This window comes from Seriola dumerili, unplaced genomic scaffold (genome assembly GCF_002260705.1).
Source record: "Seriola dumerili isolate Sdu_G_001 unplaced genomic scaffold, Sdu_1.0 BDQW01000417.1, whole genome shotgun sequence".
NCBI classification, from domain to species: domain Eukaryota; kingdom Metazoa; phylum Chordata; class Actinopteri; order Carangiformes; family Carangidae; genus Seriola; species Seriola dumerili.
In genome coordinates this window covers 654,249-713,595 of record NW_019174672.1, presented here as the reverse complement: position 1 = coordinate 713,595, position 59,347 = coordinate 654,249, and the positions used below count along the sequence as shown (strand labels likewise).

Here is a 59,347-nt window from a genome sequence, read left to right as displayed (position 1 = left end):
ACTTGGAGACTGAGGTGGAGACTGTCAGGGTCCGTGTTGGTCTGTCTGATGTCTGTGGTGACGTGCAGTCCAGATTCCACTGCAGCCGGTGTTAGAGACTGAGGTGGAGACGTCAGGGTCCGTGTGGTCTGATGTCTGGTGACGTGGTCAGATCCACTGCAGCGGTTTGTTAGAGACTGAGGTGGAGACGTCAGGGTCCGTTTGGTCTGGATGTCTGGTGGATGTGTCCAGATCCACTGCACGGTGTTGGAGTGGGTAGGGGCGGAGGCTGTAAGGTGGTCACCTGCCGGCTGGACTCTGTGAGGTGACTCGTCATCAGTCACTTGCAAAGCGACTCCTGATGGTGTGGACGGTGCTGCTGAGCCCCAAGGATTATGGGTGGATGAATAAAAAGATGGTGGACAGGGGGCGGAGTCTGGAATAGAACCAGGGACAGGTGATACATGTGTGTCAGAGTCCAGATCCTCTGGTCAGATATTCCCTTCCATACAAGTTGGGACAGCTGTTTCAGTCAAGATTAAATAAACAAACAGATTAAACAAAACTGACTGACTGACTACTGATGACTGGGACTGATGACTGACTGACCTGACTGATCTGATGACTTGACTGACTGACTGACTGACTGACTATACTGACTGATGACTGATGACCTGACTGACGATGACTGACCTGACTGACTGACTGATGACTGACTGACTGACTGGCTGACTGACTGACTGATGATGACTGAACTGACATGACTAACTGACTGTGACTGATGACTGACTAAACTGACTGATGACTGGACTGACTGACTGACTGACTGACGACTGACTAACTGACTGATGACTGACTTGACTGGACTGACTGACTAACTGACTTGCATGAGCTGACTGACTGACTGGAACTGGGCTGACTGACTAAACTTGCATGATGACTGACTGGACTGAACGACTGACGACTGACTGACTGACGACTGACTTGTGACTGACTGATGACTGACTACTGACTGACTGACTGGACTGATGACTGACTGACTGGCCTGACTGACTGACTGACTGATGACTGACTGACTAACTGACTGACTGACTGACTGACTGATGACTGACTGTATGACTGACTGACTAACTGACTGAACTGACTGACTGACTGACGGACTGACTTGACTGTGACTGACTACTGACTGACTGATGACTGACTGGATGACTGACTGACTGACTTGACTGACTGATGACGTGACTGACTGACTGACTGACTGGACTAGATGACTGACTGACTGACTGAATGATGGGACTGACCTGACTGACTGAACTGACTGATCTGACTTGAATGACTACTGACTGACTGACTGATACTGACTGACTTACTGACTGACTGACTTGACTAACTTGATGACTGACTGACTGACTAAAACTGACTGATGACTGACTGGACTGACTGACTGACTGATGGACTGACTGAGGACTGACTGATGCTAACTGGACTGACTGGTACTGACTGATGACCTGACTGATGAACTGACTGACTGACTAACTGGACTGACTAACTGACTGACTGACTGACTGACTGACTGACTGATGACTGACTGCACTGACTGACTGATGGACTGATCTGACTGATTGACTGACTGATGACTGACTGACTGAACTGACTGACTGATGACTGACTGATGACTGACTTGATGAACTGACTGACTGACTAAAATGACTGACTGACTGACTGACTTGACTGACTGATGGACTGACTGACTGACTGGACTGATGACTACTGACATGATTGACGTTGAAACTGATGATCTGACTGACTGACTAACTGACTGACTAAACTGACTGACTGACTGACTGACCTGATGATCTGACTGAACTGATGAGTGACTGACTGACTGATGACTGACTGACTGACTAACTGACTGATGACTGACTGATTGACTGACTGACTAACTGACTGATGGACTAACTGACTACTGAACTGAGCTTGACTGACTGACTTGACTGACTAACTACTGATGACTGACTGACTGACTGACTGACTGACTGACTGTATGACTGACTGATTGACTGACTGTATGACTGCTGGATGACTAACTGACTGGATGACTGACGACTGATGACTGACTGATGACTGACTGACTGACTGACTGATGACTGACTGACTGACGTGAATACTGACTTGACTGACTGACTGATGACTGTAGAACCTGGAGAATAAACAGACTAGACATGGACATAAAACACAACTAAAGGAACCTTGTTGTTTGTCCTTCAGGCAGCGATGACGTCTGCTCGTGTTGAACTCATCAAACATTCAAACTAAATGAATCTTTCCTTAAAGCTTCAAACACAGACTTCAGATCAGACCTGGTCTCTGTGAAGAATCTTTATCTGATGTTTCCATCATTAGGACACTGACAGGTTCAGCCATGACTGACAGTGGAGAGGATGGTCTATCACATTTTCAAAATAAAAGAACATTCATTCACCGACTAAAAGCTAGGCTTCAAAGTAAGAGTTAGTGTAGTGGAGTAGTGGAGTTAGAAGAACAACATTCGTCCTTAAGTGTACAGGAGGAACTATCACAACAAAACTCAGGTAAAGAACAAAATACATGTACAGTACTGAAGTAAATGTACTTTGTTACTGTCCTTCCCTGTATAAATGTGTTATATGTGTGATATGTGTGATATATGATATATGTTATACACATGATATACTGTGTGTGTTATATATATATATCATATATGGTAGTGTTGAGTGCTGGCTCAGACGTTGACCTGCTGCCTCTGACTGTAACTCAGACAGGAAGAACACCGCTGACGTTCTTCCTGTCTGACTGAGTGAACAGACAGGAAGTCCGTGTCAGGAGAATCACTGCTGAGCTGTTCTCTTCAGTTTAGCATGTTAGGATTGTTAGCATGAGGTAATTAGCAGCAGACACAATGTCCAGCTGAGGCTGATGGGAAGGTTTATTTTATAAACAACAAAGAGGTTAGATTTCATGACTAATTTGCAAATCTGTTACATCTTCATGTAAATATCCAACCAACCAACCAACCAACCAACCAACCAACCAACCAACCAACCAACCAACCAGCCAACCAACCAACCAACCAACCAACCAACCAACCAACCAGCCAGCCAACCAAATAACCAACAAACACAGGACCTCCTGAACTCACCTGTCTTGGAGCATAAAGACGTCATCAGCTGATTCCCTCCTGAGTCCACCTTGTACTTCCTCCACTCTGAAGTCTTCAGGTTTCCTCCAACCACCACCCGTGACCCCAGTTTCTTCAGGTACATGTGTGTCTCAGCCAATCCGAGTGCTCCCTCGGCATCGTAGCAGCTCCACGCCGGCGCTGTGCTGCAGTTGCTGAGTTTGGCGAGGCGGTTGTGGAGCGGCAGGTGAGGGCTGGGATTGGCCCAAAGACACTTGGAGGACTGAGTGTGGATCAGCCTGGCCCCACCTGTCCATGCCCACTGATGGGTGGGGTTAGTGACATCACACTGTCCCAGGATGACGACTTGACTTCGTGTTGTCAGACACAACTTCCGGGGGGTCAGCATGATGAGGAAACCAGCTGAGGAGAGTCCAGACATGAGAGCTGAGAGACTCAACTACAGCTGACACAATGAGCTGCAGAGTCGAGCTCATTACAGGGCCAGTTCAACCAAATCTAACCCTGCAGGGACCTGGTCCTCCCCAGACCCTGGTCCTCCCCCGACCCTGGTCCTCCCCTCGACCCTGGTCCTCCCCTAGACCTAGACCCTGGTCCTCCCCCGACCCTGGTCCTCCCCTCGACCCCAGACCCTGGTCCTCCCTCGACCCTGGTCCTCCCCTCGACCCTGGTCCTCCCCTAGACCTATACCCTGGTCCTCCCCCGACCCTGGTCCTCCCCCGACCCTGGTCCTCCCCTCGACCCTGGTCCTCCACTAGACCCTGGTCCTCCCCTCGACCCTGGTCCTCCACTAGACCCTGGTCCTCCCCTCGAACCTGGTCCTCCACTAGACCTTGGTCCTCCCCTAGACCTAGACCCTGGTCCTCCCTGAGCTTCATCAACAGACTCTCACTCAGCAGCAGCTCGTCTGAGAGTCAACTGAGGAACCAGCTGACATCAGTCTCAGGCTGCTGTTTAAAATCCTATTTAGATGCCTTGAGAGGAAGAAGGGAGATCTATGGCGGCCCTGAAGGGTCAAAACGCTGCAGCTTAAGAACAGACAACCGAACACACAAAACACAAATTCAGAAAACGTCTTCAATCTGACAACATGAGCTGCAAATACTCACAACAAAACAACACACACAAACGCATTGCATGGATGAATTATAAAACATATTATACATGTATTATAACACATGTATAATACCACATCAATGTGCACTTAGTGTTCAATTCTTTTAATTTCAAAAGTCACAAACCATTCAACAACGGGTGTGTCCCACCTTTTTAGTGTCCTCTGGAAACACTTGTTTCCGTGGTGTTTGTGTGTTTGTTGTGTTGCAGTCTGTGCTGTTAAATTGAAGATGTTTTCTGAATCTTCTTGTGTTTTGTGTGTTTGCATGTGTTTTCTTACATTGCAGTGTGTTGATCTCAGTGTGTTGATCTGTAGTGAAGTAAAGATTTGAGGTACTTGTACTTTTTTAATAACTAGTTTGATAATACATGAAGTAATTTCTACGGATCTGTTGCTTTTCCTTTTTATGACTTTAATTAATTATATTGTTTTGTTGTTGCCTGTTGTGTCCACTAAGAACTCTGGGTAACTGATGTTTTTCTCACTGTTTCCTGAATTTGTGCAATCAGTCGATAAAATAATGAGCAGATGAATCTGTACCAATTTACAATAAATCTGCCCTTATAAAGGATTTATGAATGGTTTATTACTAGTTTATTAATCAGCTTGTTCACACTTTATAAATCACTTATAACACATTATATAAAAAGGCCAACAGTGAGCTGTTTCCTGCCAAATAGTGATCCCTCATGTCTCTGTACTGTTCGGCCTCGTCTCTTTTTCTCCATCATCAGCGTCTGTAGCTGCTGCTTCATCACGTTTGCTCAGTTACTAATTCATTATTAATTAACCCCGTCAGCACCTTGATGGTCAAAGCGTTTCATCTGGCAGATCACATGATCATGTCACATGACCAGATTCATCTTCTGAGGCCTGGGCAGTATTGATTACCTTGAGCTGCTCTCATTGTAACACAGCTGTTGATCAGATATGAACATGGAGGTGATTTCTGCTGGTTTCTCTTCTTCGGTTTTAACACTCAGGTGTGACTCAGGTGTGACCTTCCTTTACCTGGTGAACTGCTCAGTCTCTGTCCACATCTCTGTGATTCTCCCTTCATCATCTTCCTCTCAGTTTACAACCATTGATTGATCAGTTATTAACATTTATAAACACATCATCATTAATTAATGAGGTACTAAGAGACTCCAGTTACCAGCTATAAATGATAATAGCTCATTAGATTAATGAGCAGGAGGCGTTAGCTTAGAAGACTGTGTTGTAACTTGTTTATAATTGTTTATGATTTAAAAAGTGTCAACAACAATATTAATAACCTGATTATAAACCATTTATAAATCCTTTATAAGGGTAGTCTTATAGTAAAGTGGTACCAATGAATCTATAATGGAAATAATCAATAGTTTAAGTTTCTCTGAGTCCTGACTGAACAGAGTCTTCACACTGGAACCAGGACTCTCAGGATCTGAATAAGAGTCTGAGGACGTTCGGTCTAACTGTTACATGACTGAAACCTTCATCCTGATCACAAACATCGTCCCTGCAGTGTTAGTGCTGTACTTACACACACAGCTGAGCCTCAGGAGTAGAAATAAAACCATAAACAGAGCGTCCATGTTCCTCTGCTGCAGCTCTCATGTGTCCTCCAGCTTCAGATGAGCAGAGTAGAAGTGGGGAGGGGAAGTGCGTCTTTGTGGGGAGGAAAAGTCAGCAAGCAGCACTTCCTTCTATTCTATTGTTCTGGGGGTTTCATAGTGAAGGAGCTCTCAGTGCTGGTGACTGTCGGAAATACCAGAGTCCATCCCAGATGGTCAGTTGTTCTAATAAACCTGAAGGAGAAAACATCCAAGGAGGAGGAGGAGGAAGAGGAGGTGTACTGAAAACACCTACTAAGATCAGTGATATAAACTTCATCCAAACTTTATCCAAAACTAACAGAGATCAAAGTTTAAATAAAGGCTGTACAGAACCGATTCTCTGGTTGGTAACAAACAGAGGAAATATATACAATACATTTCACTGAGCTCATTCCTCCAGAACATGATCATCCCCTGCAGGCAGCTGGCCATATTTGGCTGACTATAGGTTGGTTGATGTCAGGTGACCAAAATTCTGTTTGATGTCAACAACAAGTTGATGTTATATAAGTTCTGTTGTTGAATAAAATCCATGTCTTTCAAAAGTCTCATGCAACGTCATCTTGACTGATAAAAGACCAAGATTCTGGTTGTGAGAAAAATCCAACATCCGCTGAACGTCTGCTCAATGTCTGCTAAACATCTGCTGAACATCTGCTGAACATCTGCTTAATGTCTGCTGAATGTCTGCTGAATGTATTCTAAACATCTCCTAAGTCTGCTGAACATCTGCTAAACATCTGCTGAATATCTGCTAAACATCTGCTGAACATCTGCTGAACATCCACTAAACATCTGCTGAACATCCGCTAAACATCTGCTTAATGTCTGCTGAACGTATTCTAAACATCTCCTAAAAGTCTGCTGAACATCTGCTAAACATCTGCTGAACATCTGCTGAACATCCGCTAAACATCTGCTGAACATCCACTGAACATCTGCTGAACGTTTGCTGAACATCTGCTGAACATCCGCTAAACATCTGCTGAACATCCACTGAACATCTGCTGAACGTTTGCTGAACATCTGCTGAACATCTGCTGAACGTCCGCTAAACATCTGCTGAACATCTGCTGAACATCTGCTAAACATCTGCTGAACATCTGCTGAACATCCGCTAAACATCTGCTGAACGGAACGTTTGCTGAACATCTGCTGAACATCCGCTAAATATCTGCTGACCATCCGCTAAACATCTGCTAAATGTCTGCTGAACGTCTGCTAAACATCTGCTAATTGTCTGCTAAACATCTGCGACCATCCGCTACTATCTGCTGAATATCTGCTGAACATCCGCTAAACATCTGTGAAATGTCTTCAGCATCTATCTGACGTTGTTAGAGTCCAGTGTTCCTGATGTTACAGAAGCGTCTGCTGGGTCTAGATGTTAGAGTTATGTGAAATTTGCTGCACACTGATGTTTCCCAGGCAGCTCTCTGGGTTTGAACTGTTTGTGCTTGTAGTTCATAACAACTGAACTATCTCCTTAGAGTTCACTTGGATGTAAAGGAAAATCAAACAGAATCGTTAGTGTTTAAATTCACGTCCTCTTTAGCTGTGCTGCTCCTTTAGTAGGAAGGGCTGCAACACCTCCTCCTCCTCCTCCCTCTGACATCCTGTCCTGTCAGGAGGAAGAGGAGGAAGAGGAGGAAGAGGAGGAAGAAGAGGAAGGGAGAGTGGAACATCTCCACCCTCTACATCCTGACTGTAACCTTCACACAGGACTGAAACACGCCAACCTAGACCTTCACCGGGACTCACTGTCACATTTGTGAGAGAGAGTGTGTGTGTGTGTGTGTGTGTGTGTGTGTGTGTGTGTGTGTGTGTGTGTGTGTGTGTGTGTGTGTGTGTGTGTTTTGACCCTTTAAAACACAAGTACATAAAAACCCAATTTCCCTCACATGAAACATGATATTTCTCATGTGAATTCACCACAGATGAAGTGCCGTGCCATAGATCATCATACATGGTGTTCATGTTCTGTTGTTTTATACTTTGACTCCACTACCTTTAATCTCAGTACGAGGTTTACACAGATAATATGTTTAGTTTATATGAAGCATTAACAAACAGTAAACAGCTTCACCAGGACAAGAACATAATCAGTAATAATCAGTTATGTAATATACAAAACAAGATTATATTATTAATAAACACATGATGTTAATGAGCATCTGATAAGTTTTATAAAGGTCTTATTACCTGTTAACCGACGCTTATTACAAGAACCTTAATATAAAGTTAGTCTGTGTTTCTGTGTTGTGTGGTGTGTGTCTATATTAGTGTAGTGTGCTTGTGTGTAGTGTGTATATCAGTGTGGTGTGTATCATGTCAGGTCTGCACTTGTGTGTTTAACCTCTGTTGAAAAGTGTTGTGTTACTCGTAGTTGAGGAGGAAGCTCCACCCTCAGCAGGAAGTGGTGCTATTTAACCCCGACAGCTCAGGACAGACCCAGACACCGAGACGAGCCCCGTCTCCTAGACCTGATCATTCTGTACTAACAAATTGCTGCAGCAAATAAAACATAACGAGGAAAAGTTAATTAACGTCTGAGTGTAGTGTAACGCAACATAACAAATCCCTCCATGGTCTCGCACCCAGTACGTCTGACCTCCTCCACCCCTATACCCCGTCCCAGAATCTACGGTCCTCGGACACTGGCCTGCTCTCCACCCCCTACACCATCCTGCCATCTCTCCGGGACAGAGCTTTCAGTGTGGCGGCCCCCACCCTCTGGAACTCTCTCCTGGAAGAGGTCCGTACAGCCTCATCTCTGGACACGTCCAAGAAACTGGTGAAAACCCACCTGTTCTTCAAGGCCTGCGGCCGCTAGCTGCCTCATCTCCTACAACCTCCTTCAGTCATGGCCGTCCTCATTCTGTCTCATCTTGTTTTCATTTATGTTTTATTTATTTGTCTTCCTACTCTGTCAACCGGCCTTCGGTACCTGTGAAGGTGCTATAAAAATCTAAGTTATTATTATTATTATTATTATTATTATTATTATAACGTAGTGCAAAATAACGTAAGGTTGTGCAACATGTGATGCAACATAATATAACGGAACACAACACAACGTAACCCAATGTCTTCTGTTTTATGGACTTTTATTGTTTGGCTTTTTGGATGCTCTCATACGATTCAATTGTTTTTCACCTTGAATATTTTTCATATAATAAAACAATTTTTTCATGTTTGTAGCTCATTCCAGTCCACCTCGTCTGTTAGAGATCTAACCAACCAAAATTTAACACAACATAAATAAAAATACATCTAATAAACCACAATTATGCACAACTGCATGGACACATTGTCGGTCCACATGACTCGGGTCTGGGCTGAACTGAGTCGTGATTCATCAGTAAAATGTGGTGAATCATAATAAAGTGAAGATCCGGCTCGTACTCTGGAGCTCAGGCTGTTTCCTGGTTTCACTCTGCAGAGCCGACCGCAGCAGAGACCTCAGTTCAGTCCGGGGACGGACCGCCGGCCTCCCCGCACCTGCAGCACAACAGCATCTGATCACATGACCCCACCATATGGTGACAGAATTAACTTCATTAATAACCTGGACTCAGATGAGCAGCAGAAAATGGATCGATGGATTATTCAAATAAAACCATTCATTTAAATTCACAGTCCGCTGTCAGGACCTCCTCTCCTGGAGGAGCTGCAGCGATCTACAAAAACACTTTGTTTTTTCTGAAGCAGGAAAAATAAAAGGTTTAACACTTTTATCTTTAAGGACCCGAATTCAGTGATTTTTAAAGACTTTTCAAAACCTGCAGAGACTTTAAAGTTCATCTACAGGCATTTTTAAGCTCCTCTGCTGTGAGTCAGACTGGGGGGGCCACGGAGTGGGGTCTCACCTCTGATCCTCTCAGCTCCTCTGGTGGTCTCGTCTCTAGCGTCCATCTTCCTTTCCTCTCCGTCTTCGACCGCGCAGACAGCAAGAGGCGTCCGGCTCGTCTGGTGTTTCCTTCACCGTGACCCAGGTGTAGCGACGGGACCCGGTCTGGATCTGACTCTGGCGTCTCATACACCGGTTCACCTGTGAACACAAAGGCCGTTGATCTGAGACACCGACTTCAGCCAAACAGAGGAATCATATTCATAATAAGGTGAAGTGGGATTAATCGATTGATTCATTATTGATTAATCACAATCACAATCTCCAAAGTGACACCTCTGTCTGGACTGGAGTGGACTGGACTGGATTGAGGACTGGACTTGACTGAACTGGTCTGGACTAGACTGGACTGGACTGGACTGAACTGGACTGAACTGGACTGGACTGAACTGGTCTGGACTGAACTGGTCTGGACTGGACTGGACTGAACTGGACTGGACTAAACTGGACTGGACTGGACTGAGGACTGGACTGAGGACTGGACTGGACTGAACTGGTCTGGACTGGACTGAACTGGACTGGACTGAACTGAGGACTGGACTGGACTGGACTGAGGACTGGACTGGACTGAACTGGACTGGACTGAACTGAGGACTGGACTGGACTGGACTGGACTACACTGGACTGGACTGAACTGGACTGGACTGGACTGGACTGGACTGAACTGGACTGGACTGAACTGGACTGGACTACACTGGACTGGACTGGACTGGACTGAACTGGACTGGACTGAACTGGACTGAACTGGACTGGACTGAACTGGACTGGACTGGACTGAACTGAGGACTGGACTGGACTGGACTGAGGACTGGACTGAACTGGTCTGGACTGGACTGGACTGGACTGGATTGAAGACTGGACTTGACTGAACTGGTCTGGACTTGACTGGACTGGACTGGACTGAACTGGACTGAACTGGACTGGACTGAACTGGACTGGACTGGACTGGATTGAGGACTGGACTTGACTGAACTGGTCTGGACTTGACTGGACTGGACTGGACTGAACTGGACTGAACTGGACTGGACTGAACTGGACTGGACTGAACTGGTCTGGACTACACTGGACTGGACTGGACTGGACTGAACTGGACTGGACTGGACTGGACTGGACTGAGGACTGGACTGGACTGAACTGGACTGGACTGGACTGAGGACTGGACTGGACTGAACTGGACTGGACTGAACTGAGGACTGGACTGGACTGGACTGAGGACTGGACTGGACTGAACTGGTCTGGACTGGACTGAACTGGACTGGACTGAACTCTGTTTCTAAGATCATTTTTAAACAACATCTGAAAACCTGTTTATTTAACTTGGCTTTTAATGAATTCTCTCATATTTTTCTATTCTTACTGTTTCTTATTTTATCATGAACTGTATTTCTATTGTCTAGTTCGTTTTCCTTCAATCCCTTATCTCGTTGTAAAGCACTTTGAGCTCCATCTGCTGTAAGAAAAGTGCTCTATAAATAAAGTTTATTTTTATCATTAGGAACACAATACTGATACTGCACTGGTACTTCACTGGAGTATTTTGGTCTTCACTGTAGCTTTACTGCTTTTATCTGCAGACTCTGATTAACAACTGAAATATAATCAAATATTAAATAAAGATGTATTAATACACACACTCAGCAGTACAGGAAGTCTCTTCACACAGTACTTTTACTCTCAGTACTTTAAGTATAGTTTGATGCTGATACTTTTGTACTTTGTCTGGGGTAAATTTTTGAGTACTTCACCAGTAACTGCCACAGTCTCACAGGTGTACCTGGGGAGCCAGACCCAGGTACTGCAGGTACAAGTGGCGGGTTGAGGGCTCACACTGACCGGAGTGGAAGTGTATGGGTCACACTCTCATGGAGGTGGGGATGTGGTTGAAGGTGATGCTGCTCCGGCTGACGGCTGACGCCCAGCCCGCCCTCGTGCCTCCTCCAGGCGGGGAAGCAGGGGAAGGTGAGTCCGTTTGGGATCCTCTCCCGCGGTGGTCCTGAGACCTGCGGCGGCAGTTTCTAACGCAGCAGTTTTTCCCGCCCATCGAAGAGGGACGAAGAGAAACCGGAGAGGAGACGGTTAAACCGACCGGACAACGATCACCAACTACCATCAACAGTTATGGCTGCCCTCAAGAAGTGACGTGTGCGTGACGTAGGCCTGACGTCACTTCTCCAAACACTACAGCTCCTCTGTGTCTCAAAAACACTACAGACAATTTCACCACAGCCCTTGAATAGATTGTTTATTTAACACTGGTTTACCTGCTCGTTAAACTACGCAGGGTTTCTCTTCATTACGAAGACAATGTGGAACAACTGTTATAAGTTTCATATTCATAAATGTAACTTTGTTTTACATAATCACACTCTAATAAAAACTGTTAATAAGTGTTGTGTTTTTAATGTCTTTATTATTCTGTTGTTTTATTTATTTCAGCTCAGAACTGTATTTAATATGCAAGAAAATGATATCAGTCAATAAAGTAGAAAAACAACATCTATGGTGTTTACAGTGAACGGCTACGTAAAAAAAGCTAACGACATTAATAACAAAACACATTTTAATAAGATTTTCAACACAATCAGCCTGTTGTGTTTGATTTGAGATGTCTTATAATCTTAGAGCTACAGCTGTCTGACCCTGGTGATGGGTGGAGGTAGCCTCTTATTCTTTATCTAGTGATTTAGTCTCTGAAATATTAGATATTAAAACCATTTTCTACGACGAAGAAGCTGATGAGACACAGAATTTATCACGTTTATAATGTTTTTTGCTTAGTACGTTTTAAAGCACTAAAAAATTCACCTTTTACTGTCTTTTCAAATTAAACGAATGAAATGTTTATGAGAAATTAAAAGGAAACAAAACAGGATATGCCCTAGCAGAGGATGGTTTCGATCCATCGACCTCTGGGTTATGGGCCCAGCACGCTTCCGCTGCGCCACTCTGCTGCACAACACCATCAGCTCGGATGAAGTATTTAATACTGTTATACTTGGGAAACATTGGATCAGGTTGTATTTTATCTTTTCACTGAGTGTTCATATTTTATGATTTTATAGTCCACATTATGATTTGACTTATATTTGATAAAGCCGTGAAGACAGAAAGCTTCACAGCGGGGTTAAACTACAGTTTATGGCTTAATCACAAACTGGCGGGGATGTTAACGCCATGGCTGGTTCATATAGACTGTATACAAATGATAAATATCATACTATATTATATATAATTATCGGTCGTATACAGTCTATGGGCTGCTCCCACGTCTTTTGATTGAAAACAACTTTATTTCATGTGAGGACAACTCAGGAAAGAGAAAATGGCCGTGCTTCTAAACGTTTCTGTCTCAGTCGCTAGTTTCAAGTCTCCGTCAACAACACGATGTTCATTTTTAAAATTACTCTCCCGTTTAGAGGAAAAGAGACGATAAAACAGGGCGAGCTTTGGGGCGTGGCTAATGGGTGATTGACAGACTGTGCCACACGAACGGATCGATGCATCTGGGCATCGACCTTACTCTGTGTTTTCAGTTAATGAAAGTTAGTGGTAACATCTTGTCTATAAATGTCTACTCACTATCCAGGGAGTTTCATGTAGAGACTCTATAGTGAGCTTACTGCGAAATGAAGAAACACTTTCCGACACTGTTTCTGTCTCTGAGCGTGAGCACATGCACTACTTCTCACGATGCATTGTGGGATACTACGAGTCAACTATATGGGGTATAATAATTCTCACTATACATTCGGACAGCACTACAAAATGGAAAAGTCAGTATATAGTGGACTATAGAGGGAGTACTGAGTGATCTCAGACACAGCCTTAGTGTCTGCTAGGCTAACGATGACTGGCCCCGCTAACAGGCCAAAAATAAAAACCAACTGTTTACAGCATGTTTTTCAGGAGGCGTCTTACCTGTGCTCTGATCATAACACCTGTGTTTTAACAACCTGAAGACTTCAGTTGACCTGCAGCCAGATGTCCTGTATGAAGCATCAGGCTCACATTTTCATTAACTAACCTGAATAAGAATAAAGTTTATTTCTATAGGACTGATGGAAACCAGAGCTTTACAACAAACAATAAAACACAGTCATTCATGAATAAACAAAAGTAAAGTAAAATGAAAAAACAACCAGTGGATTGAAATATACAGAAAAGATCATAAGAAAACCTTTTGAAGTAGGTAAGTCTTGATGGGGATTTAAAAGAAGACGCTGATGTGGCGAGCTGGAGTTCTTCAGAGAGGTCGTTCCACAGCCGAGGAGCTCGGTTCCCTTCAGTCTTTGACCGTCAGGTGGGAACAATCAGCAGGTTCCTGTCTGAGGATCTCAGGCTGTGACTGGTTGGTAAGAGGAACCCAGTTCAGATATTTATTCTGAAGGATTTTATAGGGTCAAGTAAAATCATCTGGAAATCAGTCCAAAAACAAAAGGGCACAGAGTAACATGTTCTCTGTCCCACTGCCAAACTGAACAACTCGGAGCTTATTGATTGATTTCTGATTTAAGATGAAAGATCAATAATCCAAATCACCAGGAAATGAAGGCATGAATGATACTTTACATTGTTCCTCAGATGATAGAGGCATGAATGGATGACTTTGTTGGTGTGAAAGATCACATCCAGGTTCTGACAGCTGCTGTGACATTAGTGGATAAAGGACCAGGACCGGACTGGAGACCAGAATGAGAAGGATCTCAGTCTGAGTTTGATTACCTGATTTCTGATTATTGGTAAGATCGGAGAGTTTGAGAGGAGCTCGAGTCAAACTCCTCTTCAGAGCTAAAGTCATTTCAGATTGAAATGGGGATGATGGTGGACTGTTCTCAGATCAGTTCAGACTGCAGCACAGTCATCTGCACTTCTTCTCATTCCCTCTGGAGTCACAGACAGACACACACACACACACACACACTGTCCTCTTCACCTTTATGTAGGTCATCACTTCCACCTGTGAGGAGAAGAAGAAGAAGACAGTTGGAGGCTGTCACTGAGGACATCACATGAAAGGGAGGACACTGTCTCTGTTCCTCTGAGGCTGTCAGCTGTAATCAGCTTCACTTCCTGTAGACATCAACTCAACAACAACAGTCGTCTTCACGTCCACTCAGACGCACGACCACGACCAGCTTCTGGCTGCTCTGATTGGCCGACTGTTCTCTCTCGCTGTCTTTCTGTCCAATCCTGACGCCTGTCACCGTTCTCCTCTCACAGCTCTGAGCAGGTTGGAGGTTTATGACACTGATACTAACTGTGTTTAGTACAACACTGCTGAGAGCAGCAAGGACTGACTCCGCCCCCTACTGACCTCAGAGTCACTCTCCAAAGACGGACAGATGGATCCTGGAGACTCTGCTCCGTCCTCTTCCTCCTCACAAACACTCATCTTCAGGACTGTGGGATGAGACACAAGAATCAGGACAAACAAGCTGTTGAAGACGCACACACCCAGAAAGACCAGGAAATGACACACACACATTTGTACTTCTATCATTGTGAGGACACTCATTGACATAATGCATTCCCTAACCCCTGACCATAAAACTGAACCTGAACCTTTGAAGGTGTCTAACCCTAACCCGTTCAAAATGTCCTCACTTTGTTGGGAAAATACTTTTTGTGGTCCTCACTATGTAGCATTTACAAGTTCACACCGTCACACACACATCACAGACGTTTACAGTAAAATAATAATAATGTCATGTGAACACTCACCTGCCTCAGACTTCAGTTACCCTCTGTCCCCATCCAGGTAAAATGGCATCAACTAACACAGAACACTTTCACTTTCAGCTGCTCCTCCCCTCTGCATTTAAAGGAAATCACATGACTGTCTACGTGTGTGTTTGTCTACGTGTGTGTGTGTTTGTCTACGTGTGTGTTTGTCTACGTGTGTGTGTTTGTCTACGTGTGTGTGTGTTTGTCTACGTGTGTGTGTTGTTTACCATTTAGAAGTTTTTTTACCTTAGTTGTAATTTCATCTGTGTTTGTTAAATACCAATGTTCTTTGAACTAAATTAAATTTAATTTACATTCTTTTACAGACTTGCTGTAAAATAAACTATATAAGTGCATTTGCTATTTAAACATTGTGGGTGCGGGATGGGAAAAGACACTTTGCACCGGGTGTAAGACAGAACCCGTCGTCTCTTTGTGGTGGATTTATATTTCTTTGTAATTATTTGATCGATTTTCCAACAAAAAAATGTTAACAGTCACTTAAAACAGAGGCTCGGGACCAGGGCCCCCCTCAGCCCTTTGGTCCCCACGACCTGTGCCCAGGAGACCTGATCAGTAATCCTTAACTAATGAAGTGAAGTAATATCTCTGAAACAGTTTCATAAGTAACAAAACCAGCAGATCACACGCTGCTTTTCACAATTTATTAACAAAATGATAAAATAAATAAATACAAATTGATCAAATGCTCCTAATATCAACTCCTCCCCATGTTCCCTACAGTATTTCCTAAACACTGCATACAAAGAATTCATCACAGAAGAGGCTCAATACAGAGGTAAGAATCCCACCAGACCAGTCACAATGTCAGGCCAACAGAAGACACATCTGGAACAGAAGTCAAAAAAATAAACACATTCCTTTCCAAAATCATTATGAAAAAATACAAACAATTATACAAATATTCAGATTGTGTAATTACCAATTTACACATTATTCAGCACACCAGGTGAACTTTTTCTTTATTCATATCGCTACAATGCATCTCACCAAATGGAAGATAAAAAAAGACTTTTCATTTTTTATTTTTTTTTGCACTCAACACACCCCCAATGGAATTAGCTGTGGATGAGGTAAGAAGCTTCAGGTGTACAGTTGGGTCCAGACAGGATGGATGATGAGCAGTAACAATGGACTGATGTCATGTATCGACAAAATACTAGAAGGCCACAATCATGACTTGATCGTTTAAAAACTAAAAACTGAAAAGACCCGAGTCGAAGTGAACTACTTTACAGGATGCTTCCAGAACAACCCGCCGCAGAGGAACTGGAGACGAAACTTTGTAATGCATAAAAGACGTCCTCAAATACAAACTGGACAGCTCTGAGCTGCAGACACACGTTCCAGCTTGGTGAATGCACACGATGCTGATGCAGAAATGAATTTCCAGATGATATGCATTGACGACATAAAAGGCTTCCAAACTGCAGTGTTCTTTGGATAAATTCACTTTTTAGAGCTTGACTAAATAGAAACCGAGGGCTTTACTCTAGAAGAGGACAGTGATACAATTTAGACATTAGGACTTGATCGAGCCCCCCCACCCTCACCCCCACCCCTCCAACAGCTCTGCTGGGATCCCAACATTCAGCATGGTGCATTAGCCAAGTTCAAATTAAAATCGAAACGAAGGAGCTAAAACCATCTCAGCTCCGTCCATAAAAACACAATGTCAGGAAGAAATGTTTCCGCTCTAACGTGGATGGCTACCGCGCTGTTCAACACCTAAACTGCAGACTTTTGGCATCAAGATGCCAGAATGTCCAAAGAAAAAGGTGACTTGAGTTTAACATAAAACTTAAAAAACAAAAGCAAATGCATATTAAAAAGGTTTGACAAATCTTGTATAAAAATTTGCATAAGAAGGCATGCGTTCCACTGGACTGAGTGGACAGATGTTGCTAATTGGGTCCAAGTCCGCCCATCATCAGGGTGCAGGTTAGTTTGTTCGTTCCAAATGCACACAGGCTTCGGCTCACATGACCTGATTTAGCAAACTCATTCCTCCGACAACAGAAGAAGCACAGCACACAGGGAACGATGAACGACTCAGAACAAAACACAATGAGCTCCAGAGTCAAAGTAATGGCATCCAGACGAGACTGCGATACCTCTAAAATTCAGATCCAGAGCAAGAGTCATGACTGCAATGTGTGTTGCTGACAGATCCTATTTTTACACTCTGATAATAATACTGGTCAAACCAAAAGTGCATCACAAAACAAGTGGCTGTCACACCGAGCGAGATCTCATCATCAACAATCCCTCTTTGGAGCATTTCATCGAGTGACGACGACCAAACGACCTCCGACCTTCGCCAGCGTCTGCAGTGATTTTTTTCAAATGTAAAAGTTGAATCACATAAAAGGAAAATAAAAGACATTTAAGGCAACTCCTATATTAAACAACAACAAAACACTATCTGGTCAATCTAAACGGCATAATATGAAATGTATTTTCAACTTGCATTGACTACTGGCAGCCTGAGGTGAAGGGACCGGGTTTGTGCTCCGGAGTTTGGGGGAGCTTGGTGGGACGGGACAGACCAGAGGAGGGTCGGGTGGGAGGGTCATCTGGAGGGTTAGTAAGGTTCTACAAGTCACAGTGCAAGTCAAGAGACAAATATTATCTGCTGTTTGAAGAAAGGCACTCTAGGTACCTACTGTACAGAGCGAAAGGTCCAGTTTGTCTGGAACACATGTTCGGGCTCTTTCAAAGAAAAATTCGTCAAGTGAAGAGACTAGATGACTACTCTGCTCTATCCATGAGTGAACACAGGTGAACATGTTGGAAAAGAAGAAGTCAACATCCACCCGACAAAGAACAAAACACAAAACAAATGGTTTTCATAGGGAGATGGGGACAGTGTTAGTTGGCATTTTCTGTTAGACTTGCATCTCTGTCCACTCTTTTCCTTCCATGTTCGAACGGCTGAACTCTTCTTTAGAGACAAGAAACATTTATCAGACAACACTGTGGCCAAACATGTGGAAACGTTACAGAGATTTTCCTCTGATTCATTTTTCTGGGATCTTCTGAATGAAGGCAGTTTGTACAGCTGATGTCAGATATGCTGATTCAGTTAGAAGAATCCATATGATATGAAGAAACACACCTGTAACAGCATTTTTCATAGTCGCCCAATAACGTATTCAACCCTTCAATTATGTGCACATTCACTTTGCTATTATAGGATGTCACTACAATAAGAAAATCCTTGTATTATTTTCATATTTAAGAATCAAATCCTGCCCATCAAGTATCAAAGTCTGTAGCCATGCTAGCAGCTTTTAGGCTGCATTAAGTGATAACATCAGCATGCTAACATGCTCACTATGACAATGCTAACACGCAGGTATAATGTTTACCATGTTTATCATCTTAGTTTAGCCTGTTAGCATGCTTACATCAACTAATTAGCAATAAAAGTATCCAGCTGAGGTTGATGGGAATGTCAGTTCTGCGGGTATGTTCATAAAGTTTTGAATAAATTAAACCTGATGATGGCATGGGACGAAAAGTCAGAGGATGAACAAAGTCAGTAGGATTCATCCTCTGAGGAACATGAACATCTGCACAACGGATGTTAAGATATTTGACAGAATAAATGAAAACTGACCACCTGGTGACAATATCTGAAATATCAGAGAATCACCAAAAATCCCTGGGATACATCCTCTGGGCACCACAAACATCTGTAATAAACTTTATGCCAATTCATCCAAAATCTCAACCTCATGGTGGTGCTACGTAAAAGTTAAGGGGGATAAACAAAGCCAGTAGTATTCATCCTCTGGGGACCATAATTTTAAACCAATAGATGTTGAGACATTTCAATCTGGACCAATTGAAGAGTACCACTGGCATCAACAGTGATAATGCTGCTAGCATGGCTAAAAATGTCAATCAATAAAACAGTAAAATAATATTAAAAGCATTTTAGCAGGTTTCAATAGCTGAACCATGAACACCTTCAACTTCAGGGCAACTCAGGGGTGAACGCGTTATTGGACGACTAAACTTTAAGAAAAGCTTCATCATCGCAAAAACAAATAAACAAAATGTTCCAACACAACCAGAGGCACCGTTAATGAACAGACCAGAGTTTGTTAATGCCCCGTACCCAACAAGAAGCCAGAAGTCATGATCATTTCACCAGACAAAGACAGACCCGAACTGACAGCCACCAAGCCAAGGAATAACAGCATCACATTTCAGCCCAGACATGCTCCAGAAAGAAAAGAGATGCACTAGTCTAACTGTGAGGGGATGAAGGGGTTTCTGAGACAGCAAAGGCCTGGGCACTCCTCCCGAAAATATGAACTAGACTTGAGCCTTAATGTCAGACAGAGGTTTGTATTTCCTCCTAGAAAAATATTGGCAATGTGGGGATAAGTCACATCACAACAAAGAGATGCATACTCTGTTTAATTCCATATTAACATACAAAAAGCTCTTCAGCACTTCTTTGTAATGCAGCAAGCTTGTGCTTTAATCTCAGGATTTGTGGTATCGTCCTTTGAGATCCATCTGAAGGAGCAGGTTCATACAACAAATCCCTTCTTTTCAAGGAAAAATACTTCCTTTATGTTATTGTTTACTAAGCTCTCCTGTCTCAATCGGGGGACTTCCAATTTCTGAAATGGTAGCATCCATATCTTACAACGCCAATGATTTGATCTTTCAATACAGTAAGTGGACTTGTCCCTGCTGAATTTGGATACAACATCATTTTGGCAGTTCAGGATTCAACAGAAATGTACATAATGCAAAGATCACCACTTCAAAAAGAGGATTCCTTTTTGTGTTGTTAATGCCAGTCCAGCAGGTTCAGAAAACAGAAAGCACTTATTCTGAAGACTAGGAAGACCTGAATATCTTTTCCTATAAAAAAAGAAACACAGCCCAGATATAGTTTGTGTGTGTTGACATTGCAATATTGCAATTTCACATTTAGTGCTCACAGTTGACACACTTGACTCACGAATGAAAACTCAATCACTACACTTGACCGACACCACTGAAAACATCTGTTAGGCTACTGCGCCTGTTCGACCTCGTCCTCCATACCTGCTGAACACGACGCTCAGCGTCTTTTCTGCCTGAGCTCAGGGATACAGGTGGGGAAGAGATGGGTGTGGGGAGGGTAACTGGGGTTGTTGGTTGGTAGGGGTTGTTTGATCATTGTTTCAACTGGAAGAGGGCTGAGTCTTCTGTTTATCAGGTGAGGGTTGTCAGGGGTCCAGAAGGTCATTGTTGACAAACTGGAGAAGGTAAGTTGATTGGGCTGGTTTTAAAGTCAGGTTAGTTTAAAGAGGTTCAGATGCACATATTAATAATGTTCTGTTTGTTTGAACCTCTATAGGTTTGGGTTGACTGGAGACACTGAGGGAAGTGAGTTTAGACGGGGTTAGATTGGATTGTTGCTGGACTAGGGAAATGAATCTCCAGTTTTAGTCACTATGGCCAGATCACCGCTATTGGTTGATAAGAAGGATTATGTTTTTCTGTTGATTGAAAACTTTAAGTCATTGGTTGATGGGAAAGTTAGGGTTCATTAGGGTAAAGTGGGATTGATAAGAGAATGTTTTAGTCATTGGTTGTGAATTCATAGGGATAGGGTTAAGTTAGGTTGTTGTGGTTCAACATGGAGGTCAGGTAAGATTGTTAAAATGTAAAAATTGTTATGACAACTTTTTCAAAAACAATATTTCCCACTTCATTCAGCAATTGGCAAAGTGTGTGAAGGTGTTTAAGCAGTTAGGAACTGCGTACATGTGTTCAGACAGGACTTTGTATGAACTAGTCCATATGCAGGGGAGGTGGGTGGGGGAGGGCTGCTGGGAAAGGGTTTGAGCTGTTGTACTTAATCTGTGCTTAAAACTCAGTGGGTTAGAGTGGTGCAGGTGGGTTGTTGGGGTTCAATATGGAGGTCACAGTGGATCATTGGTGTTGAGGGAAACGTACGTTCAGGTTTTAGCCACTGGGATTAATATTGGTCTATTGCAGAGGTTCCGGTCATTGGTTGATGATTGATTGAAGTGATTGGTTGAAAGCTAGGGACAATGGTTTAAAGATGCATGAATCTTTCAAATGAAGTGCTTGTTTGATTAATCTAGACAACCCAGACTTTTCTGACATTGTAACTGTGGGGACGACTGCACCTGTCAAGTTTTAATAACTTTCCGAAATCCAACAATCCAACAAGGTACTAGGATTGAAAGTGAGCACATCACCATCTCATCTCACTCCCCTTAACCACAACAGGCTTTTCACTCTGCCTGTGAGGGTGGGCATTCAAGACAATATTTTGTACAAATTAGTTGGTTTGACGCACAATGAATCCCAGTGGATTAAGGTCTCGTTGGATTGATGGAGGACTGGGAAGAAAGTTACTGCTATTGTCAATAATGTTTTTTAGTTGACTGAAGACGGTTTACGTAGTAGGTTGATGGGAAGTTGGTGTAAGATCTGGAGAAACAGGGTTTGTTATTGACAGGGGGGGTTGGGATCATGGATTAGGGCTTAGGTTAATGAAGGTTTGGGACTGGAGGTTTAGGAGATCAGGGTTGTGGGATTGCAGACGATAAAGGTTGTTCACATTAAGTTCAATGGGACAAGGGGATGAACAGGTTCTTCTCAGCACTCTGTCACAACACTGCTTTTTATACCAGTAACCCCTGACAGATGTTTGGTTCCATGTTCTCGGTTGTCTTCATACCCATGTGAACCCATCTCCCCACCCCACAAGAGAACACAGGGGCCACTATAACAGGCACACACTGGTGTGATGATGAATTAAATCTCCCTTTGAGCTTTCCCACCACTGACGTCTATCACTAATTGGCATGATGACACTGGTACGTAGGCCGTCCTGTCCCCAGCTCTGTGGGCCATCAGCCTACTTCTTCCCAGAGTCATGTGACGTGGGCTGTATATCTACCATTGACACAGTCTGACAATACAATGCAAACAAACAACATTTATACAGATTGGCAACTTCAGGGCACCGTACGGTGCAAGCAAATGTCTTTTTTTTTTTAATATATATGTTTGAATTCCCGCAACTGAAGAGACATAGCATTACTTTTTATTGTCCAAACTGCTGACAAGAGCTGGCAAAGAATGCTGGGAGGGTTCTGAGGTTTTGCTGTTGTTGGTGTTGCTGCCGTCACTGTCAGTGACCTCCTCCTGTTTCTTCTCCACCGCTGTCTCTGGAGAATTGACGGCAGCCATCTTGTTCTCAGAGTTGGTGGTGGTGTTAGTGGTGCAGTCTCCTCCGGGGCTGCGGTCAGGGCAGGCCGGCTCTGCCGTACCATTGGTGGTGGCAACAGTCGCGGCCGCTGTGGCAGCTGGAATGTCAACCATTGGAGCTGTCTCAGGCTTGGCCATAACCTCAGCCTGTAGAACAGTCTCTGTGTTACCCCCTCCCCCTCCTCCTGCCCCTACACTAGGCTTGGCCTTACCCCCTGCCCCTACATCGGGGCTGGTATCTGCTGCCTGGACCGGACCGTCTTCCAGGACAGGCTGGCCGTCAGTGTCTCCTCCTGCTGCTGCTGCTGTCTGGTTGCTGCCGGCGGCTGCATGCTGCTCTTGTTTGTCATTTCCATCAATGCTGCTGTTTTCTGATGAGCTTGCAGCTTTCACTTTCTCTACAGAGTTGGCTTCTGGTGCAGCTTCAGAGCTGAGCGCACCTTCAGCACTGTCCTGGACTCTGGCACTGACTTCTTTACCCTCCGTCTCTGCCAGAGCTTGGTTGAAGTTGAAGGCTTGGATGAGGCGAATCAGGTGTTTGACTTTGTCCAGGGAAAGCTGCATTTCTTTCTGACGAGCCAGGATGGTGTTTTTGGTCTCCATGCATTTCTGACAGAAGAAGCACAACAGGGTTAGATTTGACATAAAACACCAGACGTTATTTAGGGAACAACAAAGTCTTTTGAGATTGTCTGATAACTAGCAGCAGTGTGTCCTTTCTCATAATTAACTGCAGTGAACTGAAACCTGAGAGTGTGGCAACAGTTGACCTCAAGAGAATTTTACTGAATCCAGTATTAAATCATATCCCAATAATTTTAATCTCTTATCAAATCTATTTACGTTCAGCTTTAAACCTTATTAAGTAACCGATTGGATAAATCTGACCCAAAGGTTAGACTGAGAGGAAGAAGAACAGATGAGACTGTTAATTACTCCGTAACATCCACCACCTGTAGCTATGACTTCAACATGAGTTGAGCAGTAAAAGTCTGACAGCAGTGTATGTCTGACCTTAACGCCACGAACCTTCAACCGTTGCCATGGGTATCAATGCCCCCAATCAGTATTTGAATCCTGCCTTTTTATTCTTATTTTATTATACCATTTTGTTTTCAGGTTGTGCGTCTCATTCTCGTGGAAACGATATCTCAGTAACACCTTGACAGAACTTCTTCAAATTTCAAAAGTCAAAGGTCAAGGTCAGTGTGACTTCTCAAAACAGTTTTTAGCCATAACTCATGACTTCACAGCAAGTAAGATAAAATTTCACACAAATGGTTAATATTTTATATGACTCTGGATAAACAGGGATGTCACCTGGAACTAGTCTGAGTGGAGGAGGCAGACAACCTAGACGAGGTTCTAGTTAAATATGCATTATCTTGTATGCTAATTAATAATTGTTATTATCTATGTTTTATATAATCTGCTGTCGGAACATGTAACAGTCAGAAGCATGAACTCTGCATGTGAATAAGGTGGAGCAGTGACAGATCTGATTCGAGATCTAGATCTGAGCTCAGCAGACCTGGGTTTGTTTCAGCCTGGGTCTAAAGCAGCAGCAGCAGCTCTGTCTTCATGTTGTTCAGCTGTTTGACGGTGTTTCTTACTGTTATCGAGTTGCTCAGCTGTTTGACTCTCTGTTCCAGCTGCTCTCGCTCCAGTTTCAGTTCAGAACTCCACTTCATCAATTTCTGTTTCTCCTCCTCTTTAGCTGCAACAATAAAACAAAAGTTACTCTCCCTGTCTGCTTTGGTCCCAGCAGGCAGTCGAGAGAAGAGAATCTGTTGTCACCTTCTTTGTAGGCGATGTAGGAATGAACGATAGCCAGGGTCCCGGGCCAGGGAATGGCTTCTTCTTTTTTCAGGATCTGGAGGGAAAAGCTCTGAGTTGTCAAAGAGGCTGAGACTCAGAAAAGATTTAGGAAGACAAGTTTAGCCGCCACCCTGTGGTGAGGCTGAAGAGGAACAAGCAATGGGGTGGATGAACGTGAGATGCCAATCTTTACTAACACAATGAATGAGACAGAAGCACAAAAAAACAATACTGCATCATGTTTATGCTTACAAAGGATTGAACAGTCCCAAAGGTCAGGACAGTGCGGCAGAAGGCCGGTCAACAGATTCAAGTTACAGTCAAGTACAGCTAGGCCCTGACTGGCCCCTCTCTGGACTGCGGTACCCCCTTCCCCCTGACTCAGGATCAGTCTCGGCTGCAGCGGTTACCTGATCTTGACATTTTGGACAGATCCACATGCCTTTAGGAATGGTTTTCAGGGGTGGATCCAGGCAGTCCAGGTGATAAACACGAGAACACGTGTCGCACATGAGCAACTGGCCACTGCGTCTGCACACAGTGCAGAAATCCTCATGGATGTCTCCCTGTGAGGAAGAATTGGACCAATCAGTTTCCCCGCTCAACTGAGCCCCACCAACCATCTGTGGAGAGGCAAGGCAGGGGAGGCACCGTGATCTGGTTTGGTTTAGTTTACAATTGGCCTCGTTTGGATGTCTAATGGACATGGTGTGTTAATTTACTGAGCCCACAGAAAAGTTACTTGACAGTTGGGGGTTAGGATGTGTTCTGAGTAGTAGTTATTAATGATGCTCTGGGCTACAGGACACTGTTCACTTTGTAAGGCTGAATCAAAGTAAAAATCAACTGATGATTGATGATTATCACATGGACACAACAAACTAATGGACGTGTTGGTGGAGGTCTTGGGTGCAAATGACTGAGAGAGCTACTGGGCCAACAGGAGTGTGTGTGACGGGGTGTCCAACCCTTGAACTGTCCGTCTCCCCCATCGTTACTTACATCCCCAGAGCTGGGGCTGGGCAGGGGGAGGGGATGGACGGGGCTGGAGGGGGAGGTCGGGGTGAGGCTGCCCAGCTCCGGGACGCTGCTGTATTTGGGTGGGCGACCTGGGTGAAATGAGACAGACAACAAAGACGGAAAACAAAGAAAAAAAGAAAGATGGAGAGGGGGGAAAACAAAAACAAACAGTCTGTATGACATACCTTGGAAAGGGAGTCTTCGTTGGCTAGCATGAGACAGGGGAGCGGTAAGGGAGGAAGAGGAGGAAGAGGAGGAGTCAGAAGCACAGACAGCAGTGTTAGTGCAGGAGACTGGCTCCATGCAAGCTGAGGCCGAGCACGAGTACAAACCTACTGCAGTCGTCTATGAAGCGCACAACAAATGGACTCGTGTCAGATGTCAACACAACTCAGGTTTAATGTAGGACAGGCCATACAACTTAATTACCATACTGACCAGAGTGTGAGATCGTTTCCTGTTCCTGCAACAAGACTTTGTGAAAATACGGAACTCTTTCATAGTGAATTGTTTTAGTTGGTGAAGTCCTGACCAGGGTTTCTGCAGGTTCACCAAATTAAAGTAAGTGATTGTAAGTCTGTAAGTCTATTATATGATATCCAATCTGCCTCAAACTTGGTCAGAAAATCCATCTCCCCCTGCTGATGCCATATTGTGAAAATTGTTTTCATTTAAGGGCGTGGCTATGGCGGTGCAATGGATTTTTAAACAGGAAGTGGTTGTACGTCTATTATTGTTGTCCAATCTTCCCTAAACTTGTCAGCATTTGCTTTCCACCTAGATGATGCTTCACTGTGAAAATTGTGAGTTTCCGTTGAACAGTGTGGCTCTGGCGGAGGAGCAATGTCCACATTTCACCATGAAGCAGGAAATTGATTTAACCTAAATATATATTGTCTAATCTGCTTCAAATTTTACATACATCTGATTTACATGACATTTCCACTGTGAGGTCTACAGACACACATAGTGTGTGCTTGTTTGCGTGGTCTCTGGCTCCACATTGTGGACAAAAATAAGAATGCAAAGAAACATGCAATACATGTTGTCCACATGGTTCAAGCCGGAAATCCTGAACCTGTGAGCGCGGTGTCCGGCGGTCGCTACAATGAATTGCTGCTTCAACCGGAAATGTACTTGCTGCTACACAATGTGGGTTTATTATTTATTAATTAGGGTTAGGGTTTTTCACCATTTCCCAACACATAATACTCTAACTAACTAACTAACTAACTAACTAATAACTCCTAATGATATAATTCATTGATTTGATGCGACCTGGACTCAGGAAACCAGCAGAAGAACAAATGGATCAACCAATTAAAAACAATTGATTTGTATTTTCATTAGTTACACTAACTGAGGTTCTGAGGTTGACTCTGTGTGAAAATCTGTGAACCACCTCCCCCTGGTAAAATATGACGTGTTCAACAGTAGCTCCGCCCCTTTGATGACAACCATCGACCCTCCATTAAACCACTGATGTGTTAACATCTGACACCGTGAGTTACACGATCTCACATCTTTGCCTTTTCTCTTGAAAGAACTGAAATGAAGGTTGTGCAGGAATTATTCAGTGTTACATGTTAAACCTCTTAGATTAGTGTGTTCTGAGCTGTGATCTCATAAAAGACATTTCATGTTAGTCCTGTTACCGTCCACACTAATCACTGTGGCTTTACTATATTGAAAACCTCATCATATTGTTAACCTGTTCAGTCCTGAGGACTCGTCTGCTTCAGCTGATCTCCCCTCAGAGGAGACACCAGGTGTGAGAGATCAGCCAGATTTATACCTGTTCAGCAGGGCGGTCCACGCTGTGAGACTGCGGATCAGCAACGGCTGCAACTAATGATCGTTTTCAACCTTTAGATTGAATGATTCATATATATATACATATATATATATATGTATACACACACACATCAGTGATGTGCACATGACCAATGTCTTACTATGTCCAACCAACAACAGAAAAGGTTTGTTGTAGCGCCACAAATCATTTTAACCTTTCTAGACATTTTCTGGTTCAAATCTGTTTGTCAGAGACAAGATGTGTCGATGACCTCAGCTCTGACATGATTGGCTAAAACAGATTCCTCACAGAGCTTCATACTAAACACATGAGACGTGATTATCAGTGACTTCATGTGTGTCTTATCAATATTTTGAGCTGCTCCAGCAGAACTCTGTTTTCAAAGAGTTTGGTTTGAGAGACCACGAGACCTGTGAAGCTAGTGGATGGAGATGTTGTTCATTGTGAGGACACTAACTTCACTTCATCTCTTTTTGTAAAGGTCGGAGAAACAAGCAGCCAGAGCTGATCCATCAGATCCAGATATTTGATGTTTACATGTGTTCATGGAGATCTGTGGGAGCCTCAGAGTCTCTGACAAACAGGTAGAAATCCGGCTGTAGACCTGAACCCTGACTGAAGGGACAGGAAGCAGCAGGAGGAATTATCTCTACTGTATCTACTGCTGTCTCCAAAACCTTCACCTGAACCAGACCTCAGCTCAACGACTGTTCTATTGAATCTGAAGCTGCTTCTACTGTCTCTGAACTGGTCTCTACTGTTTCTACTGGTTCAGGATCAGCTTGGACCTGAAGACCAGTATTTCATACGGACCTCTCTTCCTGGTCCCCTGGTGCAGAGGGCTGTTCAGGTAACTCACTGCGCTCTTTTTCCTCTGGAAGACAAATAGAAAAACATGTTAATGACATTGATGTGATGTAATGATATTAATGTGATGTAATATTAATGTGATTTAATAACATTAATGTGATGTAACGGTATTATTGTGATGTAATATTAATGTGATGTAACAATATTAAATATTAGTGTGTGTACCTAACAGGTGTTGTGTGTGTGTGTGTGTGTACCTCACAGGTGTTGTGTGTGTGTACCTCAGGTTCGAACACAGCTCCGCTGTAAACCGGGTTGGCCGTTGTTCTCCTCTTTCGCTCCTGTCTTTTGCTCTGGATTTCTGCAGATGAAAACGTCAGAGTTTTAATTCAAAAACGGCAGCAGCACCAGAAACATGAAGAGACAGAGGAAGGATCACTCACCTTCCAAGTGGTCGTGTGTTACGAGCCCCAAAGACACCATGAAGGCCAGTTTCTAAAAGAGACAAATACAAATCACCTTCAGAACCAGAGACCAGAGACCAGATCCTGGACCAGCATGTGTCAGTCTGGGCCCTACCTCTGGGTTCTCCTCTTTCTTGGGTCTGGGAGCTGGAGACAACGGAGGGGTGGAGGAAGAGGGGAGGCTGACAACGGCCTTCGGCTCAGCTCCGCCTCCTGATTTAACAGTCTGCTGAGGAGGAGGAGAAGGAGAAGAAAGAAGAGGAGGAGGAGAAAGAGGAGGAGACAACAGCAGCTTTAAGTACAGAGACTGTACACTGTTCATTCAGGTAGGACTCAGGTAGGACTCACCTTGGGCTCAGGTGTCAGGCTGCTGATCTGGATCGGCTGGGCGGGAGTCGGGTTGGGGATGGTAGAGGGGTTGGGTGCCTGGGCAGGGCTGCCGAGGCGGGTGGGTGCGGCAGAGACGGGCGTGGTGATGACGATCCCCGTCAGGGGGGTGGAGCCGGTCTTACTGCAGGGCTGTCCGTTCACGATGCGCACCTGATGGATGGGGGCCGCCGAGGGCAGGGATGACGACAGCTTGGTGGCCAACATGACGGGCCTCTGGAGCAGCTGGGGGGCCGCCATCATGGGCGGGGGAGGGGCCGGGGCAATGGGGATGTTGGTGGGTGTGGCCGGTTTGGGCCTGACCTGGTGACAACAGACAGCCAATCAGAAAACAGCACCAAGATGACCTGAGACTGCTGAGTAACACCACTGTGGAGCTAATACTACTACCAGTAATACTACTACTACTAGTACTACTACCACTTCAACTACTAACAACACCAGCACTACTACTACTGTCCCTCAGTTTCCCCAAGGATGAAGGTGAAGCAGAGGAAGGACGAAAGAAGGATGAAGGTGAAGCAGAGGAAGGATGAAAGAAGGATGAAGGTGAAGCAGAGGAAGGACGATAGAAGGATGAAGGTGAAGCAGAGGAAGGATGAAAGAAGGATGAAGGTGAAGCAGAGGAAGGACGATAGAAGGATGAAGGTGAAGCAGAGGAAGGACGATAGAAGGATGAAGGTGAAGCAGAGGAAGGACGATAGAAGGATGAAGGTGAAGCAGAGGAAGGATGAAAGAAGGATGAAGGTGAAGCAGAGGAACATCTATTCTTAACTTTCCTTTTTCCAGAAGGAACTTGCATCACCTGTTGACTGTTGTATGATCAAACACTAAAGTGTTAAATGTACATTTCAAGAGTAGAATAGAATAGAATAACCCACATGTATGATGTTTCTATCATGTGACCCGTGGTCTCTGAGACTGACAGCTGTCATATGTCTGGTAAGCCCCGCCTCCAGGAAGAAGAAAACAATCAATGCATGTGGAATACAGGCTGAGTTTGTTTGTGTGTTCCTTGACTACCAAAACTGTACCTGGTACTACCGGTACTACTGGTAGTACTGGTAATACTGGTAATACTATGAAACAACCAGAGCTCCCAGTGGCATCACTGAGCACAGGTAAACATCAGCAACATCAGTGTTTCCATTTAAAGGGTCAAAAACACACCAACAGCCAGGAACACAAAATACCAAAGAAGCTGCAGGAAAACAAGCTCTCACAACAGAAGGTAAACACACACACACACACACACACACACACACACACACACACACACACACACACACACAGGCAGGAAACCTTTAAAACAACCTGTTCACAAGTCAGTTGGAAAATTAAAACAAGCACAACGAGAGGAGAGAGATGAGTAGAGGCAGCACAGAGCAAACAATGTTTTAGTGCCACGGAGCAAGGCATGAGTGTTTGCTTTGGTGCACTCCTGCCCTCTGCTGGAGAGTGAGTGAGTCACCTCAGGTGGGCCACACACACTGATCTGAAGGGGTTAGGGTTTGGAGGCGGGTCTTACAGGGACGCACCTGTGGCTGAAAGGTGGGTCGAGGCGTCAGTCTAGGAGGAGGGACAAACTGAGGAACTTTGATTGGCTGGGCGGAGGTGGTGGTGGTGGTGGTGGCCTGCACCTGAGACAAAACCACAGCAGATTGTGGATCTGACATGTCTGCTGCTGCTGTCAGTTCACATCTCCAGTACCTACAGGGCTGGTTCTGATCAGCCAATCACAACACACCACCAGACGTTTGTGCACAACCACAGAGGAGGTGAAGCAGCGTGTTTCTCTGGCACTGACGATGGCGAAAGTGTTTCCAGTGACAGTTTGTGGAGTCTGTCCTTGTCTGTTTGGACCGGGTTCACATCGAGTCTCTGCAGCTTAAAGGGACAGTTCACTTAAGCCTAACCCTGACGTCATCTGGTGCCACGTGCTTCTATTGGCTAACTCACAAACTCTAAAGCTCCTTTTCCACTGATCAAAAAAACCCTGAAAGACGCTCGAACATCGGGCTTCTGTCGTCAGTGGAAAAGGATTCAATCAGCTTCACACCCGGGCCACATGAGCCAGTCAACATGGCGGCTAGCAGCTCACTCTCTCTCCACTGTGTCTGTGTGTGTGCTTTGTTAGTGCATGTAATGACATCACTCCCTGCAGTTGTGTGTGTCCTCAGTCCGAACAGAAAGACAAACTCGACTGTCAGTGGAAAAGGAGTCAATCGGCTTTTCTTAGCAGGTTTACGAGTGTTTAAAAAACCTGCTTACACCTAAAAATCTTTGGCAGAAAAGGGTGTAAAACACAAAATCTGAGTCAGGATCATGACTCAACAGAAGCCTCACTGGTCCTCTGGACGCTCGTGACCTCTGTGGTTTGACACAAACGTGGCACGGTGAGATCAGCTAGACCACAGGCCACCACTCACACCACGGCCTGCTCGAGCTCGTGTCATGTGATTAGAGAAACATCCTTCACTTAGAGCAGGGACACGTTAAACCCCACAGGTCTACAGACTACTGTCAACATGCTGGTCTACTCTACACATCACAACACTCATCACTGTCTGTAACATCAGAGGCAGGCGATGATACGTGACCGGACAGTGGCGGGAACCGAGGATCTTACCACCATGGCGTTTTTGGATACCAGCCGCACAGGCTCTGAGCTCTGGTTGGTCAGCTTGCTGGCCACCTGCAGGTTGATGGGAGCGTTCTGCGAGTCCTGTTTGGTGATAGCTGTGGTTACCATAGCGACAGTGGCCGGGCGTTGTGGCAGGACGGAGCCGGGCAGGGCAGGAGTGGCGGCAGCTTTCAGCACCAGAGGTAGAGTCTTCGTGGTGAGGACTGGTGTGACCGTCAGCGTCTGATGAGAGAAAATATAACCCATGACACACTGGACTTAGTCACACTGTGAAGTTCATAACGCTTTTTAATTCCCTTACTTCTCTTATGAATGACATATATGTGTGTGTGTGTGTGTGTGTGTGTGTGTGTGTGTGTCCTACCTGCTGCAGTCCTCCAGGTATCTGCTGGCTCTGCAGCAGGTTGGCTGGTTTGATGTCGCCACCTACTGGAGGAGTTTGGACCTGCAGCTGCAGCTTGGCCTCTGGCTCCTGCTTCACCAGCAGCTCCTTCCTCAGCTGCTCCACCACCTTTTTCTTGGGGGGGGGGGGAGTAACACATCTGACCTTTGACCCTTTGCTTAACTGCGTCTCAGTAACATTCACATCACACCAATGACAAACCTTTAATCAGATTTCTTGTAGTGGTGGGTAATGAAGCTAGAGATCATGTAATTAATGAAGAGCTCCTCCTCATCACATCAGGTGATCAACAGATCAATATTCTGCTGATAACCAACTCAGAAACACAAAGATCCTGAGCGTGTTCACACAGTTGACCCTGTGACCTTCAGTCTGACCTTGTGACCTTCAGTCTGACCCTGAACTCTGTCATACAGTCACAACACAGTCACATATTCACTGCTGCAGCTGACAATTCTTCATCATCAACTATCAATTCATCTGTCAATTATTTTCTTCATTGATCGTTTTGTCCATAAAACGTTAATGTGTTGTTTTCAGATGTTTGGAACCAGTTCACATCAAAACTATCATGATCTTAATGATAATTATCAAAATGACTGATGATTCATTTACTGTCAATCAAACCAACCTGTAATTGACTAATTGTTGCAGCTCAGAGTATTTGATTGATCACTTGATCCAGGAACCAGGAACAGTTGATCCTCTGAGACCAAGAACCTGTTCAGCTTCTACATGAACACGTTCTGCACTCTGACAGATCTATGATCTGATGGTTCACATGATGAGAGCTGCTCCTCTTCCAGAGCAACAAACTCAGGGGAGAAGCTCTAAACCACACAGTCACTGCTCTCATCCGATTGGCTGCTACACACAACATCACTAACTCATCATGAGACACACACACACACACACACACACACACACACACACACACACACACACACACACACACACACGGGAAGGATTCACAATCAAAAGATAAAACCCCAACACTTGACTCTCTTGATGCAGTGACACAGTTCAGCTGAACCGTTCATTGACCTTCTGGATTCAGACTGTCACACAGTTCTGTCTGAGCAGCAGAAGCAACACTCACCACAGACTTCTTCTTCTACTTATTTTAAAATTTTCAGACACTGAAGTCTGTGACCAGTCTAAGGCTCCGTCCACACCACTATGCGTTTGTTTTAAAACGCATCTCTTTTGCTATGTTTTCACCTCCTGTCCACACGACGCCGGAGTTTTCAAGTCCCGAAAACAGAGACTTTCAGAAACTCTGCTGACCCCGTTTTATTTTGAAAACTCTGGGGTTGTGTTTTATTTTGAAAACTCTGGGGTTGTGTTTTACTTTGAAAACTCTGGGGTTGTGTTTTATTTTGAAGACTCTGGGGTTGTGTTGTAGTCTGGATGGACAGAAACTAAGACCTTTGTAAACGATGAGGTCACAGCCACGGTCTCTCCTGATTGGCTGTCATCAGCCTGGACTACCAGTGGTGAATACAACATGAGAATGAATGACAGAGTTACTGAGCTTGTTGTCTTTGCAGCTGCTGTTCACTTACATTCTCTATTGTAATGCTACAACTGTCTCTGCTGCTCCTCCTTCAGAGGCTTTACTGCAGAGGAGACAAGCTACTTCCTGTTTACACCGGCTCCACATGCTCAGTGTAGGTGAATGCTCAGGTATGTGTGTATTTTCAGACGGAGATCGTATTGAAAACAGGTTTATTTTGTCCAGTTTATAGAGACATTCATCTGTAACTGTTCACATGTAGTGAAACTGTCTGATCACCAGCAGCTGAATCAGCTGTGATCAGCTGTGATCAGCTGATTCAGCTCCTGTCTGCAGTGTATCATGATGTTCAGACTGTGATACTGAAGAAACTTAAAAACAGGAGGATTCTCTATGAAGTTCTGCAGGTAGACGTAGCGTCTTTTTCTGTGTTCAACAAGAAAGACTCTGGAAACTTCAACAAACTAAAGGACTTTCCTCTATGTGTCTCGTCACTGCTTCTGCTCCAGCTGTTTTCACACCTGCACACACCTGTCCCTGTCACCTCTCACTGTATCTCTGACTCAGTGTTTTGAGTATTTTTACAGCAGACACATGAACCTGAGGACAGAGGTGTTTCATCAGAAACAGTCTCAGGTATTTCACCTGTTGAGACTCGTCCCATGTGTCAGTGACTAACTCCAGGTCTCAGCCTGTCAGCAGGAGACATGACTGATGAGTAATTGATGATCCATAAAACAGACTCTCAGCTCTGAGCACAAACGGATTGGACTAAAATGGACTAAAAAGAAACCAATCATACAACAATTCAGGAATATAATTAGACACTATATTGGTTCATTACGTGACTAAAGAACAGTAAAGCCATAAAAACAGTAGAAACATGGAAAGCTTCAAATATTTTCCTTTAATATCTTTGTTTTGCTTCATGGTAACCCTGTGTATACAGTTGGTTTTGTCCTTTTGAAATACTTTTGTTTATTATTTTTGTTTCATTATCCTCCTTTATACGTTGTATTTATTTCCTTTTATTGTATTTATTTATTTGTATGTATCGTACATATTTTACTATATGTATTTTATTTCTGACATTAATGATTGTTGCCTTAATTTTCAGTGTTTAATTGCTTTAATTAGGTGAAATGGAAAATGTTTTTCAATAAAGCATTAAAAAGTGTATACATGGACAGAACTTTGTGACATCAAACGTTACCTGGAGGCATTTTATCATCAATAAAAAGAATTGAAATCATAATTGTTATTTAATTGCCTTGTTACATGTTGCAAAGTCCTAACAAAGAGCGTCAAATCAGACGAGAATATTTCCTGAATAATAAACCAGTGAACACAGGTCAGTGTGAACCAGTAACACTGTGATGTCTGTGACGGTTTCACTGGTCCATGTGGAGAGAGCAGTAACATCAAGGTTCTGATCCGAAACATGGTTTTCTACACGTTCACCTGCAAAGACCAGTCCTCTGTGTGTGTGTGTGTGTGTGTGTGTGTGTGTGTGTGTGTGTGGTAACATACCTGCTTCTCACTGAGTGCTGTGATCTTTGCTTGAAGTTCGTGGAGCTGCTTCTTCAGATCTGCGTTCTGAAACAAGAACCAGTTAGACTGGGTCAGACCAGGTCCTGGTGAACCTCTGAGACCAGGACCAGGTCCTGTGACACTACCTGGTGTAAAGTCACTAACACAACTCTGATTACAGGAGGTTTACCTGAGGGTCCTGCTTCATCTGGGCAACCAGTTTCTGTAAAAGAAGAAGAAGACACAGTCAGACCACTGACACCTACTGGTCACCATGAAGAACTACAACCAGAGGAAACGTTCAGACAGGAAGTGAAACAACATTCGTGAGGACAGAGTCTCTTTCAGATTATAAACTCATGTAGAAGCTCAGGTGTTTCTATGTCAACAACGCAAACAAAGGACCAGAGGACCAGAGGAGTCCAAGTCCAGGGCTCAGCTCAAACTCCTGTCCTCTGGTTTTCACTTAGTAACAACCTGACACGTTGAGACTCAACAGTGAGGACAGCACAGTGGTGGAGGCTGGATCCTGGATCCTACACCTCAGACAGCTCAGTGAGCTCACAGTGTCCGGGTCCGGCTGTAACTCTTGTAATCTGATTACTTCAGTGAACACATTAACAAACTAATGTTGATGCTAATTGTGTAAGGGTCCAGGTCCAGGTCTAAACCTGGACCTGGACCCTGAGCTGGATTAGTCCTGAAACTCTCCCAACCCACTGACCCAGGACCTGGACCCAGCTCACCTGATGGATCTGGATCTCCACCTTCAGAGCCTCCTGTAACGTCTGTAATTCCATCATGGATCCAGTCAGTCTGCCAGCCGATCGATCAGCCTACACACACACACACACACACACACACACACACACACACACACACACACACACACACACACACACACACACACACACGAGAGAGGTTTAAACCGCCAGTTCAACAGAAATCAGCAGCATTGGGGTCACATCTGTCGTCATGGCAACCTGAGGCACAAGCCTTGTAAGGACTTCCTGTGTGAAGCTGACCAATAACACTTCACCCTCAAGGTCAAACAAGGTCACAGGAAGTCCAGTGTGATTAAACTGGACCAGCATCATTACAGAACAACACTGACACTCCTGCTCTAAACTATACATACATCATATAATATAAAATAAAGAACATACTGCAGTATTATGACTGTACTATTATTAATTAATACTGTATAACTGGGTTTTTACCTTAACACTGTCTCCAGTAGGAAAACCATCCAACTGAAGCATTAAAGTGCCGCTGCGGAAAAAAAGAAAAAGAAAAAGGAAAAAAATCACATTTAACTAAAGTTATTGACAAGTAAACAATTACAATATTAAAATATTATTGTGTTAGAATTAAAAAATACATATAAAATGAAACTAAAGTGAACCAAGTTGTACAGAACAATTATAACTAAAATAATAACAGAAAATGAAACCAAAAAATAAACTGAAACTGAAATTAAAGTGGAACAAAGTTAACTGAGCATTTTATTATAATTATAGTATTTAGTATAACAAAAACAAAAATAATATAAAATAAAAAGTAGTTACAAATTTATTATAATTTTAAGATTATAACAAAATTTTATAGAAGTATGTTTAAGTATAAAAAGATAAAAAACAAAAACAATAAAATGAAACTGGAACAATGTAAGCAGAACAACTTTATTACAATGTCATAATCATAATAAAAATAATATAAAATAAAAATAATTATAATTTAATTATAATAGAAACACAAATAAGAACTACAGTTATATTATGATAATATATTATAAAATGACTGAATGTTGCCTTGTTATGAAGCCAAACAGGTTGGAAGTAATTTTATATTATTATTGTTATTATTATTATTATTGTTATTATTATTATTATTAATCTGACAGAGGGTGATTATAATATTATAATTATAGAGTACTTAAACTATATCATGATACGAGAAAATTGACTGCATCATTAAAACACATTAAATCTAATTTACTGTTTCTGACACAAATTATATTAACTTATTAACACTGAATTATTATGTTTAAATGAAAAATAAAAAATGAATTGGTTTATTTTTTTAAATGTTGTAAAAATATTAACCTGTCAATTAAAATTTAAATAACAAAAAGTTTCATGGTAATTATATTTAAAATAATAAGATGTACTTCACTTTTTTACTGTTCAGTTGCTTTAATTTATTTATGACAATCCAGTGTTTTCTTTAATTAAAACTCTTTATATGTCACTTTAATTATTAATGGAAACAACTTTGACTAACAGGTAAATGTGCCAGTAAAATAAAACTGGTTATAGTAATAGTTAATGTTCATTAACTTAATTACTTACATTTCAATTATAATTTCATTATTACTAAATGTAAACGAATTATTAAAACAAAATGTGTGAAATGTGACGTCATTACAATCATTAATCAACAACTACAATTAAACCATAAGAAGTAAAAGTAAAATAAAAGTTTAATTAAATTATTATTATTATATTATTAAATTATTCTTCTTTATAAATTTAAAAAGCTCTTTAAATTATTTAACTGTAACTTTACTCTTTAAATTGGTGACATGTAATTTTATTATTAAAATGAAATAAATTACTGATTATTAATTAACTGAAGCATTTAAATCACATGATTATCATCAAAGTAAAAACTGGTTAAATGTCAATTGTGATAATCATTCAGTGATTATTATGATTAAAGTTCATCCATTACTGCTATTACACGTGCCTTTATTGTTATTATTATGACTCACCACCTGGCTGTGGGACTGGACTCCACCCCTCTGTGCTGCCCTGTAAAACACAACAAACACACTTTACCAAACCCATTCAGTGAACACTGATTATAACAAATTTAATCTCTCATAAATTCAAACAGAATAATAAATAACAGAACTAAATTATTCTAAAGTGTAAACAACGACATTCTCTGAGTGTGTTGGATTTTACATTTTCATCTGTAAACGACGTTTTTATTATAAAATGACGTCAGCTGGAATAATATGAAATATGTAACGAGACAAATATTAAGATAGTGGCACTTTAACTGAACGTTCCCATGTTGTGAAACTTGATCATTTTTCTCCAGTAATTTGTTTGGATAAATATGACCTGTTATAAAGCATTTATTCACTCTTTATTATAAAAAGATAAACTCTTTTCTTATCTAATATTAGTGATGGTAGAAAAAAATCACACTCTGTACTAAAGTAAGACTATATAAATAAAAACATCCTAGTGAAGTAAAGTATTTGTGAATTTACCGTTGTATCACCTTTATGTAGTAGAAGTTAAAGTAGTAGTTTGTAGTAAAATGTTTGTCACAAGCAAAAAAAAAAAAACCTTCATGAAAAGACATTTTATATGTCTTTTGTTTACACAGTATTACACAGTATTACACAGTATTACACAGTATTACACAGTATTAACCCAATTCAGAGTAAAACAGACATTCAGGAACAAGGTATAAAAATGTACTCACAGTACTCACATCCTCCTGAAATAATCTATGAAATGTCATTTGGCCTCTGTAACTATCACATGTCACATGATCAGATTATTGATACTGATGTAGTTCAGTATTTTCTTCTTCTTCTACTGCTCCACATGTCACTGGGAGTTGCAGTTTTTATATCTATATGTATATATGTGATACTTTCAGTACAGGAAGTACTTTTACTGTGATACTTTAACTGCCGTCAGTACATGAAGTACTTTTACTGTGATGCTTTCAGTACAGGGAGTACTTTTACTGCGATACTTTCACTACAGGAAGTACATGAAGTACTTTTACTGTGATACTTTAACAACATTAAGTACTTTTACTGTGATACTTTCACTACAGGAAGTACTTTTACTGTGACACTTTAACTAAATGAACTACTTTCACTGTGATACTGCAACTACAAGAAGTACTTTCATGTGATACTGTAACTACAGGAGGTACTTTTACTGTCATACTTTAAATGAAGTACTTTTACTGTGATACTTTAAATGAAGTACTTTGTGAGTTCTTGCCAACAGGTTTGTTGTGAAATAATAAAACATGATACTCATTCAGTCACTGACGCACAGAGTACACCATAGTCAAATACAAAAAAATACTACAGTGCCCCAACACGTACTAACACACAGGAGTACTGTGTGTTGAGTAAAAAGTACATCGCCTCCCTCTGAAATGTAGCAGAGAATGGAAATACTCAAATAAAGTACAAGTACCTCAAACTGTACTTAATTAATTACAGTTTTGGAGTACTTGTACTCGAGTATTTCCATTACCCAGTAAATGTACTTAGTACGCAGCAGTATTTAAACCCTGGTGTTAACTGCAGTAGCTGGAACATGAAGTTTATCAGAAATGAATACTTCAGAAGTACTTCAGAAAAGTACAATTACTTCAAATGTAACTCCAAAGTAACTAGTAACTAATCTGTCAGACAAATGTAGTGCAGAACAAACACAGTACATCCTCTGAGATGTGGAGTACAAGTATGACGTTCTTGTAATGAAGTATTTTTACTTTGGTGTACTTGTACTTTTAGATCTCAGCACTTCCTCCCTCATCTGTACCCAGGTACAATTTTGAAGTACTTTTCTTGTGTACTTCATACTTCTCCTTCACATCACAGACATGTAGTACTTTAACATGTAACTGCAGGTACTGCTCACCTGACTTCACAGGTGATAAACACAGATAAACACAACAGTATAAACAGCAGTGTACTTGAGTACCGTCATTACCACCGTTAGTTAATGTGTTGTTGTTAGTTAGTTTACTGTTTGTTGTTGTTTACTGTTTGTTGTTTTTGTTAGCTTCAGTAAACAACAGGTCCATGCTGATGCAATAAACATTAGACTTTAACATTCCTCCACTGATTCATGTGTTTGTAAAGAAGACACCCTGCAGTCACTGAGGCAGTACTACTACTACTACTACTACTACTACTACTGAGTACCTGAAGCTATAGTTACTAAGTACAACTACTTAACATTACTACTGTTCAGTAGTTGTCAGATAAATGTGGTGCAGTAGAATAAAGGAAATACTCATGTGAAGTACAAGTACCTCAAAATTATACCCGAGTCCAGTGCTTGAGTACCAGTACTACTACTACTACTTTTTTAACTATATTATGAGTACCACTACTTAACTATATTAAAACTACTATTACTTCTACTTAACTATACTATAAGTACAACTACTTAATTATATTATGAGCACTACTTAATGAGGCGCAGTATTAAATCCTGGTGGCTGGCTGCAGTAGCTGCTCTCTGGGTGGGACACAAGTTTTCTGGATAAACTTCCATCAGATGTGAATACATCACCAAACACTCAGTACCTCAGAGTTGTACTACTGTAGTATTGTGTTATTAGTACTGTAAATACAACTACTTAAATTACTTCAAAGTAACTAGTAACTTAATGTCATACATACACGTACAAAGCAGAATATGTGAAATGGATCAGGAGGATGAAGTGTTATAAAATGGAAACATTCACATAAAGTACAAGTACCTGAAGACTGTACTCGGATCCCGTGAGTACTACCACCATTACTACTACCAGTACTACTACCACTACTTGGTGAGCAGCAGTATGTGAAGCTGGCGGTTAATTGCAGTAATTGCTCCCTGGGTGGGACATGAAGTTGTCTGGATAAACTTCCATCAGCAGCGCGTGCCGCAGCAGAGGCCCCGAAAAGGGGAGAAATGAAGCTAAAATGGAGGTTTTCAAGATGAGAGCCGTTAAGTGCTTCAGCTGCGGGAGTTCAAACACTGAAAAAGTGCTTTTTGTTTCGGCGGCCAAATAAATGTTTTATAACCTGCTTATTAAACCGCCGCGGTCGGTTCTGGACGCTCGGGCTTAAACATCCATCCGACCTGCCTCGGTGCATCCTCGGTAACGGTCGTGTATTGGGGGATTACCGGGCCCCTGAGTGTGTTTGGGGGCTGAGAAAATCATCCGAACCGACCCTCTCTCTGCCGACATTGCTCCGTGAGAGGCTGAGAAACGTTAACCGAGAACAAGTGGATAACGTTAGCTGTAGCCGCTAATGCTAACCATCCTGTTAGCTGCGCTGGCTAACGCTGCCAGCCACGCTGATAACTTACACCGAAGATGAATAAAACCCGCGGGCCGCGATGTGAAGGGAGAGAAAAAGACAGAGGAGGTAAAGAAACCCGCCCGGGAACAGTCCCAAAAGACGCCATCTTTCATGAATTATGACACCGAGCAGGCGTCGGTGGGTCTAAGTTATATCGGCCCCTTGTCCTCCAGAATATCAACTCCTAGAATAAGAAACAGAGCAGCTAAACACACAGAAACACAGTGAGCAGCGCTGAATGCAGACAAACACCGGCCGCCAGCTCACACACCTGCCCGCAGACACCCGCACACACACCGGCACAGGCGGACAGAAGAGGACAGGTAAACTTTGACAACAGAGAAAATTAAAGTTATGAAATTAAAAAGCCCCAATGTGCACTTACTCAGCAGCAGTCCTCCTCTAGATTAATTAAATATATATCTATAAGAAGCCGATCCACGGTGGAATAACAGCGTACAAAGAGCCGGGCCGCCTCCTTCCCGCACGCCTCTGCTTTGTTGCCGTATTTAATGTTTAGTTTTAGTCAAATTTGTGTAAAAACAGAGAAACTGAAGCTACAAAACAAGAAGAACTCTTCTTCAATCTCATTCAGCTCAGCCTCAGCACAGCACAGATCCCTGCGCTCCGGAGCTGGAGGAAGGGGGACAAAAACTACTTACCCGTCCAACTAATGCTCGTTTATCCGCGACAAAGCGTTTGATATTCGCGTGTGTTGTTGTTAAAGTTGCTTAAATCGAGCCGATCAGCTAAGCAAGGTGCCGGGAAAATGTGTTCGAAAAGCGGACTACTTTTTGTGTCGGTGCGGCGAATTTATTTCACTTTGCCTAAGGAACGGCGGTGCTACGACTCCCATTGCCTAGGGAAAAAACCCGGATGTAAACTCAGTGAAACTCTATGGAGAGAAAGTCAGCACACACACACACACACACACACACACACACACACACACACACACACACACACACACACACACACCATGTAACTCAGCAGAGCAGCGGAGCAGTTTGTTGTGTTGCTTTTTGTCTCTGTCTGCAGTCATGTGTCTCCTCCGCGGATTCACAGCCGGGCCGTCCGCTCTCAGCCTGCCGCCGTCCAGGCTCCAGGGTCGGCTGCTCGCTGCCGGAGCTGCCGGGCTGTTGCACTTAGTGGAGGAGGAGGAGGAGTACAGGTGGCACGGCCTTCTCCTCTGTCTACCAGAAAATGTACAGGTGTGTCTCAGAGACTTCAGGGTTTCTACCTCACTAATAACTAAATAAATCAGTGGAGGAATGTGACTAAACATTATTATTATGACAGGATCAGTCTCTTCAGCTGTATCCTGAACAGACAAACAAAAAGCACATTACGGACAGTAACTACAGTAGGCTACTTTTGTACTTTAGTGTTTCCATGTTACTTCATATTTGTATAAACAACATGTGGATTCACTGTCACAGACTTTAACACTAACAAACAAATGCATCAGTAAACAAACACATGAGCAGTGGGTCAACACAGTGTCCATCTACTTTGTTTTACATTGTCACTTTATAATTCTGCAGTAGTAAATAAAAAGTAAATAACACTTTTCATCACTTTTCTGATTCTGATGTAAAACATACAATGATCTAATAAAACATGATGCAATGATTCACTATTGACACATTCAGTCATAAAATACATTATCAATAATGTATCAACCTCAAAGTGGTTCTACACTGTTATTATATTATATTATACTATATTACATTATTTTACTTTATTTTATTTTATATTACATATTATTATACACACACTGTAAAAAAAAAAATTAAAGTAAAATATCCTAATTCAAATAAAGTGTAAAAACAATAAATTTACAGAAAGTTTCATTACTATTTCTACAGAGAAAAACTGTTATTTTACAGATTTCTCCTGATTTATTATGATCAAACTCCTTCAATAAAGTGACGCCACTAAAGTTTCTGCAGAGAAACTTTTTCCTAATAATAAAATTAAGTGTCAATTGATAGAATATTAACACAAGCTTCATATTGTAAAGTAAACCTTTTGTTTTGGAAGACAAAGTAAAAAATACTGTGTAAAACAGATTAAAATCATCTCAAACTTCAACTTGCAGTATTTGTGTCAACATTGAATCTTTAAGTGTAAAGTAATGTTAAAACCTGTAGAAGCTCAATCTAAATACAATATTTACTGATTCAGATTCAGATCAATTTTCTTACATTTCTCATAAAATATAATAAACTGAAGAAATGCAAAAATGTTAAGTCTCTGTATGTAGTCTTTCAACTAAAGTGGGGTTGGAAACTTAATTACAAATAACATACGCACCACTATTGACTTTATAACACTTTTATTTAATATATCAGATGTAAATTTACAATATCAACCAATTATTCACCAAATAGTTCTTCAGAGCCCCGGGATGATCTGAAGAACTAAAACTGGCATTTCTCCATTGGTCCTATCTTGCCTGTTAAGGTTCCTATAATGAGGGAGGTGATGATGTCACCTCTGAAAGAGGGGGGGCTGTGGAGCTGAGGGGGGGGTGGTTTCTGTGTTTTTTAGCTTGTATCTTCCAATTCAGTTTTATTTCATAACTCTCTTTCTCTGAAACTTTCCCTGCTACTTGTTGTTTTTCAGAATACAGTTTAAAACCCATCCATCCTCCTCTTGGTCACAAAGCACCTGCTGGTCTGGCTTCACAGAACATCTCAGACATGCTGTTAGTTTACAATCCCAGCAGATCACACGCTGGAAATCTCCGTGTGTCTAGAGCATTTTCAAAGTGTAGTGAGATGCTTTTAGCATCTGTGCACCTGAAACAGTTTACCTGCTGATCTTAGACTCGCCCCATCAATGTGTTCTTTTAAAACCAAACTAAAGACCTTCCATTTCTTAAATGCTGGAGGACGGTGCTTTTAAACCAGAAACACTTCATTCTGTTCCCCACCACCTGGTGATGTATTGTCACTCCTGCTTCTTCAGCATTATCATGATCTCACAGGTGATGTGCTGCTGTGGGTCCTTGGCCATGTTAAATACAGTTGGACACACCAACAAATATCCAGTTATATCTCAGAGCTGTTACCTTTGAATATCTGACATGTTTCTTAATAACTTCCATGCTGTTGACATCAGTAACTGCACATCATACTTCTCAGGGAGGGTTCTGGTACAGTGACGGCCATCTACGTCACATAAACAGCAGAGTAAATGTTTTCTTACCTGATATCTTTGCAGGATATAAATTCACTTAACTTCTCTTAGGTGACCGAACAGATTCCGTCCGACCTTTCCTAATATTCCAGTTCTCCATTAAAACCCTACAACTCAAATTCCCTCAAAATAAGAATTTATCAGATATAAAATGATCCAGGAAACAGGAGACCGAGTAGCAGTGCGGAGCACAGACACCCAGCAGCAGCACTCCCACTCAACACGTACTTTCAAATTTGACGGTGAGAGCCGTGCACAGTTGTCATTGGCCAGTTGCCTTGATGACAGTCAGATAAACCAATCCTGTTCAAATGCTCACGATGAGACAGCCAATAGCATTTGTTTCAGCGCAGTAACATAGCAACAATAGGAAAATAGGGTTTGTTTAGAAATGTGTGTATTTAGTTTTATTTATAGGCTATTTCATTTTGACCAATTAGGTCAAATATTGTTTTTGTAGGGTATGAATAAAAATTAAATAATGTATGGTAAAGTTTTATTAATACCTATGGGTTTACACAGGCACACAGACACAGACCATAGACTATATAAAAATGGACGTTGACGGTCTGGTCTGAAGCCAATGTAGAAGTGCCTTAAACTTGCATTCTATGGAATGACCATCAGGGGGCGACTCCACTGGTTGCAAAAAGAAGTCCGATTGTATTGAAGTCTATGAGAAAATGACCCTACTTGTCACTTGATTTGTTACCTCAGTAAACATTTTCGTTATGTGTTTATGGTCTGAATCTCTAGTTTGAAGTTTTCTTCAACACAACATGACGTTCATTTTTCAAATGATGGTCCTATTTAAAAGAAAATAGACGTTAAAGCAGAGTGGCTTTAGGGCGTGGCTACCGCGTCATTGACACACAGAGGGACCTGCCTGTTGATCCGGATATGACGTCAGAGCGATGTCTCGGACATTTGACTTGTCATTGTGTTTTCAGTTCATCAAAGTTAGCTCCAACATGTTGTTTACCGGTAAATGTCTTGTTCTGTGTTCAGTTGTTCTCACAGACACTCAGAGGAGTCGGCGGTTCAGTTTTTTCCAGTAAGTACTGTGAGGATCGGCCGAGCAGCCAGACACATGAAAGAGGATTCACAGGTGAAGTTCAACAGTCCCAGTGAATTTTATTTATAGCAGTGGAGTCCCGTGAAGATATTTACAGCAAAAAGAAAGAGAATGGTTGAACAAAAATGAAGAAAAAACAAACAAACAAACAAAAATTAACAAAAAGGAATTTGCTTAGAAGTTTAAAAAAACTAACTCTGAACTGCACTTTTGGCTATGGCCCTAAAAATGGGCCCAAGCAGGATCTGAGGTCTGGAGCTGTGTGGCTCTCTCAGTTGGACAAAATGCCCTGAGCCACCTCAGCCTTCAGGTGAGCTCACCTGCTGAAGACACAAAAATCAATGATCTTCTTCAAACAGTTCACATGGACAGCAATATTCAAATACAACACATTATCAATGATTAATACATTTAAGTCCATTAAAAATATGTTTTCTGAAAAAAAATATGTGTTTTAAAGGCCCAAACCCTTTACTGACACAAAACACCCCTCCCACTCTGCCGCACTTGGTCTCCTCCTCTGGGAACCCCTCTACTTAACCCATTGGACTGCTCCACCTCAGGTTTGCCAGCTCCTGGTCTGTGGCAGAGGAGGAGACAGGTGCGACACAGAGGACAGGTGAAACACACTTTCAGATCAACGTATTAATGTTTTCCACACAACTGCAGAATGTATGAAGTATATGTGGTGCAAGTGCCATACTTTAATACAATGTTAGATAAAATATCCAACCACACAGCAGGATGGAGGAGAGAGACCTGCTCTGTGTGTGAGCATGTGTGCTTTACTTATATCACAGTTCAGGTGAAGATGCACCTTGCTAACCAAGCTAGCCAGCTAGTGCTAGCGTTAGCTGATAACCTGTGTCAACCCGGGTTAGCCCGTGGAGGTGTTCAGTCAAAGCCCAATAAAAAGGTGAATTTAATGGACGTTAATCTAACGACGTTTGGTTTGTGTTTCTCCACATGTGACCCAGTTTAAGTGATCTGCGTTAGTTAATGCGCAGCGTTAATGTTGGTTAATACATTGTCCATCGAGACGTCGTGATAGTTCAAGTTAAGATAACGTGACGTTTACAAAATGTGTTGACAAATATTTTTCATATAGAAGATTGTTCATTTAATACTCAAACCAGTCCTCAACTGAAGCAGACATTCATGCACCTATCCTGACAGCTGATCGATATTTGTGATTAACTGTGATCCACCGCATCTTAAATCTCCAAGTCGTTTGTGTTTTATTGTCATTTGAAAGGTTTCCACACTGTGAAAACTGAGTGATCTGTCGCCAAAACAGAAGGAGGACCATCATGTACAGAGCAGCCCATTATGTGTTTCATTCATCTGGTTGGTGGAGAAGGAGACTGCGAATGAATCCTTAGTTCTCTAATGTGCTGTGGATGATGATGAATGGTAAGTAAAACCTCATCCCAGTTCATCTTCCTCTGATGAAATGACAGACCACTTTGCTGACATGAGTTAGTTTATATATTCTCTGTCTTCAGGGATTAACAGGTTCAGTTTTCTTACCTGCAGTTCATTTCTTGCTTGTTGTTGACAGGTTGATGGTAGCAAACACTTTTAAGAATCAGAATTTAATAAATTTAAACTGTGAAATTGAAGTGAATCGGATCATCTTCTGGCACTGTAAACCACTTCCACAGGTGAAAGTATTTACCAGAATTAACATCAGCAAATGTTTTTCTTGATCTTCATTGTCAGTGTTGTCAAGACAACTTTTAAATATTTCTATATTTATGTTAGTCGATTAAAAGCTAACATAGAAATAGTCCCACAATGCTGTCGTGTTACTAATTTTCGAGAACGATTCATACCAAGATGTGTTCTATAAAAAACCATCAACAAAGTTTAAAGCAAAGAGCTTCAGAAACAACTTTATTGGACATTATAAAACTCACAATTAACTTAAACAATTACAACACTGAAACATGTATTAAAGAATAATACATGGATTAATTTAAATACTGTATAAGTGTACAATTTTACACATTAAACTGTCACTATTTCAAAATCAAAATATAGTTGTGGATGAAGTTAAAGCTTGAATTTCATGTCATAGTTAAAGTTTGCTTAAATAAAAAGAAGTTAGATTTGAATCAACAGAATTTTTAGTAAACATGTATAATCATTATTCATCATGAGTCCTAATGTGTGAGACAGTTAATATTTATTTGCTCCAGTAACAATCTCCCTCTAAATAAGTGATGCTGTTGGAACAGCACACTGATATTAACTATAATGGCTGAGGACTATGAAATATGAATCTAATGTTTTAAACTATTGACAGTTTGTCACAGCTACAGTGGAGTCCAAAAGTCATGTGATTGTATGTCTGACATGGGGCAGAGAGTGTAATACGACAGTGAGGGTGTAGGGAACAAGGAAGAGCACAGCTGAACAGACTGAACAATGTTATGGCCATAAGTGTTACATTAAAAAATACTATATTATCATATAAGACACTGTGTGTATGTTTGGGAAGAGAAGATCTTCATGTGTGGACACTGCAGGTGGAGGTGGTGCAGGGCCTCCATCATCGCTGCAAGAGGTTGTAGGTGTCCCCAAAGATCCAGACTTTGGCTGGATGGAAAAAACATTATAATAGAGAGAAATCATATCAATATCATATTGTAGAGTACAGAGAAAAAGACCAAAGAAACAGCACTCTGATTAGATGATCACAGATATCTGAAAATACATTATTCCCTCAGCTTAGTTGTAATAAACAGTCTGCTGAACCGTTTTACATTAAATAACGATAGAATAGAAAGTAATACTCAGTTTGGTGTCATTGTGCAGGTGCACATGTCATGATGGTTCTCAGCTCTCAGTGATGTTCTTTATTCTGACAGAGACAGAATCATTCCAACAGATGTTCTGACTCCTGTCATCAATAATGAAATGAACTAGAGCTGAAAACTATCCGACTAACACTGAACCAAACTTAATATGAACAAACACGACACACGTCCGCTGCTCTGCTCTTTAACAGCTCGTCCAGACACGACAGTTCACTGTAATAACGGGATCGTTTAGTGACCGTGACTTAATGACTGAATGCAAAATGAGCAAATACAAACATTTGTATATCACAAATTGAATGTAAGTATAAAGGAAAGCATGATTGTATTTTATAATCCAAGCACAGATTTATGTACTGTAAAAGCAAATTAAAATGTTTTGTATGCATCAAATGTGTCAATATCAGTCAAGTTAAGCTCAATGTCTTTGTTTTAACTTAAGTGTCAAAACTGTAAGTTAGTTTTTTAATGTGGGCAAAAAACATGAAGCTTTACTTTTTAAATGTCAGCTTTGGTGGTTGTGCTGTAAAGGTGCAATATAAGATGTGGCCAGAACTTTAGTTTAAAATGTTCAAAAATGAATTAACACTATCAACAGTGTGTGAAGCAGCCACAGTGATGATGTCATGATCAAGACCTCCATCTGTTGTGTTTCGGAGTTATCTACTGAAATACGCATGCGCACCAGCCAGCCCCGACCTGTCCTGTGTTGTGATACCACTTTGTGACGCTAGACGCTGTGTGAGTCAGTGGCGCGTCAAGTCTGCCCTCAGTCCCACGAAGAAGAACAACTTCCGGCAGAGTTTGAGGTAAGCATCACAGAAACACAGGAATGGCTGAACCTCCTAAAAGGCGATATTCATCTGCATCCCGAAGGACCGTTCCCGCCAAGAAACCACGTTCAACGGCAAAGAAAAGAAGCAACACGAGTAAATCTCGATGAGGCTTTCCACCGCTGGAGACGGCTCCTGAGAGGAAAGAGATGCGGTTTGATGCTGAGCTCGCAACTTTCCTGTTAGCCAGGTGAGTAGCATCAATGTTNACAAACCGTAGCGACAAACATTTCAGGTGGTGATATTGACGTTGTCGACAGACGTTTTAGCGGTTAGTAGGATTGTGTCTGTTGCTGTCGGCTGCTGTACAGCTAGTGACGTCAGTAACTTTACGCTCATCTTGTAACTGATGACTGTAACTTGAGATTGTATGGACCCAGTAGACCGAGTGAATACACGTCTATCGGTTCACCATGTTGTAACCACTTTACATTACTGTTAGGAGATCAGCCATGATTGCAAAAGTGACTCGGTCTTTTACATTTCTCAGGAGATTCCAGCATTTCCTGCTGTCTTTTTATCATGGACCTGAGCCAGTTACAGAGCAATACCGCCGCTCCACCCGTCTCACCAACGGCAGTCTATGTTTATGTATTTACAGTATATCCATATTTGTACTACTCAATTTGTTGGTCGATATAGTGTTGTACATTGAATTCTTTATTCACACCTCCAGTTGTTTACCTTCATTTACATTTCTAATATTCAACTGTCTCCATTTTTTTGCAATATTCATATCTATCAATCGTCAATTTATATATACACACAACAGACCTAACTATGTTGAACATAAAAACTTGTATGATCTAAACTTAATTGTCCATCACGTGTTTGTCTATATTCAGGACCAAGAAGTCCAGTCTAATACCACATGAGACCAGCATTTGCCTTCTTTGCTTCTGGCCTCATCATCATCAACCTACAATTACATCAACACTTGAGTATTAATCTCTGCACATCTCCTAATCAATATCTTCTGCATCATTCTTGCCCACAGCAGAGTTTTGTCATTCTTAAATAAACTTTTGTACATGGTGGTGTAGTATTTGTTTTTTATATGTAATTTTGATGTTGCATGTATTTATTTTTTTTCTATAATATGTTAATTGGTACTTTACATCAAGCCAATATCTTGTAATGAAAATGTGCTTGTATTGACACAGAAGCTCTTCCTCTCCATGTTTGGTGTTCCTCACCAACTAATGTGTGTTGTTTTTTATATATATGATATATATAATATATATATATTAGTTATAATATATAATATATATATATATAGTATATGAATTCTCCTTTCTACAACTTCTTCACATTACAGTATCATTTATTCATAGTTTTTTTTTATACAGTATATCTAAATTAGGTTTAAATGATGATACCACCTTTTTATGTTCTGAAAGTCCTTAGACCCTCAAAAACAATTTTCATAGTGAAAAAGGAGGAGCGCTTGAACCATGTCCTTATTTCCTCTTGTGTTTTCACAGGATGGCAGAATCCACCTCGGGCCAGAAAAGGTAAGTCTGTTAAAAGCAGTTTGTATTTTGTGTAATTACATTTCCACACGGATCATAGTTAAATGTTTAAGATGAGTTAAAATTATATTCTGTTTATTACATTTAAGTTGTTGGCGTATCGAATGCATCAGAAAACACCGTGGATGTGATTATTAATATTTGGCTTGAATATTACAATTAAAATAGTTGTTTGGAAACTTGCTGTGTCTGATTTGTTAAGGAACTTATTGTGATATAGTGATGGAGTAATGAGGAACTGCTCAGTAACAACTGTTTATCACTTCACCGACCAAAGCTCTACAAACAGTAAACTACCAGGTAAATGTAAGGTGTAACAGCCTGCTTTATGCTGAGAGATGTGTGTTAGTTAGCAGATGTTTTTAAAAACAAACCTGTTGTTACTGTAACTGTGTACCTCGGCTCAAATTAGGGTCAAAATGATTTTGAGCTTGTAAAGTGATGTTCACAAATAAATTCCAATGTTTGTAGTTGTAAATCAACCTGTTGTAAACCTGTAAAATAAATCTGCAGGAGAAATTCAAGTTTGCGTATGAAACAATTGCACTTGTGTTGAAGAGATTTGTATTTGTTGAAAGTCTGAATCAGAACTCCACAAATGATCAATGTTAAAGAAAGACACTGTAAAAGAGGAAATGGATTTGTCAACATCTGTGTTGTGATACAGAGAAAACAGTAAAACTCTGGTCAAAAGTTCCCACAGTGACACTGAAGTGACAAGGATCAAAATCTGTCCTTGTCAGTGTCTCACACTGGGAATGTTGCTCACTGAGTTTTACAGTTTTCTGCTCTTTATCTCTGCACACAGATGTCCACAAAGCATTTCTTCTTTCCCTGTGTCTGTGTTTAACCACCACTGATCATTAGTTCAGTTTTGATCCACACAGTCTCAACAAATACAAATCTCTTTGCCACAAGCACGATTTGGTTTCACATGCACAAACTTGAATTTCTCCTGCAGATTTATTTTCCAGGTTTTACAAAGTTTGATTTCCAACTACAAATATTGGAATTATTTGTAAACGTTACTTTATAAGCTCAAAATCATTTGTAGCCTAATTTGAACCGGGGGTAAGTCGTTCAGACAAGGCCGCAACTGGGGGCGCGAGCTAGCCGCCGTTTTCGTTAGCATTAGCATTTTTTTTTTTTTTGTCTTTATTGGTGAACAAAACAGGGACAAACAGAACACTTTTGGATTAGCTTTTTTTCTACAATGACATTGATTACAATTATAATCCTAACTATGAAATACAATAAATAAATGATGATAATGGCAGCAATGTACGTGTGTGTGTACAGTATATAGACCTGCCCCCCCCCATTTTCATGAGCTCTAGCATTAGCAGCTGGCATTTTTTATTGATGAATCAATTTAACAATTTCATTATAAAATGAAAGGTGGGGGTGCTAGTTTGCTGTCATTAGCATAACTTTTTTTTTTGTCTTCATTGGTGAAAAGAACATGCACAAACAGAACACAGGGGGGAGGTAGCTTGCTAGCATTAGCTTTTAATTTTTTATTCTCTGTCCCTGTTTTATTCACTAATAAACAGAAAAGAGGGGCAGGGGTAGCTTGCTAGCATTAGCAGCTACCAAGATGTTGCAAATAAAAAAATGATGGGCTAGCTAGCATTTGCATTAGCACATCAGGATTAGTTTCTTTTCTAACATAATGACATTGATTACAATTATAATCATGTCAATGATATACAATATATAAATTATGGTAATGGCAGCAATGTACATGTGTGCGTGCAGTATATAGAGCTGCCCCCCCACTTTTGTTAGCGCTACCATTAGCAGCTATCTTGCTGGCATTGTTCATCGATGAATGAATTTAACGATTTATAAGATTATTCAAAATAATACAATGTAAAAAAAGTGAGAACTTTCTAAATGCACTGTATGTCTCACTGATCTGTCCAACAGCCATCTCTAGTTTTCTTTCCCAACAGGGAGTGTCTCTAGGAAGAGGTGTCATTCAGGCAGAGTTTATGTTCTTTGTGTTTATGTTCTGCTCTCACACCACTGCTGTGTGTGTCCTAAATTCACACACAAATATTAACATTAACATGTGAAACCTTTCTCTGTCTCTGTCTCTCTCTCCCTCCAGGTGACAAAGAAGCTGCTGTTGCTGCCTCTGAAACAGTTGCCTGGGTTACCTGTGTTGGATTTCCAGGATGGCGGCCGGATTGATGACGCCTCATCATGGAGGTGGACCCCCGGAGGAGCCTGTTGTCTCATTGAGGCATAGCGGTCCCAGCTGGAGGGGAAGCACAGGATGCTCGGCCTGACTGATGCAAAGGTGATCCAGAGGATCTCCTGGGAGGAGTGGAGGCTCCACTGTTGGAGGAGGACACATGGGGCAGAGGAGACGTCCTCCTCATCCAGGATCTCCACGTCACCCTGGACGTCTCTTTGCTGGATTCTCTCTGCATCCAGGACATATGGAGACACAGAGGAGCCACCAGCTGCATTCAGGACCCAGCAGGTGCAGCTGTACAGAGACTGGTAGACTGACAGAGGGCGGGGTCAGCCTTCAGGTTTCCACCTTCACCACTTCATCCCAGGTAAATGGGCCCTGCAAACTGGGCCAGTGTTAGCCGCCTGGTGGAGGCCGTTTGCAACCAGCTCTGCGTCTTCACCCGGTGGCCACGTGGTCCAGAGGGACCGTGAGGACTCGCTGGTCATTCATTCTCCAGGATCATGTGGCATCAGAGAGGCAGTGCTGGCCGGCCCCAGGTTGATGGCTCAGACCAACATCCAGCTCTTTGGTTTGAATTGAGGACTCGGTGGTAAGAGTTTGTCATGAAGCTGTTGGTGTGTTGGAATCTGTTCTGTGATTTATCTTTTAATGAAAGATGAAAATCCTTAAACACTCTGTTTGTCTGTGTCCAGGTGCTGGCCAGACTCTCCCTTCAGCAAAGGGTCTGTCCTTGGTCCAGGTGGGACAAGGACAGTATGTATGTGAGGATTCATGTGTAATGTGTGCTTTCTTTTATTCTTGCGGCTCACATCATGTGCTGTGGTGCAGTGGATGGATGGGCATCGGTTGAGAAAACTAAGGTCATCACATGACTCACTGTCACAGGGGGAGGAGCTCTGGAGAGAGATCATCAGCTTCACCTGAACCTAAACTTCTATTAGTAAGTTATATGATAAGTTTGTGGCGCTGCAGTGACTCACTGTCGCCTCTCGAGGAACAAAGTGGTGTTACAAGATGAGACGGACGGTTCAGGACATCTAGCAGCAGTTACACAGTCAACCTTTCTAAGACAGTCTGCAGTCACTTACCTCTGCCCCAGTGACCCCATCACCGCTCTGTCCAAAGAAATGCATTTTATCAAGAGTTGCTGTATATTGGGAAAACTTTAAGTAAAGGGCTGATTTGTTTTAGCATTTGTAAGTGTCTTTGATTTGTAGTTTTAATTCATATATGTATCAGGTGAACCTGGATGAAACTGATGCAGTATAATGGACCAGGCCTGCAGTAAATCCTCCTTCATATATATTGTTCAGTATTTACTGAATCTGTTTGAGAAGTGTTCCTAATATTTTGTCAAATCTAATTCCTATAAATAGGATGGACAAAATATAGTATAGGGTTAGTTTATACACAGTGGTGTCAAAGTGTGAGACACTTTCCCATGAAGCCTGACATGTTGCTCCACAGCAGCTCTACTGTCGCTCAGTTTCATTTACAAAGGAGAATAAAAGGAGCCATTAAAAACACTGATGGAGTTCAGCAGGGTTTCTCCTCAGGTCTCAAGTCGTTGTGTCTCCCCTATTTCTCCTCAAGACTTTTAGGAGGAAAATATGAGAAACAGCATTTCAGAAAAAATAGAAACTAAAGTGAAGCTGAAATGAGAATCAGAGTTTTGTCTCCTGAGCTGTAGAAGAGCAAAATTCCTTCAGAAATTTCCTAGTTATGATCCTGCAATGCAATAGTGTTGAAGGCATATATTATTCTGCGTACTTATTTGTCTTAGTCATCTTCTGTATCGAAATGTGTGTTTGACCCATCAGTGTGAGGTTATTGTGTTCAGTCGTCACAGCTTCTAAAGGCTTTCTGAGGGACAGCTGCAGTGACTGAGGTCAGTGTCAGGATGAGTCTCTACGACATGAATGAAGCTGAAAGTAACGTCCTTTGTGCAGATTGAAACGAGGAGTGAAGTTCACGCACCAAGCAGCAGCAACATTCAAAAGTTCTCCAGGAGTTTTCTTGTGTTTATTATTCTCTGTCCTCAGTGTTCACAGATTCACTTTCTTGCCTTTCACTTCATTTCTACTGTTGTTGATGGATGACAGTAACAACATGTGAAGAGCAGAATGTGTTCAGCTCTAGCACAGTCACCACCTTCACAGCTGAAAGTATCGACCAGTTTAACATCAAACTGTGTTCAGTAGGAAACAGATGGAACTGACCCACCAGAACTGCAACCTGGAGCAAAACCAGACTCTTCATAGATGTGATGCTGTGACCTCAGAGACGGATGTGTTCAGCTCACACACTCTTTAGTGTGAACTGAACACTGACAGATCAGATTGTGAAGCAGTTGTCAGTGTAGTACAGCTCATGTTCATTAGTTTTATTCACAACTTCATTGTTGTCATTGAAAAGGTTTTTAATAAATAAACCTGTGATTAAATTGTACTGAGTATGTTTCTTCATATTTACCATCTGCCTCATGATGAATCTGACAGTCACTTTGGTGAATTAGTGTTTTCATTGTTATTTAAATTGATAAGTTCATAAGACAAATTAGAAAAGCACAAACTCTAGTATCTGTCTCTAGATCCTGTGTTGTCACTGTTGAAGGACGGACACATTTAAACATTTCTATCATGTTTGTTGTTGATTAAAGCAACATAGAAAGTCTTTGATTAATTACAGATTCAGGAAAAACTTCAGTGTGTTGTGATTTCTATACTGTGCTGCTGCTACTGTTCAAATTCATACCAGACACGCTCCATAAAAACCATCAACAAAGCAAAGCTTCATAAGAAACTTTATTTCACATTAAAACTGCATTAATTTCAACAATTTACAATCAACTGTAACTGACAAATTAAAACTAGAATACAGTTGTGAATGAAGCTGCAGGTGAACTTCACTGTCACAAGACAAGTCTGCATCATAAAGAGGTGGATAAATCTTATTTAGTAACAAGTATAAATTATAGTAGAGATGTAAAATAATACTTCATAGCTCAGTGAGGACAGAGCAACAGTCTGACAGCTTGACTGTTGTGTGATAAACCATTGTCCTGCTTTCCTCCCAGTGCATGCTGGGATACATTCCAGTACTTCAAACTTTTTTAGTTTGATGTTTGAATGTTTGATGTGATGAAAAAAAGTTTGACACATTTCATCCAGAATCACAAAGTTTGAATGTAGAAGTCACAAAAATATAAAACTAATAAGATTCACCCTGAAATTACAGAGAATCTTTAAATTGTTCGTATGGACATTAACCTTTAAAATAACAAGCTACATTTTTAATTACAGATAATTACTGTCATTTTACACAGATTTGTTTGTAATTTAAGAAAGCAGAAAAAATAAAGTATAAATAACAGTAATTTGTGTTAAAATAAAAAAATGTAATTGATTATTATTATTATTACATTTATTTACATTATTATTATTGGCATGATGCTTCAAATAGAAGTTTGGCTGTTAATTCACATCATTTCTGTCATTTTACAGACTTTTGTTCACAATAAAAAAAAACAAAATTACTGTTAGAAAACTTTGTTATTTTCCGTAAAATTTGGATTTTTTTACACCGTACGTATATATAGAAACATAAGGTGAATGTGATTTTAGGAGTAATGATAATGTTGAAAATTGCATTAGTACAGATTCAGTGGTTTAGTTGTGCTTAACTTCACTGTATCTCTCTGTAGCAGCTCAGGTACGGCGCCCCCTGCTGGACGCTCCTGTGTTGGGCTCAATCTGACAATTCACTCAGGTAATTAATCTCATGTGTTTCAATTGGGAACAAGAACATTTACCTACATGATCTAAGGGACACACACACACACACACACACACACACTTGGATTCTCCAGTCTTTACCATGGATGTGATCTGTTAGTTCACACTCAGACTGAGATACAAAGCCAGGACATGGTGAATCCAGCTCCTGTCGTTGGTTCATCACAGTTATAGACCTTCATACAAAAAACAAAAAAACAATGGAAGGAGTTTCTCAACATTTTAAATCCCTTAAAGATTATTTCATTTAAAATGTTTGGAAATGATTGGTCGGCCCACTAGCATTACCTTCACGGCCCACCAGTGGGACCCGGCCCACAGGTTTGTAACCACTGATCTAAGAGTATATGTCGAATAATTAAAGCAGCTACAACAGTCACATGACTCAGGATCAATGAACTGATCAGAGATCAGTCACAGGAGACAGTTTACTGCACAGGAAGTACTTTTACTGTGATACTGTAAGTACAGGAAGTACTTTTACTGTGATACTTCAGGTACATTTTCTGAGTATACCTATGTACATCCTGCAGTAGTATATAAATTTGATGCAGTACTTGTACTTTGTGGGTTCCACAGTCTGTAACTCCTCCTCCATCAGACCCTCAGGTCTGTATTAATCTATATGAATGTCTATACATCCTCAGTATCAGTGGCTGGAGCTGTGACATCACTGGTTTCACCAGCAGAGGGCGCCATGGAGATGACATGGAGGGAGTTACAAACACACAAACACACAGACACACACACACACACACACACACACACACATATCCTCAGTCCAACATGTGGACTTATACTTTACATATATTTGACATTTCTAACTTTATTACATCAGCAGCTGTTTAACACAGATGTCTGGACCTGGTTCTGGTGCTGAGTTATAAACCAGGTGTCACGTCCATGATGACCAGAGCTCTGTGTCACTGCAGGTTCAAATGATTTTAATACATGGAGTATTGAAAATAAAAAGACAAAAGGTCAGAAAGTCAGCAGCAGAGTGAGCACTCTCATCCTGTTTACTGATCTTTGTTCATGAACAAACAGCTGGAGAATTAAACCAGGACAGATTCCAGCTGTGCTGAAAATCCACAAAACAAATAGACATGTTCATTCATTCATTCATTCATTCATTCATTCATTCATTCATTCAAGCCTTTATCTACCTGTGCTCCTCCCACACAGGTGTTCTCACCTGCGTCACCTGATCACACCTCATCTCTGGACTGTGTGGGCGTGTACAGACGCTGTTTGATTGACAGCTCCCTCACTCTGCTGTCAGCTCTGCTGCACCTATTTCTGTGGGACAGTGGAAAGTTCACTAAGTGTTCACCAGCTGCAGGGACCCCGGGGCCCCCAGGCCCCCCGGGCCCCCCGGACCCCCCGGGGCCTCCCGGGCCCCCCGGTTCACTCCATTTGTGTCTGTACCATTTAATTGATCACAAATTTGTTTATTTGCCCCAATGAAGAAGAAAATGAGCTACAGCAGGTCCTCTGTCCTCCATCGTCTGTCCTCTGTCCTAGCATCCTAACATCCTAACATCCTAACATCCTAACATCCTTTGTCCTCTGTCCTAGCATCCTAACATCCTAACATCCTAACATCCTAACATCCTAACATCCTAACATCCTAACATCCTTTGTCCTAACATCCTAACATCCTCTGTCCTCCGTCCTCTGTCCTAGCATCCTAACATCCTAACATCCTAACATCCTCCGTCCTCTGTCCTAGCATCCTAACATCCTCTGTCCTCCCTGTGTCAGATCCTAGTGGTTTTACTTCAAAGTTAAACCAACATTCATACATTAATGATATATATTCTGATATGCAATTATATGTCATGCCGTAGGAACAGAGACAAAAAGGATGTTAGGATGTTAGGATGTTAGGAGGTAGCTTTAGGATTGTAGGATTTAGGATGTCTAGGGACAGAGGACAAAGATGTCTAGGATGTTTAGGACGATGTTAGGATGTTAGGATGTTAGGCATGCGTAGGACAGAGGACAGACGATGGAGGACAGAGGACCTGCTGATAGCTCATTTTCTTCTTCATTCGGGCAAATAAACAAATTTGTGATCAATTTAAATGGTACAGACACAAATGGAGTGAACCTGGGGGCCCCGGGACGGCCCGGGGGCGTCCGGGGGCCTGGGCGGGCCTGGGGCCCGGGGGGCCCCCGGGGGGCCTGGGGCCTGGGGGCCCGGGGGCCTGGAGGCCCAGGGTCCCTGCAGCTGGGTGAACCACTTAGTGAACCTTCTTCACTGTCCCACAGAAATAGGTGCAGCAGAGCTGACAGCACAGAGTGAGGGAGCTGTCAATCAAACAGCGTCTGTACACGCCCACACAGTCCAGAGATGAGCTGTGTGATTCAGGTGACGCAGGTGAGAACACCTGTGTGGGAGGAGCACAGGTAGATAAGGCTTGACATGAATGAATGATATGAATTGAATGAGATATGAACATGTCTATTTGTTTTTGTGGATTTTCACACAAAACAAAAACGCACAGCGATGGAATCTGTCCTGGGTTTATCTCCAGCTGTGATCTCTCTTGCGTGGGC

The 59,347-nt window shown here is 41.9% G+C and overlaps 1 protein-coding gene and 2 long non-coding RNA genes across 3 annotated transcripts; all 3 read right to left on the bottom strand.

Moving 5' to 3' along the window:
• Positions 1–8,969: 8,969 nt before the first annotated feature.
• Positions 8,970–11,698, bottom strand: LOC111233752. The gene is made up of 3 exons (XR_002665624.1): positions 11,616–11,698; positions 9,742–9,923; positions 8,970–9,373 (listed from the first exon to the last, which is right to left on the bottom strand). It is a non-coding gene; the product is annotated as an uncharacterized LOC111233752 (long non-coding RNA).
• Positions 11,699–13,158: 1,460 nt separating this feature from the next.
• LOC111233728 lies at positions 13,159–15,560 on the bottom strand. The gene is made up of 3 exons (XR_002665622.1): positions 15,504–15,560; positions 15,097–15,182; positions 13,159–14,739 (listed from the first exon to the last, which is right to left on the bottom strand). It is a non-coding gene; the product is annotated as an uncharacterized LOC111233728 (long non-coding RNA).
• Positions 15,561–22,613: 7,053 nt separating this feature from the next.
• On the bottom strand, positions 22,614–41,859 carry phf21a (PHD finger protein 21A). The gene is made up of 19 exons (XM_022761624.1): positions 41,705–41,859; positions 37,966–38,005; positions 36,413–36,464; positions 35,939–36,028; positions 35,383–35,415; positions 35,193–35,258; positions 32,108–32,260; positions 31,729–31,965; positions 30,638–30,739; positions 29,061–29,402; positions 28,828–28,938; positions 28,692–28,743; positions 28,530–28,609; positions 28,252–28,312; positions 25,605–25,711; positions 25,013–25,168; positions 24,582–24,657; positions 24,398–24,501; positions 22,614–23,393 (listed from the first exon to the last, which is right to left on the bottom strand). The coding sequence occupies exons 4-19, from the start codon at positions 35,990–35,992 to the stop codon at positions 22,614–22,616; spliced, it is 2,514 nt and encodes an 837-aa protein (XP_022617345.1). The 5' UTR covers positions 35,993–36,028; positions 36,413–36,464; positions 37,966–38,005; positions 41,705–41,859.
• Between the last annotated feature and the right edge of the window lie 17,488 nt (positions 41,860–59,347).

What these genes read in the sequence shown, in the direction of transcription:
- phf21a (XM_022761624.1), bottom strand. Translation starts at nt 35,992, where the DNA reads ATGGAATTACAGACGTTACAGGAGGCTCTGAAGGTGGAGATCCAGATC. An exon ending in GAGCTGTGTTCGAACCTGAG is followed by an intron (nt 28,313 to 28,529) that starts GTACACACACAC and finishes TTTGTCTTCCAG; the next exon opens with AGGAAAAAGAGCGCAGTGAG. An exon ending in CTACATCGCCTACAAAGAAG is followed by an intron (nt 24,502 to 24,581) that starts GTGACAACAGAT and finishes TTATTGTTGCAG; the next exon opens with CTAAAGAGGAGGAGAAACAG.